Source organism: Ruditapes philippinarum, unplaced genomic scaffold (assembly GCF_026571515.1).
Source record: "Ruditapes philippinarum isolate M1 unplaced genomic scaffold, ASM2657151v2 ctg382_1_1_1_1, whole genome shotgun sequence".
Taxonomy (NCBI): Eukaryota; Metazoa; Mollusca; class Bivalvia; order Venerida; family Veneridae; genus Ruditapes; species Ruditapes philippinarum.
The window spans coordinates 206002-278090 of NW_026864643.1; positions in this window are offsets into that span (position 1 = coordinate 206002).

Genomic DNA, 72089 nt, shown 5'->3' on the forward strand with positions numbered 1-72089 from the left:
GTCTGTTTGTACTTTTATATGTTTTTCTCTAAATTCATCAGCAGTATTACTGAAAGTTATAAAAAATGAACCATAGCCCTCAAAATTTAGATACCTTTAAATAATGATTCGCACTTTTTATAATTTGAAATTAGTGTAAATATTCAGGACATTTTATTCAAGTTTAGAATCATGAGTACTTAATATGATATATTGTTACAGAAAAAAAAACTTGTCAAAAACAATAAAGTATGGCGTTCGTTATATTACATATGAAACGAATATGAGCTTTATCACTGACCTACGTTAATCCAACAGAAACCGCATATGTTAATATAAAGCGCCTTTAAGGTCCCTAGGTTTTTGTAATTGTTCAATTTGCAAAACTGTTAAACAACTTTTAGCACTGCACTATTCACTGATACTGATAACTCTTAATATAACCTTTGACATGTATTTTAATTATATATTTAACTTGTTTAACAGTGATATGGTTTTCTTTACCCATTTGTGTTTAAGAGCTCGGTATTGTTGTTTTGGGCGTTCTTTTCATATCTAGGGTCAATCACAACATTTCTAATTGGGTACTACGAAAAATGTGTTTAAACAAAGTTGATAAATCGGATAGTAATTTATCGGACTGGAGACGTTTTGTTTGTAGAGACTGAAGTTTGATTATTTGTTTTAAAAGTCCAATTTGTTTGTTTTAATGAAAGAGGTAAGTGACATATTATGAACGAGTTTATATAATTATACAAGAATAAAAAATTCTAGTCAGAAGAATTAAATGAATCATTTCGGGGAAAGTTACCCCAAGAAATAACCCTGGGGGAAATTTGGTCTCCCCATTTATTTTAAAAGTGAAATTAAAACATAGAATTTTTCCCTTTTAAAAAAACCAAAACTTGTGTATTTTTAAAAATCTGTATATTTTTTTAAGACATCTATTTCAAAGGGGCGCTTGGGAAAATTAATTATTTTTGGGTTTTATTAAACATTGTAAGCTATTAAAAAGGGAAATTTGACTTGTTTTTGGGAAAGAAAAATTTTCGAGAAAAAAATGTCTGATTAGATCTAACATTTTATTTAAAATGCAACGTTCCAAGTTATTTTTGCTAGAAGTAAAAAATAAATTTTGAATTGGTCAAAATAAATTAAAACCAAAATAACGAAAATAAATCCCCTATAAAAATTTAAAGATGAAAAAAATTTGAATAAATTTTAAAAGTTACATTAACGAAAAACTAAAAAAAAAAAAAATTTATCAAAGAAAAAAATATTGTTAGTTTTTTTGTGAATGGGTTTAAAAAAAGGTCTTTAAAACAAACTTTTAACTTTTAAATTTTTAATTATTGATTGCTTTAAAAATTAATCTTTTATTTTTAAATTTCCCATTGTTTTCCCCTTTTAGGGGACGAAAATTATGTTTTTTGGGAAAAAGGCGTTTTTTTAATTAAAATGGCTTTAAAAGTATATTGAACTTTTCTAAAAAAAACGCCATTTTTGATTAATCCCCTTTTTTCCCCCCGGGCGGGCATATATCATAATGGGAAAATGGGGTTAAATATTGGCATGGTGCCCAATAAAAAAATTAAAGGCTTTGCTAAAACATAAAACCAAATTGGTTTTTTAAAAAGACCCGTTTTTAAAGGTTGTCCCAAACAAACTTTCAATGAAAAAACAACAACAAACGAAACAACTTTACTGTTGGGTAAAGCAGAAAATGTGTTTAACCGCCATATGAACACATCTACGGATGTTTTAAAAATTCATAATTTCACCATTTGTGTTTAAAAGTTGAATTCCGTCTAAATCGGTAGCTTGTACATTTTCTAGTTCAAACAATGAACAAGCTAAATCAAACCAAACCTGTAGCATTTTCAACTTTGTCGTTTTGGGCATTCTTTAGGGATTCTTCTTTCTCTATATTTGAAATTATTGTAAATAGATTAGCTATGCTAGGTTGTTTAATTTGCGTTACCTTCAGAAAACAAAATTGGTCTCAATTCGCTGCAAAGTGATTTTGTCAAATTCAGCGCTAAAACTAAATAAACGCATATAAAGATAAGAAATTATTTTTTAATGTACGGCTTATGAACGGCTTTAATGGCTTTAGATATCACCAAATAAACATCAGGGAACAAACAGTAACTAACACCTCAACATTCGCGAACATTAAGTGACAAAAATACACACGCCGCGGATTAATGGCTGGCACTTTAATCTGGGTATACTTAGCTAGAATAACCGTGCCCTGTATGGTGAATAATTTGCTCACACGTTAATTTTATTTATACCCTGGTTAAAATGCCCATATGCCCCTTAAGGAAATGACAATACATTTTTTCGCATACTCGTAATATCAAGTGATTACTAAAATATTATTAAATTCGAAAGCTAAAATATTCCAAACCATTATCATCGAAACATTGAAATGAGAATTAGTTTAAATAAATTATTCCTTACCAAAACAATAAAATATGTTCTTTTAAATCATTTTAAATTTTTGAATACGATGATTTTGATTACAAATGAATAGTACAAAATATGTCAGATGATATAGAAAATACATGAAAAAATGTTCAAATTTTTCTCTAATCAACGGCGAATTATTGTGTTGGAACTGTGACAAAATCTTGTTTAAGATACCTCGTAAAAGCACAAAGCAGGAGTGATACACAACTCAAATAAGTGAAATTCGTTTTTCAAACACTGAATTTTGGTTGACATTGAAATTTACATTATCCAAATCAGTTTTGAAATTTGAATCAGAGCCGTTAATGTCATTAATATTCACAAAGCCCTTTGGTGATATCTATTTTTTGTTTTCTAAAGCAAAGCCTATGATAGGAAATAATCAGATTTAAAAAACCAATTCTATTCCCAATTCTGCTTAAATTTGCATCTTTAAATAGATTTAATAGCTTTTTTTTTTGCTATAGAAACAACCTTCATTTTATGGCTGCCTATTAATGTTAATTTTGTTATTGATCTAAAATTGCATAAATTTAAAGGCAAACTAAGTGAAATATGTAATTCTTTACTGATATTTCTCTTGTGCGTAATACGGAAATAAATTGGGTTTTGTAAAATAGTTCAATAAGAGTTAACACTTGGTTTTTATAATACATTTAAGTTACATTCAGGGGAAAATTAATTTTGAGTTTTAAATATGGTTTTCGGGTGAAAGGGCCTAATTGAGTTAGGTTTAAATCAAATTGACCGCCGATTTACAGTTATGAAGTTATTCTAAAAAACTATTTTTGAAATAAAAAGGATAATTTTCACCAATCAATCATATCATACAAGCCAAAAACCCACGTGCCTGTCATGTTATGCCTTTTCATAGAAAAAAAGTGAATAGTTAAAAACCAGTTAAATATGCAGTTATTCTTTTAATTAAAGGCACCTAATCAAAATCTCTTATCATATGTTGTCATTTATGAAGTTTTACCATGGGAGCTAATTGACAACTGTTATTTTCTTTCTTTAACTTAACTCCTTTTGGCAAAATATGTCGATTATGTCCGGCCAAATGTTCACGTGACCATTATGAAACAAACTGACCTTTAGTGAGTGACAAATTTTTATTGAGTTCAAAATTTTTTAATCCCGCTGAAGTCGACATTAGTTCTTCAAATCAAACTGAAACCTTGCAAGTTATTTTGATAATCCCGAAAATCGGAATATTTCAGGAAAAATATTTATACTATAATTTTAGCAATGAACAATCTAAACAGCTACCTTTAAATTAAGATAAGATAACTCCCACGATTTTGTTTCTTCTTTCTTCATATCTTTTAATGGCCAAACAGAAATGTGTTCAGGACAGAAAGTTTTTACAAGATTTTAAAATTTAATTGCTTTTTTTATTTATATGGCTGTCCGTTTTTTTTTTAAACCCTATCTAGTTTGTTTAAAAACGTCGATCTTTTTTTTTAAAAATTTTAAATTAAAATTTTTTTCTTTTTTTGCGATTCCCTGATAAAAAAAACATTTACATAAATAAAAAAATTGATTTTGTTTTGTGAAAAATTGAACTAATGAATAACAAAATGAAAATAAATTTTTTTTAAAATAAAAAACCCTGCTTACTTTTACAAAAATTTTAAAACATATGTAATAACCCCCCCATTAAAACAAATAAAAATTCTACTTTTTCCTTTAATTTTTATTTTTGTGTGTTTTTTAAAAACAACACGGGAATTTGGAATTTGTAATTAGTCTTCTTGTCAGCCATTTCCTGTCTGTGATGTACGTTTTGGGAAAACATGCTAGGGGTTTCACCCCAATTGTTTCCCAGAATGTGTTGTAAAAATTTCTGTTTTATATTGTTTTTTAAAATTCCCTAATCATGATTTTTTTAAAATTTTTCCAAAAGAGCAATTAAAAATCATTTTCCCAGAATGTTTAAAAGAATTAAAGGCTTTTACGGGAAAATGCAAATGGGTGGTAGTCAGTCAAAGGGGTTTTTTAAATTTCTTTTAAAATTTTGGGGTAAATTTTTAAAAATTGCTTTTTTCCAAAACTTAACGCCGTAAAGTGTGAGGGGGTGAAATCTACCCCCAAAGAGACCCGTTTTAAGAGGGGGAAAAACCATCCCAATGTACTAGCAAAAATGCCCGATTTCTGCCTGCGGGGGAGCTTTGGGGGGATGCACGATAGAAAGACTTTCCTACCCCTCTAAAGAACGGGCTCACAATCAGCAATATCTTCAACTTTTTTGATTTTTTGGGTTCTTAAGGAAAACTTTTTTTCACCCATTTTCCCCCAATAAAAGTTTCCCCCATGGTGGGCCCGGATTCTTAATTACTTCTTGGATATTTCAAACAATGCATCAACTCGAAAGGACAAGCCTCAGGCAGAAGGGAGTTTTATTTGCAAAATAATTCTAAAAAAAACTTTCGCGAAGAAGAAATATGTATCATAAAACTTGAATTTAAATTATATGTGAGACGAAACATATCCGATTTGCCCGAGGTATTGTCTTTGGCTGTTTTGTCGCATCAGCTAATGTGAAAAATAATTCACTTTATATAATTATATCATAACGAGTATGTCTTAAAATTTAAATTACTTATGTCCAAAAACTGTACTTAATGTAATTTAAATTAAACAGGCATTTCCTTAAAAAACACGCAAAAGGGGCATTAGATGTATACCATTGATTAGATCGTAAATTGACGAAATTAGATAAAAAAACTGCTTATGTCAAAAAAGACTGGAAAAACATAAAATTTGAAAATTTTACATAGATAAACCAGGCCCCTAAAACATATTATTGATATATAATGAATGTGAATTATTGCACACATACTATTTTATATAGACCCACCAGAAAAGGCAAAATGTGAAGGTAAAAAAAAGAAAAAAAAGATCTAAACCATATACCAAGAGGCAAAAATATTAAAGTGACGGTGGCAAGCTTGAAACACGCCCTTAAATTGTAGTTTTATTGAAATCAAAATATGTATTTGTTTGTTTTGATTTTTTTTAAAAATATGAGTAAAGTAGCGCTAAACGTTGTCTTCATAAACATAATTTATAAACTCATTTTCTAAATCTTTGATATTCACAATTAACTTAATCAATTTATCAGATGATCATAGAAAGAATTTGTAAATTAATAAAATCAAATATCTAGGGCATGCAATTCCATAATATTCATGTCTTAAAATACTTTATTTTGGCAAAACACATTTAAAAGACCATAATTAACTTGCTTTTAAAAAATAACATAAACTTATCATAGACACAATAGATGTTTACGAATATTTCTTTTTTTTGGTACTTTTGTTTTAAAATAAATTTTCCAAAAAGGGGCATTTTTCACGTCATTTGTGCATGTTAAAAAGCTATATTTTTTTTTAAATCATTCCAGGGAAAACAAGAAAAGTTTTTAAAAATTAAAAGAAGGATAAAATGTACGCGTAACGGAAAAAAATCAAAATTTTAAATTTTCCCCTTGGGGGGAAAAAGTTGTATTTCCATGTTTTTGATGAGAAAATTTTTCTATTTTTTTCTCCTGATATAATAAGGGGTTTTGGGGGAAAAAATTGTAAAATCATGGTTTCCAAACATGATACAATTTTGCATTACACTGTTTTTATTTAATAAAACTAAACCTTTTGAAGAAATTATGTATACACCTAATTATACAATAAAATATTATACCTTCTCTCGACAGTAGTGTTCATGTCATTTTTATAACATTTCACTTTCTTTTATTCCCTACAATGTCTATTTCTTGTTAATTCAATTCATTTTTGTGGTCCCTGAACATACTACTTGACCCAAGTCGGGTTGCTCTTGTAACTAAGATGACAAATCTAATTAGTCATATTTAAATTTTCCTCATAAACATTTTCCGATAGGGGAAAATATAAAAGTAGTAAAGTACATACTATATAGCTTAGAACAATCTTTTCAAGCGCCTGTAAGATAATGGAGAGTCCATGTAGTTGGGCGCTTTCGGTAACTGAATCATGATTGATGATGAAAGTGGATAAAACACGTACTTCCTGTCTTTATTTCCTGACCATTTTTATTCATTTACAAATTTTTTCCACACTTTTGATGTTATTTGGGTTAGAGTTCACAATAGTTTTCACTGGACACATTTAAACCGGAGCTAAAGGGTGGGAGATGGAATTTTTTTGCAAATACAAAACTTGTATAATATAAACTCATGTTTACTCGCTTGTATACCTCTCATATAACTTCCTGTATGATCTCTCATGAAACATCTATATTAATTCTTATATAACGCACTATATTGCCTCTCATAAAACCTTTCATAGAACCTTCCATATTGCCTTTCATATTATCTCTAACATAGTTTCTCGCTCAGTCAGAGACTAACTTTTTTTGGGAAGAAATTTTGAAGATATATTATTGTACAATTACCAGAAGCTCTTAATTCGTAACATAATCTACATGTAATATTTTATGAGAAGTATTTGGGAAAATTGTAATACAAGCTATATACAAATGCAGGTAGAGATTAAAAAATACTGGGTTATTTAGTGTAAATACTGCACGTTTATCTCGTGCAAGTATCTCACGGAAAAATGATGATAAGCGTGAATGACCGTTTTTTTGCAGTTATATATAAATGAAAATAAGCAAATCCGTTCATTTGTATACATGATGATAAGAATGTAGCGAATTGATTTACCAACCTTAACAGTAAGTGTTTCCTTTACCCAAATTATAATAATTATTTCACTTAAATTTGTACGGTGGATTTTCTTTATTATACACTACTGAAAAATTTATATGTAATTACTAAGATATTAAGAAAAGTAAGAAAGTTTAATATTCCAGGGGAAAAAATCAAAATTTAATTTGATTATTGACTGATTTTGCAGTATTTATCGCCATATTCTTACTGCGTAACCAACGCATTGAAGGCTATTATTTGCATTATGCTGATCTCTTTTGATGATTTACGTGGATTGTAAGTGCCATTTGCAATTAGTAAATTAATTTCTTTGTTTATTTCACAATAGTTTACTTTAAATGCATTTCCAAAAATGTCAAGAAAAATAAGCATAAATCTGGAGGCTTGGTCCTTTAAAAATAACTTTTTATCTTAATAATAATTCGAAAGGTTGTTTTCATCAACATATGCAATTATTTGTAATTTAGGAATCTGGGGTCTAAAAATAGTTTGATAAATAAACGTTTTTACCTTTAACATTTCTTTTATAGTGACAACTTATTTTAATGTGATCAGTAGAAATAGTCACTGGAACAGGAAAGCAAACTTTTTCCAGATATGAATGACATATAATTAATTAATTGAACTAATTGAAAATATACTATAATTTGTCTAAATAAACATTGAAAATTAATTCTTTGTTTACAAAAATAGCATGTTTCTTCCGTCAATATTAAGTTGATTCTATATCGTCATTTTATTGTGTCTGTCTTTACGTTTTTGTCTAGATGTATCTTGTTTTCTCAAATTAGTCAATAATACTGACTGTCATCAAAACCATAGCCCTCAAAATTAAGATACCTTTAAGCAATGATTCGAACTTTTTAGGATTTGATAATAGTAAAAGATATTCAAAACATTTAAATCATGTTTAGAATTATGATAACTTATAATAAAATTCTATGTACGGAAATTAAATGTCTGCAAACATGGTATGGCGTTAAAATTACATAGGAAACAAATTGGAGCTTTATCACTGCCTTATGGCCGCCTCCGTGGTCGAGGGGTTAGAGTCGATGACTTTTAACCCAGTTACCTCTCTGGCGTGGGTTCGATCCCCGGGAGATGCTTTGGTAGTTTAGCGCGGAGGAAGGAAGTCTAGTACTGGTGTAACTCTTCAGGAACGATGGTTATGAAACTACTAACTATATGACTGAAATACTGTTTGGAAAAGGCGTAAAATGAAACAAAAAAAAACAACAACAAAAAACAAACAAACAATCACTGCCTTACTTTAATCCAACAAAGTCCGCAATATGATTAATAAAAAGCGGCTTTTAAGGTCTCTAGTTATTTTAATTGTTCAATTTTCAAAACTGTTATACAACTTTTAGCTCTGCACTATTCACTGACACTGATTACCCTTAATATAATCTTTGATATTTTTTTAAAAATTATATATTTATCTTGTTTAACATTGATATGGTTTTCCTAACCCATTGTTGTTTGAGAGCTCGGTTTTGTTTCGTATCAACAAATATTCCAATAGGATCGGATCAAAATACAACATTTCTAATAGGGCAATACGAAAAATGTATTTAAACAAAGTTGATAAATAGGTTAGCTATTTATGGACTGGAGACGTTTTGTTTGTAGACAATGACATTTGATTATTTGTATTAAAAATCAAATTTGGTTTAATGATGAGATGACCAATTAGCATTGACATGAATACGCAGTTGCATATTGATAACGATTATTTAATTAACGTAGAATGAAAACAAAAAAAAACCATAATGACAGCTCTCATAAACTCAATTTTTTTTGTAAGTTTATTCCCAAAGAACAACATAAAAGCCTGTGAAATAATAACTTATCGAGGTCATATGTTTTCTCAGATCTGTTTCGTATCTCAGGATTTTGTATTGGTTAAAGTGATCGAACATTCTGTGCCGGGTTCTTACCAATACAATACCAAAGATTTGAGTTTGAGATATGATAACTTCTTAATAACCTTGCATTATAATTGAAAAAGGTTAGTGACATATTGTGAAAGTGCCTTTAACGTTTATATAATTACAAGAATAAATAATCCTAGTCAATAGAAATAGATGAATCTGATTCGCCGACAGTTACGCAAGAAATAAAGCCTCTCCGCGTCTCGTCATTTCACATTTAATTGCAATTTACTATAGACATTTGCATTTGTAAAAACAAACTTGTGTACTTTAAGAAGTTTGTTAGTTTTCTTAGACACTCTATTTCTAAGGCGCTTAGCGAAATTGAATTACTTTTGTCTATTACACATTATTCGTAAGTCCATTGTAAAGGATTTGACTTGTATTAGGAAGATAATTTCTCGAGGAAAAATGTCTGATTAGTTTAAATATCTAAATGGAAATGCAACGTTCCGAAGGTTATTATTTCTAGACTTAAGAAAATCCAATTTGAATTTGTCTTGATTCGCTAGAATAGACCATTTGAATTTAACACAATTACTGTGTCAATTGCAAAACCTAAATTCAAATCAAACACCAAAATGTTTCTGAATGAATGTTAAAGTTGTTTTTACGCAAACTGAATTAAAAGAAATACAAAAAATGTCATTGTAAAAAAAGTTAGAAATTTCATTATACAAACATGAAGATTTAATTCAATTTTTGATTGCCTGTCAAAAATTCAACTTGAATTGTTTAGTTTTGCCCATTCAATGAATAGCACCGCTGTTCGAAGTGTCATATTGAATGTTTGTAAAATAAACGCCATATCTAAACGTCTATGGATTTTATTCGATTAACAAATGAACATTTGTAATCATTAGTATACATTGTTATGGTGTTTATATACATGTATCAATGGTAATTGAAAGCCCGATTTGTTTCCTACCAACAAACATTTCAATGGACAAAACTAAATTTACAGTACGGTGGAGTAGAAATGTGTTTAACCGTCGTAAGAACATATCTGCCGATGTTTCTAATTCAAAATTTTACCATTTGCATGTATACATACATGTTGATTCTGCTTAGGTTGGTAGCTTGCACTTTCCAGTACCGACCATGGACAGGCTTAATGAAAGCTAGCATGCAGTATTTTCAATTTTGTCGTTTTGGGCATTCTTGACGGATATTTTTTTCTCCATTATAACAATGGTAGTAAGTAGTTTAGCTATGTTTTGATTTGAATACTGATAAAGAATTCGAAATTTGATTTAGACTTAATTCGCTGCAAACAAGTAATTTTGTCAATTGCAGAGCTAAAATTAAAAATACGCATCTAAAGATTAGGAAATATTTTCGAATGTATAGCTAGACATTAGCAATGAATTCATGGAAAAACAGTGACTCACATCTTCAACATCACGGCATTAATGACACAATTACACACGAAAGAAAATTGTATATTTATACAGACGGGAAAATGTCGTGCTACATGCTGATATTTCGTTCTACATGTAAATTCAATTATCTTCTCTGTAACATAGTTATGACAAATTTAAGCTTCTAAAATGCCATATGCACCTTTGGATTGGCATGCATGTTCTTTGCATACTCGTACATATCGTAATATCCGGACACAAAACATTAAAGATTCAAAATCAAAATTTCTGAGCCTTCGATCATCGAAATAATTATATGTCATGCACCACAAATAATTTAAATAACTTAAAGTTTTCTTACCCAAACAATAAATATGTTCTTTTAAAACATATTAAGCTTTTGAAAACGATGATTTTGATTGCAAATGAATAGTATCAAAATATTCAAGATAATTATTTTGAAATACATGCAATTGAAGAGATGGATAGAAACACAGTTCAAATTTCTCTATCAGCGCGAATTATTGTGAGGAATAGTGACAAATCTTGTTAAAGATAACCTCGTAAAATCACATAGCGGAAGTAAAATGCAACTCAAACAAATAAAAACTATTCAAACACTGTCACCCGATTGGTTGATATTGAAATTACATAAACCAATCAATTTGAAATTGGATCAGAACCGTTAATGTTATAATATTCACAAAGCCTTTGCAATCTAATTTTGTTTTCTCGGCAGAGTTTATGATCGGATTAACAGATTAAAAAACATAAATATTCCAATTTGCCTAAATTTGCATTTGTTAATTAGCAAATTAAATTTTTTTATATGGAATAAAACCTCATAAAACTGCTTAAGCATATAAAACTTTATTGATTTAAAATTGTATAAAAGCAGCTACAAGTTTGAAGTTTTGAATCCTCTTTCAGTAAAATGTGAAAAATGTGGTGGAGAACATCAAACGAGGAAATTTATACTTTTTTTTAATTAAATAGGGCTCCCATGACCGAGTGGTAAGGTCGTTGACTTCAAACCACTTGCCCGACGTGCAAATCCCGACAGAGACTTTGGATTCTTTCATATGAGGAAGCTATCCGCCTAGCTTACGGAACGTCGGTTGTTCTACTCGCATATTTGCGCCTGAAGTAATGCACTAAACCTGAGGCCTTCCTCCACCAGTAAAGCTGTAAAGTCGCCATATGACCTATACATGTGTCGATGTGACGTAAAGCCCAATCAAACATACACATAATATATGATAAATAAGATCAACAAGGAAAGCGACGTTCAATGAACGCAACCCCCACACGACCAAGCAAGTTTTTGAAGAAATTTGATAATAATAATTTCTCCTGACAACGTTAATTTCACTCCTTTAAGTAAAAAAATAATGACAAGAAGACTCTGAAGATTGTCGACTCTTTTTAATTTACTAAAATTGCACATTTGACAAAGTGAAAATCACAAAAACAAGCGGGGCAGATACAACAAATCACATATTTTGCATGTTCTTATAAATGACACAGAAGCAATATGTTGACAGTTTGCTGCAAGCAGTGAGCATGATATAATAATTCTGTCAATTATGTTATCTATTTCTGACAATTTCTCTTGCACGAAGAACATATTTGATTTGGTTAACTTGTTCAATTAGATTTAACAATGGTTGTAATAATAAATTTATAAATAAGTTAAGTTTGACTTAAGGGAAAATCTGACGTGCTTCCATGAAAGCTAATGTGGTAGGTTAAAATTAAATAAATGGCGTTGTCAAACGTAATGCCACGAGAAAGCAAATTATAAATCTACATATTAATAATACCGTACTATTAATCGTTTCTATGGCAGTTAACTGAACGATTAGAATCAAAATATAAAACATCATGTTGTCAGTTCTTGTTTTTAGTCTTTTCGTTAATATTAACATTTTCGCATTTTATTTTCACAGAGTTGTCTATTATATGCCTTTGATTATAATTTCGAATGATTAGTCAAGCATTTGGTTTCCCGCTATTTTTAAATCAATTATTGTGGTCATGTGACGTAGTGATCACTTTTGCACAAATTGTGTTACTGGGCAGTTGAAAGTGTACTTTGTTAAAATTTACTTTATTACTTATTTTAACCATTTTTGTGTTCCTTGAAAATTCAAAGTTGAGGTTGGTCTTATTTTGAACTATTGATTCTTCTTTTTTAAGTCACAAATGAACAATCCCTTATTGAATTAATTCAGTATTTGAGTAATCATGTATATTTGAATTGTTAATTGTTATCAAGATGGCTGCTAATATTTCTAATAATTTGATAATTTGTGCAATCACTTTTTTGTCTTATATTATCACATGTCATTTAATTATTTACTGTTATAGAGCACTGGTGAGAATCAGAGGAAAGAACAGAGGTAAATTGTTTACATACATCAGGACCTGATCCACAAGTGGTATGTATATATTTATATATAGCTATGTATGTATTGTTTGTGTAAATTTATTTCAGGTTATTATTATGTTTATTTATTATTTTATGTAAAGACCTACTTAAAGGGTATTTCTAGGCTGACTTAACCGCAATGTGAATTTAAACTGTAATGGTTATATGTGTCTAAACTCATATTTATATACATGTATATTTTAGTTATGTAGTAATATGTTATATTTGTTTAATTACAGGGCTTGAGAAACATATATATTCAACTATAGCTGAAATTTGTTGTATTGGACCTTACTATCGAATAACTGCTAGATAGGGCCAGTGTTGTCGTCCGTTATTATTATTTATGGGCTTGAGCTCACTTAGTCGCAGATGGCGCCCAACAGATTTAACAAATCTAGACCACTTTGATTTCTTGCACGGAGTAGGAGAGGTAACTGTTCTACTGCGGCTGTTACAAATGGAACCAATGGATCGCCAGACTAGTGGATTGAGAGACTATGTGTTTTGAGACAATGTATTTAATAGAGACATTGAGTGACCAAGCAGCCTATTTTGTACATATGTCTGAGTGAGTATCTTATATATTCTGAAAAGCTTCAATTCTGCAGCTATATTTTTTATGAGAAGATCTTCTTTAATGACAAATATGTTTTTTTCATTTTTTCATTTTGGCTATTTATCTTTTTATGTAAATAATAAGTTAGATACATTTTGTTAATATAGCTGCAGATTTGAACTTTTGAGTGTGCTATTGTAAATTGACCAAGAGGAAATCAATATGCATGCACAATTAGTACTAGATACCTGCAAATCCCGGTTTAGGTCATATAATTCACTAAATGCCCATAACGTGAGCAACTATGCCTTATACTAATTAAACATAAGCCACTATCTTTATTATATGTGAAATTTTAGGCTGGTGTAAAATTCTGTCCGTTCATAACCAGCTATTGGCATCTGTTGTCTGTGTAAACAGTCCTTGTTTTCTTTATTTTTGATTTCAGTATCCTAATATTTTTTATTCACATTTCTTTCTGTATTGGGAAATCCCCTTGTCTGGTATATGCAAATTGATAGCACCTGGTGCAATTTCATTGGTCAGTGTGTATGTGTTGGCTCTTTTGATTGGTTAACACATTGAAATGATATGGACATATTCTGTTGACCTTGACTGCAAAAGCACATGGTTCTTGTTTCTTGAAAGGTATTTGAGAATTGGAATTCGGTAATTTGGTAAGACGTTTGGTATTTATTAATACTTAAGAAGTATTTGTAGGTAATTACTGATAGAAGATACGTACATTTATACCTAAATAAATATATTGTAAAGCATAAGTGCATTCAATTTAATTTTGTATCAATTATAAAATTATTTCAAATTAAGTGGTTTAAAGTGCAATTATTAGTGTCTGATAGAAATGAAAATGACTTACATGACCTTTTCTGTTCTAGCAGATAATAAACATAGCAAACTTAATACATTAATATAAATATTTTAAATAATTTAATTTAAGATTCTTAATTACAAATTTTAGAATCTAAGAGAAATGAAAATGACTTGATTGACATTTTCTGTTCTTCTAGATATTTAAAATTCGGTATATCACGGCGATTTTAGTAACTTACTAGTATTGTGTATTAGTATTTTGTCAAGTTTACCATAACTAAATATAATACTTTTGCATCGTGATATAAAACTTTTAATTATTACTTAGAGGTAAAAAAATGAAATAGATATTAAATTTGATTTAATTTAATAATAGATACACTGTTGCAGTAGATCTCCGTAAATACACTTTAGTTAATAAATAAATAAGTTAAATAAATGTAAACTTGACAATAATTTATTGAGGTTATAGTTGTGTCCTTGATAAAAGAGGTATTAATTCAGTGATTTTTTTTTTCATCTAAATATTCAATTTAAAAATTATGATCGGTACATTTTACCAAAACGATTAAAAAGTACATGCTAATTTATTCTATTGAAAAAAAAAAACCCACAAAAAATCAACAACCAACAACCAAAAACAGCAGTTTTCCACTTTCTTTCTCGTAAAACGTCAATAGTAACGGCATATTATGACTTATTACAAGAATAGCTGCTCGCTTCTCTCTAAAAATATTTTCTGTAAAAGCATAAAGTGACAGATGCGTGTTATGATTGATTTGGTGACAAACTCGTTTTATTTCATCAAGAAAAATGAATATTATTAACATGACTTCATAATGTTCAGACAAATGTATCATTATGGCGGATCACCAAATAGATGATTACTGTTTGATTTGGAATGCGCATTAGTTAATGTGCATATTTGACAGTAGTCATTTCTAAGAGTATATGGTCTTTTTTCAGTAATTCAAAAATCAAGCTTGTCTGTGTAAGATTTATAAAAAATGTAATGTCACTTTTTTTGCCAGTCAAGGTCTCGCGGACATTGATGTTACTGTTAAGGTTGATATAAGTGTAGCCATTGTATTCGATTTCATGATACAATTTTCATATTGAAAAAACTAGACTATTATTATAATTATGTTTAAAAGTACAACAAAATTATTATACAGAAAGACATTGTTTTCTCTGGGAAGAAGTGCGTTTGTCCTTTGTTAACTATTACACCTGTTTTTTTATTTCCTGCGATGGCTATTCCCTATTTGTTTAATTCAATTTTGCTTGTGTCTGAAGAAACATACTACTTTACTCTAGTCACGATGTTCTTGTATCTAATAATACACAGTTATCTTTTTCCTAATACATATTTTCAAAGAGGGTAAAACAAAAATAAAATAATATACAATGCTATATAGTTTAGAAAAATCAATTTTCCAAGCGTCTGTCAGATAATGGAGAGTCTATGTAGTTGGACGCTTTCAGTAACTGAATCATGATTGATGGTAATTGTGGATAAAACATGTACTTCCTGTTTTTATTTCCTGGCCATTTTTATTCATTTACATATTTTTCACACTTTCGATGTGATTCAGGTTTCAGGTAATTGACCGAACACATTTAAACCATGCTGAAGGGTGGCACATTGATATTTTTTGCACATGCAATACTTTATAATGTAACCTCTCATTTACCCGAGTATATAGCCTGTGATATAACCGTCCTTATATTCTCTTATAAAACCTTTATATTAATTCTAATATAACCTAATATATTGCCTCTCATAAAATCTCTCATATCACGTTTCATGTTATCATTATATAATCTCTCATTTAACAGCTGTAGAAACTAAAAGACTTTAAAGATATGTTCTATTATTGCACAAATAACTCTTAGTTTCTATTATTATCTTCATATATTTTTTATAAGAAGTGCAATGTAATTGATATATCTCGTGCCAGTCACTCACGGGAAAATGGCTATAAGCGTGAGTGACTGCTTTTTGCAGTTATTGGCTATGAATATAAAAGTAACTAATGTAAAAACCAAGTCTGTAGACGTGATGACAAGAATGTAGTGATTTGATTTATCAACCCAAATTATGTTTCCTTTACCTTTACCATACTATTATTATTATTTACAGTGGATTTTCATTGCTATATTGTTATGTTTATATCAGTTAATTATACAGGTATGATCACAGAAAATTTATGAGTTAAAGGATAAAAATCATGTTATTAAATATTTCTATAGGTTTGTACCATAAAGTGTATCTGATATTAAATTTGCACTAAAACAGACTTTAACCTGGATTTTGCTGTTCATAAAAACTGCATAAAACCTTACAAAAAAGATTATACATGGTCTTCCGAAATTAAGAACATTAAAAATAAATATTTTTATTGTCCTTGGTCCTTAATGAGTGTTTTTGCAAATTGTTCATCATTTTACATTGTGAGCTTTATCTTTATATGCAAATTGGCATACTTTTACATTTGGACCCGTTTATTGAAAAAAACAACATGGCTGACACTGCACTGTTATAAATAGAAATCTTTTCGGGAATAGTACTTTATGCAATGTTCAGATCATTTATTGATGCATTTATGAGACTCACATGCCCTAAAACTTTTTCTCAGAATTGATGATTGACAGTATTAATTCAAAATGTATTTTACTATACTTGAGTTAGGTCACTTTAAATGACCACAAAACTATTTTCTAACAAGCAATGCTTATTCGCAAGTAATAATGAGGTGTACATACATTCCTATGTTTGTGAATTTAGAAAATGCCAAGGGTATCAAAATAACTTTTTGCCTTGATAATATAAAAAAGGTTATTTTCAACATCATATTTGAATAACTTAGGAATCTGAATACTAAATTTAGCCTTACACAATAAAACATTTTATCTGAAACATTTCTTAAATTTCCAATTCAGCGCAAAATGATAATTTGTAAATGATCAGGAAATAGACGCTGGTACAGGAAACCAAACTATTTCCATATTTGAATGACATGTACGATTGTATCACTTAATTGAACTAATTGAAAAGACGCTATAATTTGTCTAAATCAATATTGGCAATTAATTCTTTGTTACAAAAATAGCATTGTCTTTCTCTAATTTATCAATTTGTGGAAACAATTGCAATTAAGTCATTATTTGTTTTGATGGATATGTTTGTGTCTGAATTACGGGTAAAAAGACATGTCGTCGCCTTTGTCTTATAGAGAGCTAACCACCATTTTGAAAATTTTGTGTTTTTAAACCGTTAGATTCGTCTCAGAGAGAGCTTCCTCCTCTTGGAGCCCCTGTTAAAAAGTTTTCAATCACATTTTAAATGTTTTTCAAGAGGTTGTTAGCATAGACTGTGTCCTGGAGTTAACGCAGTATAATGATAAAGTTCAGTTCAGGCAATCGATACAGTAACATATCTTCTTAATCTCCAAATGCAAATCGTTAATAATTCAATAATCGATTGATTAAACATTGTATGCTTCAATATACATATTCTGCATATCATCCTGCATTTCATGTTCTTTTAAGTTTTGAAATTGAAAGGACAACAGAAATAGTCGATATTAAATGTTTGAGTGCGTTCTTTTCTCAAAATGGTTAAAATAAAGTCAGATCATTATAAAATTATGGCGACGATGTTTTCCGTTAATATTTAGTTAATTTTGAATGATTGTAAACATTGATTTCAACTTTTTATATTTTGACAATAGTCTGAACATATTCATTCGTGATTCGTGTTTAGAATCATGATGACTTATTATATGTTTGTACTGAAAATATCTTTCAATAAACAATAAATATGACGTTTTAATTACATAGAAAACAAACAACAACATTCATTAAAAATATTTCCTGACGGAAACATCATGTTAATCAGATAAAAATAATCTTTATATGTGTTCCTAATATTGAAATAAATTTCTACGCTTCCGTTAACGTGAATCAAACTTGACATGGTATAAAAGAAAATTTCAATTAGCTCACTTGTCAGCAATGAAATTTCATTTCCTTTATGTCATGTAGAATTTTGAGAAAAAAAAAAATACATTTGACAGTTGTACTGTCATTCATTCATTTGACAGTTGTGCTGTCATTCATGAGTATATATGATAATATTCCATGGCAAAATACAAGTAATGTTTATACCACTAAATTGTTTTTTTTATTGTAAAATATAACATCTGTTGTTTTTTTGAATTCGTGTCTTAAAGGACTCCACTGAGTTTGTTTTGACAAGAAGGAAACGAGCATATATTGTTTTCACGATTTTTTTATAACTAATTGTATTGTCCTGACCAATACCTATTGTACAAAATGTCTAACCATTCCTTAACTATTTCCCAGGAATAATCAATTTCTTTTGTATATGTCCAAAATTGACCCCAAAATGAAAAGCGTTGCAACGATTTTTACTCAAATCGGCCTTAAAATCACAAAAAGATTACCAATTTGACACCGGTTATATTATCTATTACATAGTTTTTTTTACTTTAAGTGTGCCAGTTGATTTATGAAAGAATATCAAATTTTATGATTTAAGGGTATTTGAATTTTATTGAAAACAGATCACAACTCATAATCACGGGGTTTCTGTTTTAATGATATAAAGATACTCCACTATTATAATATTGACATAGATTATGCTTAAGGACAAAGAAAGAGAAACACTTGTCTAAAGTAAGTATTATAGTTATAGAAAAACTATAATTTTTTTATACATATTTCTTGATGATAAAGTTCTAAGTAATTTATCATTTAGTTTGAACATTTATCCGATGAATAATAATATTTTGTTCTAGAGCATTTTGCTTAATGAATATATATGTAATTTCAGATCATAAATCTTACACTTGTCAGCAACATCTATATGTAATATTTTTTGTTTGTTGTTATTCTTGATACTAAATCCTATCAGCATTATTATTTAGTGTATTATTCACCTTTCAATATAGACTAGTTTACTTTAAAGTTTCTCAGTTTGTTCAATATGTGCAACTTTCATATTTAGATTGAAAATGTTTGACCTCAGTTGAGCTCCTTTTATATACTTGAAGATAGAATGTACTCTTAAATAGTATGACGACTGGATTTGTGCCGTTAAAGACGTGCATATAAGTAAAAAATATGACAAACAAGATCAACAAGGAAAGGCGGCGTTCAATGAACGCAACCCCCACAAGAACCAGCGGCAAGGAGCCCAGGCGGACCCCAAACAGGACAGGGCACGGACAGGTGAATCACTGAAATGATAAATGATTTGTAACTGATAAGGAATTTTAAGAAAACAAATAAATGATTAAATGATAGGAAATAATTTGTAACTGATAAGGAATTCAAAGAAAACAAATAATATACAAAATGAAATTTACAACAATTTTGATGTTGACGGTGAGTTTAATACTTGAGGTCATTTGAAACATATCATAAAACTTCAACACTGCCGCCGACAATAAGTTAATTGTTTATTTTTCCATTAAATGGCTGCGAATATCTTTGTCATTTCTAAAATATATCTTTTTTTCTTCACACAAACAACACAAAAACTCTTACATTTTAACAGACTAAATTAACTTTTATAAAATAGATGCTCTTTTATGTAAAACAAATTAAATATTATGTAATTATCTCTTGTGTTATAAAATTAAAACGAAATATCTTGTGTCAGCAACTAACACTTTTTTACGGCCCTAGGGCGGAATAGATTTGTTTATGTCCATCCGTCCCACTATCACGCTATTGCGCTGCCACGCTTTCCGTCCGTAGACTTACAAAACAGTGGTTTGCGTAGGCATTCGTGTCCTATGGACATATTTCTAGTATGCCTTATAAAATATATAAACAATAGGGAAACCTAATCTTATATCAGACATTGCATAACATGTCAGATTAATAAAATTCTTTCCTTATTGCAAGTAGAAATAAGACGCGCTTCAGACAAATCCGTTTTATATTGCACTGATTATGTGCAGATATTGCTATTGTTGTGCGAGTGATTTAAAGAGATTCAACACACTGTGACATGTTTGGTATTTATTCTGGCAAAGTAATTGATTACCCGTCAGATTGTAATTTGCACTAATAGCATTTAGAAACTATCATAATGACTCAGAGAGTTCAAGCAACTTACAGCAATGCCATTTCAGATATCTTATAAAATATTTTCCGTCTTTATATTTGTCCGTTAATATATGGGTTAATAAATTGATTGTTACACCTCTAAGAAGAAAATATAGCGACTTTTATTGAGTAATTTGAACATGTTCTTAGCGTTATGAAAATTTGACAAATGGTTTTACCTATTGGCAGTCAAGATATTATATCAATTTATCGTCATCGTTACTGCGACTTTCCGTCTGATCGCCTTACATTGGAAGGTCCTATATTTCAATTATGACATTACATATTTTGCTATCACCTAAACCAAATGCCGAAGTTTTACTTTTTTTTTAATTCGACATTAATTTGTTTTGATAATTTTCAAACATTTTGTTCAATAAATTTACGGACATTAAGTAAACGTTTGATTGTAATGATTGCATACTATTGAATATTAATATTTTTTAAACACCGATTACAATTCAGGTTTCACAAACAATTTTACGAACGACAACTCTGAATAACTTAACGTGAAAAGATGAAACAAAAAAAACCTTAATACCATTTAGCATTTTATATTTTTTTTAAACAAATCAATTTGTTATATTGTCGCTGTGAAAGGCAAACGAAGTAGTGCATCAGTTGAAAGAATTTTTCCTGTTTTGTCATTCTACGCATTGTTATTGCAATTAGTTTACTTGTCAGCCAAAAACTAATTTCATTTGCAGCATGTAGTAATTTAAAGAACACATGCAATGTGGTTCTCGTCGTTTTAGAAATTCAATTTCGACTGTCAGATTTTGTAGGGAAAATAATTGTACCGCCCTACACGAAACTGCCCTTAATTAATGGCAAATTGATATGCATTCTTTTTTAAATACTGCTTAAATATTTTTTCATAGCCCAACAATTTTTTTGCAAGAAAAAACCCTACAGAAATGGAAGATACTTTTCTTTAATAGATCGGTGTCTTATTTTGCCAGGATTAAAGTAATGCTTTTATGACGTTCACATGATTTTAACAGGAGAAATGTGATATATTTATCTCATTTTCAAATTTAGTTTACAAGCTCGTGACGACTGGTCTTATGGAAAATCTTTGTAATTGGCTTTTAATTATCTTTATTTTTTAGGTATTTAAGGTAATTATTGAAGGGAATGGGTTAAAACTGTAATCACTTATTTGAGGGCATAATATAAGATACCTGTACAAGGTTCATAACTGTTACAGTATCATTTTGACATATTTATGGCCCTTTTTAATTTTACTTTATCCAGGCTTTTGTTTTTCTATCAATCACGAAGACTAGTCAAGCATACCGTCCTACCAACAGCTTTCATTAATTTTCGAGAATTGTTATTGCCTTTTTATCATTCTCGGTTTAATAGTTTTGAAATAAGATATTCTCAATATGTAAATACTCAAGAGCTCGTTCAGTTTTAGTGTGTCTGTACTTAGACAAACTACAGTAACTGTATACAATGTTCTCATACAAATAATTAAGACGATATCGTTACGACCTTAGGCACACATACTTCTATATATATCAATACAGACATTTAATTATAATTCAATTACCCTCAAGTGATCATATCAATTGTTTGAAGAGTTCCCAACAGTAATGTCTATATCCAAAAGAGAACAATTATTCAAACAAATGCATTTGCGTGTTGATGTCTGTCGATACAAGGTCAAATAGCTGCTGCCTTGCTTTTTCCTGTTATTTTTTGTTGATCAAACTTGTTTATTAATAAGTGAAAGCATGGAAGTTATCTTTCGATCAGCTCCTTTTGTAGTCTATTCTAAGAATGAGTCGCAAACTATTGAATATTGGATATAGTATATTGGTTAAACTTGTACTAAATTGTAAAAGAAAAAAACATTTGTCATTGATTGCAGATCATTACAATTCTCTTATTCTCTAAAATATTTGCAATGTCCATTGTTGGATATATCGTTGAGTCTATTGTCTAGGTAATTTCCAACAATATCGTGTAATGTCACACAATGTCATTTTGAAAAATTGAATTTTCAATATTTGCAGGGTATGAACAACTTTCATTTCTGTAGAACTGGGTTAAAATGATTGGCTTAGTTCTTATCTATTTGCAAACAATCCTTGCAATATATTGTTATATAATATTTATATACAGAATTTATTCTTGAGACATGAAATATAATTACAAAGAAAACAATAAACTTTATTAATAAACTTTTTTAAAAAGAAATTCACCACATTGATAAACAAATGGGAAAAACACGAATTACCTTCCAAAAAGTACCAATCAAACATAACTCTTATTCTGTCATGTCAAAACACCTGAGCGGAGTCCCTTTAAATAGTTTAGAAACAATGAATAAATACTTTTACTTAAGGAAGTAATTGGTTAAAATATTCACCATCTTTATTTATCGGGTGTTTTCTAAAATGACACAAGAGCATAAAAATCATGAAGCAGTGACCTTTTATAAGCTTTGCTTGGAAATGTCACTTGCTTATTTGAAAGTTTGTAGATCGTTTCAGAGAAATAATGGAATAATGCAACCTTTGATCTGTTTGGCAAGGACGTCCACAGAATAGTGCGTTTGCATCATCTAAGGGTTATACATTATCACTTTTATCTGATTGAAAAGAATGATCACTTGTCTATAGAAATACAATCACTTAAAGGTATAAAACAGTTGTCATAAACTATTTGTCTCTAGATATTAAGATTTGAATGGTGTAATAAAGTAAAGAAACATAATCCCTAAAGAATGCCAAAAAACGATGAAACGTAAATGTTTTGCAAGCCTGCAACATTTTCAATTAAGTCGTTCTGCACGTTCTTTTAATATTCTTTTTCTCTCTATTTTGGTTTGATTGAACCTGTTGGTAAGCTCATTAAAGACGTCTATAACTTTACTGCTGATAAAGATATATTTCTATAAATATAGCCTTTAAAGCTGATTTAAACACTCTCCAGAAATGCACTGTCAATACTGTGCAGAAATTTGCGAAACTTTTAGATACTTTTGGTACATGTAGCTAGAAGACTGTTTTACGTCAATGTTTATCAAAACGGTTTAATACACCATAAAATCGCGGAGACAATTTGATTTATAGATACACAAAACAGGATGAAATATCATTTTAGGTCTTAGATTTTAGATTGTTTATGCCTAAGGAAACATCTTGTATCTGATAAAGTATTTCACCAATTATTGAAAATGCCTTATATAACCATACACAAAAAGGTTTAATGTAAGTAGGTTTTTAGAAAAATTCAGAAAAATGACTCTCACCAGATTTAGATAACAAAAACACTTAAATTCTTATAATATGTAGTTCTAAGAATTAACTGTTAAACGTGTAAATTCATAAAGAAAATCACTGTTGTAAACGTTATGTATGAATAGAACAGTTGCCAAACAAATGTCTTGTATTACCAGAAATCGAGATTTTTATTACGAAACAGAACACAGATTTTTATATAACATTTTGTCTCCCATAAAATTCAATTAGCATTTTGCTATTACCGGTATCTTAAACCTTCGCCGGATTCGCAGTCCAGCCTGTCTGCCAGCAAATTTTGAAAAAAACATCTTAAATATGTCTGTACAAACGATGTGCAAAAGATATTTATGACAGAAAAACTTCATATTTTGTGATGTTCTATCAGTATCAGAGAATAAAATGCATACCTAAAGAACACCAAGAAAGAGAAACAAATAGAAAGTGTTACATAATCAGTTTTTACAGGGAATTTTGGTAGAGTAATGACCGTTGAATAAAAAAACGCGTTTTGTCCTGTTTCTGTTTCCGAGCTTTTTTGTCTCCTTCTACACAGTAGCTGCAACATGCTATTGGCTATTATGAGGCGACACATGTGATCACTGATCACTGACCCTTGTTAGTCTGGAGACATTTTCATTTAATATGTGTTCGAGTAATATCGTGTACCCATAAATACACAGTACGTTAACTGTTGTGCACATATAAGTTAACAGCACTCCAGTTACCGTACTGTCTGTTTGAGGATAAAATAGAGCACGCTCGTTAATTGCCTACATTTTTCTGACAGAGAAAGGGATAATGATAAAACAAGTCATATGCTCATACATAAGTCACATTTTTTTCTAAGGTTTACATATTTTAATGACAGGAAAAATGTTCTTACTTTGCCTATAATACAAAATAGTAACAACATCGAAACACGATGCTAATTGATTTGTACGAGGGAGCGTTATATCATTCTCATAAAAGTTAATGGAAGAGATTTTATAATATTATTTACATAAAATACTGGCAATATTTCATTTACATTCTTTTGTTTAGTTATTGTTGTTTAATTTCCTTTTTATTTATCGTTTTATTTGCTATAATAGCGATTATATTAATGTGAAAATTCGTCATTTTCAGTACGTCTGTCCGAAAACAAATTACATTTGTACAGTTATTTCATACAATATTTTGATTAAATTTCAGACAAAATAATTGTCGCCAGAGGACTGCAATCATCGTTTCAGACTTTCATATGTAATTCAATAACGCTCAAGTAAACATAATCATATTTACAGTAAAAATCCGGAACTGCCTCGTCCGTTTGTATAAGAAAATAATATAATTGTTTTAAATGTACTTTTCTATATAAGTATTTTCATAAACAATAAATTCATAAATGAATTGCAACTCTGTCATTTGTTTTCGATTTATCGCTCAATTTTATAAATGTTTTCTAATGGCCGTGTTACATAGTTTAATAGTCTTAAAATATGTAAATGCATCTTTGTTCTGCCATTTGTTCACAGTTTATATAAATAAGCATTGTAGATTTATAACTTGTTAAAACTGTATTTCTGTATTTTTCTAAGCAGTTTTGGTCAAGTATTAACGGCCTATTGGACTTACCTTGGCCATGAAAGATATAATAAAAAATAAAAAAGTGATAATCTGATGTTATAAGCTAAAGTGTGATATATGATCGATTCTCACATCTATATATTAAATATAGGATTACGGAAGTACAAAACATTAATTTTGGTTCTTTTCCCAGAACTAACGTGTCATATGAACAATCAATGAGCAATATGGTAATCTGGTCTATATCAGCGATTTTCTTTAAAAACTATATACTGGTTACTTCTCGATGCGTGAGAAATAAACGGAAAAAAGGCAGTGAACTTTGTCAACGTCCGAGCAACAAGAAATAATTTAATCATTATCTCCATGACAAAGGAAGGGAAAAATATAACGCTTCTAAAAGGTTTAAAAGTTATAACAACAAAAAATTTCTGCTCCAGCCAACGAAGCCTTCGCTGATACTAACCACCGCGCGTGTAAAAATCAAATAGATTATATAAATGTTATTTCATTCTAGTAGTTCAGTAGCTTTGCCCTCAAATATTATCTATTCTGACGCTTTTAGAGCTAGAACAGTGTTAGCATTTGTTTCTGTATCATAAAAACAATACTATAAATTCAAATATAACATTTTGGAAAGCTGTTTTAGAGACAGAGCGGCCCTAAAATAGCTTTAATCAATTTTTGCAAAAACTTTAGAATACACACAAAAAAGCAAACACATCTGTGGATGTTTATAAATTCAAAACTTTACTATTTCATGTTTAAATGTTGAATTCTATTTAAGCCGGTGCTAGGGGGCGTGGACGGTAACTTGCACTTTCCAGTACCGTTCATGAACAGGCTCAATCAAACCGAGCCTGCAACATTTTCAATTTTGCCGTGTTGGGCTTTCTTTAGGGATTCTGAATTTATCTATTTCAAGTTATCTTTCACATTTAACTGTTTTTGAAACCATTATAAGGCTAAGGTCTCTTTGTCATTTTTCAATCATTAATTAAATGGAAAGCTGATTGAAATTTAGGGTACACAAACCTGTTTTACAACGATACTGCTTAATAAAATATGCAACAAAATTGAACTTAATATCATCAACCATTTTGATTGATAGCACATCAGTTTGTTATATTGTCGTTGTAAAACGGATCTGTTTAAAGAAAGAGTCATGTCATTTTTACGTTATCACGGCACACAGTTTCTTCTGATTTGTCATACTACAAATTGTTATTGCAATTAGTTTACTTGTCATCCAAAAAGGTAATTTCCTTTGCAGCGTGTAGTAATTTGAAAAACACACGCGATGTGGTTCTTTTCGTTTTTAAATTTCAGTTTTGACAGTGAGAATGTTATAGGAAAATATAACTGTACGAAGTTGCGCTAAGTAAATAGTAAACCGATACGTTTTCTTTCATGTTACTGCTTAAATATGGTTTCGTAATCCAACAAAGTTTACATGCTAATTTCCATGGCCGAGTGGTTAAGGTCGTTGACTTCAAACCACTTGCCCCTCACCGCTGTCGGTTCGAATCCCGACAGGGACTTTGGATTCTTTCATGTGAGAAAGCTATCCAGCTAGCTACGTCGGTGGTTCTACTCAAGTGCCCGTTCGTGCCTGAAATGATGCACGGAAGAGCACCTGAGATCTTCCACCACCAGTAAAGCTGGAACGTCGCGATATGACATATACTGTGTCGATGTGACCTAAAACCCAAAACAAACAAACATGCTAATTTTGAAAAATACCTAGTACGACTATAAAGCATTGAAAAACTATAATATTTTGTATTAAGAAAATGTTAACAGTCACAGGGACGATATTCTTTACAATATGATCACCCACATTTGTTTTACAAGTATTGCTTTTTAAACGTATTTGCTATTGCTTTATGATGTTTTATCTTCTATATTGTGATTTTGCAGCATAATTTCTCAAATGGAAGACCTTTAAGCATTTTGAGAAAAACTTAATAGGTATATTTAAGGCAAACTTTTCATATCTGGTGTATCTATTGTTTTGAAACTTACTTGTTTTATTCTAAATAAATGTAATATTTGATATTTGGTATTTAGAGTGTAAACATATCAAATTAATAAATTTTACTTATTACACACGATTCATTGCTCTAACATGATATTAGATATTTGGCATTAATATTGTGAAATTTAACTATTGTAAAATTAAGTAACTTACTGTCAGATGTTTTATACATTTGAAAGCAATATTTTTACTGACGAAAAAATTACACATGCTACTCATGGTACATTTAATATTAATTCATTCATTTACTTAACATTATCAAAGCAATATTTACCCTTGTAGCAAATAAGAGTACTTTAATTAACATATATAACTCGCACGTTATATTTTATTGGTAAAGTTTTACTTATTAACCTTCTACGAACTGTAAACTCAAATAGTTGCACTTCATTTGCATTTACACTTGTCAAAGCTTGGAACTTATCTTGTACGTGATGTAATTTTATAGAAATAAGATAACAATTTCATTGATTTGCTCATATGAAGCAAACACAAAAGTACATTTCAAATCAAGGCATTTTTTTTCTTAACGTAAAAATATGCATGTTTTTGCCAGAATATAATACGAACGAAAATACAGTTTATGTTATAATTGTATTGCATACGATTCGAATATAATCTAAAAACGTATACCATCTGATACTTTCGAAAACAGGAAATTAAAAAGAAAAATGTAGTACCTTTACAATGGAATATTTCATTTGTTACTTTATATCGTTGGTAATAACTTTTAACGTTACAAATATTAATCTGCAAAGCATTCCATTGCAGCACATTCCATACAATTTAAATATTTACATATTTTATAATAAGCATGGTTAAGAATTTTATAGTGTTCTTATAAAGAAGTTTGCAATATTGCTTATTAGTTTGCATATTTAACGACACATACTTTAGAAAGCAGTCTCACATGCAAAAGTGTCATTAGGAGCAAATCTAGGAATTTACATTACGTGATTATTGAATAGACTATACAAATACATTTAATGCTACTGTTGGCTTACAAATTTTTTGTTTTGCCTGCAAAGTGTATGCATTTTGTGAAATTTCTATGAAAGTATACTGGATGGTATGAAATATAAATATATCATAAGTATATCATAAAAAGAAATTCACTTATTTATTCTTAACCTTTGAACTGCTAGCCGCAATTGATTTTACTCATGCGGCACTTTTGTATAAACATGTTTTTCTTTTTGAAGTGAGGCTGCAATATGATAATTCAAGGAGAAACGTCTTTATTTGTAATAATATATTTATTTATTTATTGTGTGTCTGATATGGGAGTTTATATATACATGTACACTGCAAGAGAACAAAATATGTAATATTATTACGTTTAAGAATGCCACATTTGTCAGTTATAGCTGTGTTGATTCGTATATCCGACTAAAACATTATATTGAATTTTGATTATCATTTTTAAATTATTCGTTTCTTTTTGTGTGAATGTTCTACTTTCTCCTGTCTATGTAAAAAGAATATTGTAAGATGTTATATGTGAGTTATATTCTATTAACCTCATCAACATTTCATATTATTTACCTAATATTTACATGTAATGTGTATAGAGTGAATAATTAAATCTTGACATCTTGACTAATTTTTATGGAATAAAGAAGACTTGAATCGTAAATAAGCAGATTTTGAATCATTGTATATGTTACAGAAAGGTTGTTTTAGACGTAGGACAAAATTATCCCACGACAAACAAAAAAAAAAACAACTAAATAAATTTATCTTTCCCTTAAAAATTAGACGATAACAATTTTTAGCTCGACTTTTCTATGAAAAGGGGAGCTATCCTACTCGCCCCGGCGTCGGCGTCGGCGTTAGCGTTAGCGTTGGCGTCACACCTTGGTTAAGTTTTTCGTACCACCCCACTTTATTTCAGAAGTATTACAAGTATGGCTTTGAAACTTACCATACTTGTTCACCATCATAACCTCCATCTACAGACAAGAGTACATAACTCTGTCAAGGTTTTTGACAGAATTATGGCCCTTTTTTGACTTAGAAAGTGTATTGAGCTTGGTTAAGTTTTTTGTACCACCTCACTTTATTTCAAAACCATTGGAGGTATTGCTTTGAAACTGACCATACTTGTTTACCATCACGACCTTCATCAACAGACAAGAGGACATAACTCTGTCAAGGTTTTTGACAGAATTATGCCCCTTTTTGACTTAGAAAATACATTGAATATGGGTAAAATCCACTTATTGCCTTAACCCTTTGAGATATTGCTTTGAAACTTTTAATGCTATTTCACATCATTACCCCCATCTGTACGCAAGAGAAGGTAACTCTGTCAAGGATTTGTTTTAAAAATTAAGGCCTTTTATCGACTTAGAATCTTGGTTAAGTTTTTTGTACCACCTCACTTTATTTCAAAACCATTGGAGGTATTGCTTTGAAACTGACCATACTTGTTTACCATCACGACCTTCATCAACAGACAAGAGGACATAACTCTGTCAAGGTTTTTGACAGAATTATGCCCCTTTTTGACTTAGAAAATACATTGAATATGGGTAAAATCCACTTATTGCCTTAACCCTTTGAGATATTGCTTTGAAACTTTTAATGCTATTTCACATCATTACCCCCATCTGTACGCAAGAGAAGGTAACTCTGCCAAGGATTTGTTTTAAAAATTAAGGCCTTTTATCGACTTAGAATCTTGGTTAAGTTTTTTGTACCACCTCACTTTATTTCAAAACCATTGGAGGTATTGCTTTGAAACTGACCATACTTGTTTACCATCACGACCTTCATCAACAGACAAGAGGACATAACTCTGTCAAGGTTTTTGACAGAATTATGCCCCTTTTTGACTTAGAAAATACATTGAATATGGGTAAAATCCACTTATTGCCTTAACCCTTTGAGATATTGCTTTGAAACTTTTAATGCTATTTCACATCATTACCCCCATCTGTACGCAAGAGAAGGTAACTCTGTCAAGGATTTGTTTTAAAAATTAAGGCCTTTTATCGACTTAGAATCTTGGTTAAGTTTTTAGTACCAGTCCACTTTTTGACTGAACTGTTTGAGATATTAATTTGAAAGTTGGAATACTTGTTTACAATCATGATTCCCAAACATGTCCAGGAGAAGGTAATTCTGTCAAAGATTTTATTTGAATTATGGCCCTTAACTGTCAATGTTTTGTATTATAGGCAAGCACTAAAAAAGTCGAGCGCGCTGTCTTACGGACAGCTCTTGTTGTTCTTGTTTTCAATACATGATTATTTACTGACAAGTATTTCTCTCTTACTTATTATTCTGATGCTTCTTACAATAATGGTAATAAACCTTTACAGCTATGAATATTTTCTTAAACAAATGACACATTTGTAACTATGTACTTGAAATTTTGTATTATTGATTCACTGGTTTTGGAAATGTGTTGTTTGTTGAGCATAACAAATTGATGAAAGTATTAGCATTTTCCTTTATTATAAAGTGATGTACCTTTTGATATTAAACAGTTCGTTTCTTTAATTCATAATAACATTTCCCTGAATTTAGCAACATGGATCGTTTGTAAAGTTTTTGTTACACTTGTTTGATATTCTTCTTAATATTTCATCTCTATTTAATAATGTCAGGGGCCTCCGTGGCCAAGTCATCAATGTCGTTGACTTAAAATCAGTTGTCCCTTACAGCTGTAGGTTCAAATCCCGTTAGGCTAGGCCAGGATTGGGACTTAGGATTTGTTTTGTGTGAAGAATTTAACTAGTTAGTTTGCGATAGGTCATTGTTGCTACATGTACTCATTTCCATAGAATGCATGAAGCGGCATCCGAGGCATTCTTTCATTAGAAAAGCTGGTATGTCAGCTTATTGCTTTTAACAGAGAACAGGGAAATTAACAAACAAATCTACGATCAGTTAACAATTTATCGTATCGCATTAAGGTGTGAGAAATATTAAATTGAAAAGATACATGCAATTAAGAGATACCAGTGTATTGATTAACACATACATATTTTATCACAATTTACAGGTGCCAAAAGTATGATACAAGGCTACTTCAACTTTCGACAGTGACTGCAAATTACGAAAAGATTACGACGTTAGCTGTCAATTTTTCTGAAGGATTACTGTGAATCTATTTGCAATTTCTCTCTTGATAGTGTAGCTTTTCGACATAGCTAACACACTAGCTTCTACAACCGTGACACATATTTTCCTTTCACAAATAAATGCTAAATTAAAGACAAGTTTGTTTGTTTGTTTCATTTTACGCCTTTTCCCAACAGTATTTCAGTCACATAGGCGGGTAGTTTCTTACCATCGTTCCTGGAGAGTTACACCAGTTCTAGAATACCTTCCTCCGCGCTAAACTACCAAAGCATCTCCCGGGGATCGAACCCACGCCAGAGAGGTAATTGGATTAGAAGTCATCGACTCTAACCCCTCGACCACGGAGGCGGTAAATTAAAGACATATTTATCCACTTAAGAATTCACTTGATAAATATTTTTCAACATGCAATTTGAATTCTGATATAAGTCCAATTAAGCCTTTCTAGAGCTATCTTTAACTTGACATTTAAATGCCACTGCAATATTAGCCCTTTGATATTATGAGCTTTGAATGCTTCTAAAGAACAAAAAATGGTTCAAATGAGATATTAGAATTGATACTATGTTGACTTTCAAAGGTCTTTCAATAAGATATTAACTATGTTTCGGTTGTTTAAGAGGACAATATGCGAAATATTGTAGGATTATACAACCAGTTAATACAAACCATCCCTTTATATATTGTTGCACAAGGTGATTTGAAAAAGTATGTTAAACGAAATGACGTTTTTTTATTTGTTTGAAAACTTTGCTTCGAAGGAAAAGTTTATATGAAACCTGGCTGTATTGATTTTTACAATATGGAGTAAAATTTATTTATAAATTTTGAATAATCCTCCGGGCATATACAATACAGAACGAGAATATTGTCGTGACCCGACAAATAAGTGTAAAGATAAACACCCAGTCTTTCTTTTATATAATTACATGTTTCAATGTGACTTTCGTTTCATTTTACCATCTATAAGTTGACCTCCTATTTTATTTTTTTCTTTTAAAAACTAAATTGATTACGCAACTGTCCTTAATACTTGATTTACATTTAGACGTTTCAATGGTTGGAATTACAAAGAAAACACTAAATCAGCACGTAATGTAATCTACTCCCGAATGAAAACCTGGGACTAAATTAAGAAAAAAAATATTCCTATTAGTACGAAAATGTATTCAATTCAATAATGAAATTGCATATTTGCTTAAATTGAGGGATATTTTACTTTGTTTTTATATTCTTTTCTTTGACAATGAACATGATTCCGATGTGATATTTATTACCAAAGAAACATTTTCAAATTATAACTTAAGTGTGAATATTCTTACCTATGTAATAAGAAATCTTCTTGTCAAAGGTCTAGTAAGCTTTTATTTAACAGCAGCACATCTGCAGTTCTTGTACTATTCCCTTGCAATGTTTTCAATGTTTAGTGACCTGACTCTTGTAAATGCAAAATGAGCCGTGTCACGACAAAACCAACGTAATGCGTTTGCGACCAGCATGGATCCAGACCAGCCTGTGCGTCCGCGCAGTCTGATCAGGATCCATGCTGTTCGCTTACAAACCCTATTACAAGTAGAGAACTGATAGCGAACAGCATGGATCCTGATCAGACTGCGCGGATGCACAGGCTGGTCTGGATCCATGCTGGTCGCAAACGCATTACGTTGGTTTTGTCGTGACGCGGCTCAAATATAGATTCGCGAACAAACTTTATCAAACCGAGTCTGTTACATTTTCAGATTTTCTGGTTTTGGCGTTCTTCAAGGTCTCTATTTTGTCTTTAACCTAAACATTCCTGATTAAATAACTTACTATAAATAAATCATTTACAATTAGGCAAACAGTTCAATGAACGGTTTAACGCTATTATATACTCTTCTATTTGTCTTAATAGATAATCTGTAGGCGTTTCATGTACATACCGGTACATATAGCTTTATTTTAATGATTTACTCTGATTTTAAGTAAATAAAAGCATTAAACAAATTTGGATAAATGTGATAACTGTCGAATTGTAATTTAGTTTCAATTTATACTACAGACAAATTAAACAAACCCTTTTTTAGATTTGTTTAGTATCATCTGAAAGCTATTTTACATGTTACTCAAATATTAAATTAATTTATTCAATCTGCATGTATGAAGGAAAGGTTACATTTCATTACCTCTGCTATGTAAAATATTTTAATTTGTCGTAAGCTCAGAGATAAGAAAATCAGTATTGTTTTGAACAAAAAAATGGGGTTAAGTATGAAAGAAATTGTTCAATAATTGTATTTTTAAATTTATTTTCCGATGTCTATGGTAAATAGCCGTAGGAAACAGACGGCATTAGGATAAGTTTTAACATGATTAGCAAACCAATATGGATTTAACTCACTAAAGTCCACAGTCTTGGAGCAGTATTTTGCTTGCAGAAATCATGATTACAATAGTAGAAAATTATAGCAATGTTTCGCTGATTCTTACATTTTTAATTCATGGTCGTACATAAATCGGTGTAAGGAGATGAATCTTAAAGTGCGTTCCGGTGAATGAAAATGCGAGATGTAACATTTAATGGTAAAGCGCATTGTCCGTTATATACGGATAACGGTATTAAGTGTGGTGCTCAAACGTCACTCAACCAATATATATCTTTTATTCCCTTTGGAGATAATGCTTTATTATTAATATAAATAGGCTATGCGCATTTTAGAGAGAATCAGTATGGTCTTATCCATGGAAAAATTTGAAACATAAAATTCTGGAAACAAAGTGATCCCTCGGAAGCATTAATCACAACAAAATAACATAAGAATTGCAGACTCGGTTTGATTGAGTCTGTACATGAGGGATAATGAATAAGTGCAACATCCCTCACGCCCCTAGCACCGGCTTGAGCGGTACTCAATTCTCAACACTTTATAGTGTTGGCATGAATGATCCCGAAGGACCAGAAAATATAACAACACTGAAGTGAAGTACGGGGCAACTTTTAACGGCTGCCACACGGCACTTGACACCTGCTGTTGTGAAGTACAAAATTCTGGAAACAAAGTGATCCCTCAGAAGCATTAATCACAACAAAATAACATAAGAATTGCAGACTCGGTTTGATTGAGTCGCATATACAAACTAGTAATCTCGAGTATCTGGTATTCATGATGTTTTACCTATTTCTTTAAAAATCCTTTTGACAAACGTTTGAAAAGATGTAATTTTAAGAAAAAAAATTATATTCTCTGGTTGTGAGAAGAATTTTACTTGTAAATACACATTTATAATTGCTTATGAATAATGCTTCAAGCCCAGTTTGTCCTTTTTATCAAACAATCCTAATCATGGCATTTAATTATTTTTGAAAGCAAAATCATTTCTTATTTTAAACTGAAAAACAATTTACAAAATCAGGCTTTGTTTGCTGGAAAGAAAGACAACAGTTGCTAACTAAACAGTTCTTGTTTAATTCTTTAATATATTCTGAATCAAGCTATCAAATGTCAGTCGAAGACAATCTTAAATCTAAAAAATAGTTATTTGCTGGTCATTTGATATTTTAAAAAATGAACCGTGATTAGCGATCCACAACAGATTGAAAATTAAATTCTATTTGACGTTTCTCTGTACATTTTATTGCCAATAAAACTATTACACTCGACAATTTTTCAATTACATACTTCAGTTGTAAGTAAATTTATATTTTTAATTTTAGTTTAATAAACTGTTTGCTAAGGAAAATATGCTATTTTTCAGCTATTAAAATTATTCCTCGTTTTAACAATTTTCATCAGAAGTAAAGGTACGGTTTATGTGTTTAAAAAGTAGAGAACAACTAAATCCCTAAAGAATGTGCAAGTCACCTATGTGTTCAAGTTACCTTGGCGGATATGATGTAATACCATTACATCTGAATAGTATGGTTTATATTTCGATATTCATCAAATTTAAATAAGAAAGCACATCTTATTGTTACATTTCTTTGTATTAAACTTACTTATTACATGTATTAGGGCCCTAATTTTTCCTTTTTTAGTATTTCTCTTTTTAGAAAAAGTAGGTTATATTTAATGAAAATAATTGTTATTATATAAGACGCAAAGAATGCTTTAGAATAATCTGACCATTCTTTGTTTGAATTTGTTTACTATGCAACATTTTTGACGATATCACAAGGTATTGTTTATTTTTGTTTTTGTGTTTGGTTTATATACACACAGTCGTATTGAAATTTAACTACGTAAACTGTCCAAATGCATAAAAATAAATGCGTTGGTTTTAAGCATATTAGCGTTTGAAAATGGAGAAGAAAAACGCGCCAAAAAGACGAAAAATAAACTTGATATAACTCCTAACATAAAAATTACAAATCAATTAATGAAACTGTTATAAGAGTATCACTAATCTTAATTCAAGAGACAGCTTCTTTTATCCGTACTTTCTTCGAAACGTATTGACCTTTACAGTTTCTAGTTTTCAATTACCATCTTAATTGATTTTGCCGAGTACTAAATACCTTATTTGCATATAGACTTGTCAATTAGGGAATCTCGTTCAAAGTGGGTATTATTCCATACGTGATGCAATCAGCTTGTATTGCTAAAACGCTAGGTAAGGTTCCAAAAGCTTTCATATCAAAATAACATAGCTACAAATTTAAAAATAAAATAACAGGAGAAATGACTATTAGCATAAAATGTCTTTTTTCATTTTTATTCGTAAATTAAGTTAAACAATGTAAAAACTATTGAATATGTATCGCACCCGTTAATGCAATGACCTTTGTTCTTTTTTGTGTACTTCTGTTGACCCTTTTATTATCAAATTAAAAAAATGTAAGTATGATGATGTATTTTGATAGCAAATAAAAATGACAAAAACGGATGGTGTTTTAGAATTGATTTTGATTTTCTCCTTTCTGTTGTGTTATATCATTACCTAAGCTAATATAATCTTTAGAAAAGGGAGTTCGTTGCTTTAAGGATAATATAGAATACGTGAAAAATCCATTTCATCGGAATATATGGAAATATAGTATATCTAAAATGAAATTTTAGCTTGCTCAAGATTAGACTATAGCAATGAATATGTCGTACAAACTAGAGCTCAAGGAAGTCGCTTTTATTGCTTTGTCAATAGTGTTTATCCATTTTCAGACGAATTAGACAAATGAGCCATCACGTTTTACTGCATGCCTCTAAGACAATAAAATGTCACTTGGAGTCGTTATATAATGAGATTTATGTAATCTGATAATGTCTTAGAATCTGCAAACGAAGCAAATATAAAACTGAATGATTGTTATTTGGTTTGCTTGAAAAAGCAGCAGTACTGATTTGTCAGCAATTTATGTTTCAGACTTGTTTTTATTGAGCTTGTTAATGGAACGGCAGTTTTAAGTGTAAGCTATATTACATTTATATTAAAAAATGGTGAGGTTCAAATCTATAAACATTGTATTAAGAAACATTTCGTAGGTCACATATTGATAACGAGTATATATATATCACGTGTATATTCAGTAACGCAAGAATATGCAAATAACGCAGGAATTGTACACAAGAAACGCCGAATCGTGAATTATGTGGCCGAAACGCGCACCGTCTAAAGTATATGAACCATTATTTTTGTTGTACATAAAGTTAGCGTATACTGTTACTGAAACGTAATATTTTAAATCTCATCAAAAATATTTCTTGAAAGTATTGTTTTTGAAGATTATTCGTGAGAAAATAGATAAATACAGAATAAAGACATCTGACTGCATACGCATACGTATTGATGGTGAGGTTTCTGATTCGTCGGTATCTCTATATACAATTACATATATACAACATATAATTTATATGACATAAAATGGCTTTTTGATATTCGATATACCTGAGACATTTGCCAAACTACTCGTGTCATATTACACTAAAATTGGAAAATAAAATATGTTTAAGGGTATTTTCACAGGGGAACGCGGAATTCGTGAAGGATTTATCAAAGCAACGCTTGATACCATATTAAAATTGTCTGCTTCTTTCTGGTGTTATATGACACTTGTAGTTTGCCAAATGTCTAAGCTATACTGAATATGGCAAAAAAAGCTTTTAATATCCTTAATTTCGATAAAATACAAAAGTAATTTCGTCATTCTTACAATTGATCTAAAAAGTAAACATATTCCAAAAAATAAAGTAAATATATTCCCGAACACGATATATGCACCTTTCTGCTTTGCTAGATATTCACGGTGTGGTTGGAAATTCAGAAATCTTTTAAGTTTAAAATCATGAAATGAAATTACAGATCGTGATGATCAAATTATAAATATTTTTACTTCACTCTTTGATTTGATTTACAGAGGTTTTGGTAGCATAAAATGTCTTAACACTACTGAATTCTAACAATGGAATTGAAATAGTGTCTAAGATATACAGCAATTAATTGTTTTTTATTGATTTTATTCATGGTTTTAGCTTGTCCAGAAATGAATTATATACAAGAGATTGTCCCGATTTAATAGACAATCTGAACGATGAGACATAATAAAAACCTTTTATATGGAAGTTAATTTCAAATAGATACTTTAACGAATTTTTATCCATTTCCATTTAATAATATTTAATACCTTTTATCTCACAGACTCGATTTTAATATTGTTCCTTTGTTGTTCTCATTGTAATTGAAAAAAATCGGTGCATGTTAACTTTCGTGAAAGGACGTATCATTGTACTTTCATTTGTAATGAAACACGTATAGAGAAACATTTCATTATTATTTTTTATCTTAACAAGCACATTGCTTGCCGTGCTGCAATCATGCGTGTTTCCTCAGTGATGCCATACAGTCATATGGTTTGTATACATTTTGCCATAATTAGTTTCAATTTCATAGTTTACTTTGCATGACCATTGAAATGTTTGGAAATATCTTTCTGATTTAACCTGTGACAACCAATCTATAAAAAAGAGTGGGGCAGTCTTTTCATGTTCTAACAGATGCATATTTTAATTAGGGTTGGACACCGGTTCCCGGTATCGGTCCTATACCGAATAGTAATTTCGTAAATTACCGGTATATACCGTTTCGTAAAATACCGGTACTGGATTTGATACTTGTGTAATTTTGTAAAAAAAAAAAAAAATTAATTGTCAATATGTTAAAAAAATGAGAAGATTTTTAAATAAAAACAGCCTACAAACACGTAAAACAAACTATGAATTACTATTATCATGCGGCGAGTACGGCTTTCGCGGCAAACTTGAAATTTGTGACGCGGCGACATTTTTGTAAAAGTATTGTGCCGCTTATGTTCAAGATAATAATATTTTTGTACTCGGCAGTAAAATATAACTGATTTTGCTAAAAATTTGTAAGTTTTAAATGTCAAAGAAACAACGAGAAAACAAATCAAATACTTGAGTAATCATCGGCACATCGCACACAGTCCTTCCAAACACATCGCACACAGCTTTTGCCGTAATGACAATGTAAATCCAACATATGACAATTGTTTATTCAAACAATGCTTTTAAATAATAATTAAATCCTTTTTTCAGTTTAAGTCTCTAAACGCTCATAATGAATACATATTTAATGTTTCCAGGTTCTTTTCATCCATTACCACATGTACAAATCCACACGTGAATTACGATTTTAACATAAATGAGGCCGAAATATTCCAACAAAATATGCCTCCTTTTGATTTTGGTGTAACACTGAACTATTATTAAACATGTATACATTTTCTTAACAAAAGAATGCTGACAGAACTTCAATCAAAAAGTGTGAATGTCGGCGGCTCTTTGATGGTGATAGAGTAACAACATCAAAGGGAGGCATATTCATTTGAATAGCCTATTATGCACCTGTCAAAGGTCAACTTGTGTGTATTACACATTTAGATCTGTGACACTTTAAACAACTGAAACATATTTCATATAGTGTTTTGTAGGATTTTTTACAAATGTTGGCTAGTATTTTTGCGTATTTGAGCAGTATGGAATTATGCAATTTGGTAAGGACAATACTTTTTTTCTGTAGCAAGATGTTCACGGTGCATGCTATTGAAAAATAAAAGATGTATAAAATTGAAGGGTAAATTCAATATTAATAAATACCAAATCCTTATTATTTGTAAAGCATAGGTATTTGCTTTATGACTTCTACAAGGACTAATATTAGGTTAACATGAAAATGTAAACAAGTCATTTTGGAAACAGTCTGTGCTGACTGTGCATATACATGTATTTCAAAATTTCTAAGTTAATTACTGGTGGAAAATATGTTTGTGCTGTTGTAGTAGAACAGACTGGAAACATAAGTGACTTTGAAAAAAACATCTAATGAAATTTCTTACATGTAATTCCAAATTGCAAAGTAAGCCAACCAATCCAGTGATTTCATTTATTACAGTAAACAATAATGTGATTTAAAAAGAATATCAGCATCAGAATAAAATTTCTACACAGTAATAATTAATAACTGTAAGAAAATAATAGATAACCAACTGTCTTAAATTCTTTCAGATGTAGAGATATCAAGATTAAAACAATAATTTGTAGACTTCTCAGCTGCAGACTGCTGTCCTGCATAAGATATTTTGCTGTGTTTAAATTATGTCATGTCCTTTTGATGAAAAAGTAAAAGTATTTTACAATTAACATGTGTAAATGTTGTAAAAAAGAGTAAACACAAAACAACAAAAGAAAATTATACTTTTCAGCATGAAATTTCAGAACGACCAGTAATGTAACATATTTATTTTCTATTACTACATGTTATATCTCTTCAGTTCTTATACTTGCAGCAACGGGTTTGGTATTGTAAAAGTATCAGTATCAGTATCGATAAAATACCCGTATCGTTTCGTCAGTACCGGTATCGGTATCGGACCGTTTCGTGAAGAACGATATCCCTAATTTTAATCTCAACATTTTCAAAATTTAATGGATGGTCAGTTATCATAATAACAGTCAATCTTTTGAAATGTATAACCAAATCATCTCAACTGAACAATAAGAAAAAGTCACTTTTTCTTATTCATTCATTAAGAAATATTCGGCCTCATAATTGGAAATTATTTCTTCAGAGGAAAAGGGAAATCAGCTTTGGATTTTGTTTAGATAATTGACATAAGCATAATGTTTATCAATTACAAAGGTGACAAATTTGAATTCCTGTCATCAAAATGTTAACATCAGAATTCATTGTAGTAATAATTATTTTTTCAATGAAAAAACATCTTTTGTTATTTATTCTATTTGATTTACTGGGAATTTAAGTGCATTTATCCTAGCTTATGCTTTTCATTTTAAATAAGATGGTTCAATTCTCTATTGTCTGCCTTACATTTCCTGTTGAGCTTTACGATTCTATTAAATGTGACTTATGTCATCTGATGTCTTAGAGTAAAACTTCTTAATGTCTCATTGCAATTTTCTTAATCTTTTACTGACTTAAATATAACCAACGGCGAATAAATGAGGTTGATACGAACGTAGATAGATGTAATGAAATGAGTTCTTTGTCCTTTTGAAATTCTGTCCAATTTCAATCTGTATAAAGTTCAGATAGTGTAGCGTTTTAGGAGCTGGTTTTAATCAGATTGATTCAATTTATAGTTAGAAAACTTTAAAGCTACCAAGCACATTTCTGTGAGATACGATTTATAACTGTGACAATTTTCTGAAAGCTTTTCTATGTTTCAAGTTAATTATCAGATTGTCATACTTTATTTTATCCAAAAGGGTTGCCTTTTAGTTAGTTCTACTTTGTAGTCTTAACGTTGTGGCATAAACGTATCACGAAAAAGACAGAAACATTTATTCAAACGCTATCCTATAATGTCCTATATTTTGGAATACTCTTTCTTGCCTATTCAGTACATAAATAGAATATTTTCGTGATCCGAATAAGATAAGATGACAACCAGTCATTATTTCACACAAATCTAGTCATAATTATCTCATGATTATATATGATTATTTGTTTCAATAAGACCTCGTTACGTAGGTGACTTTCATTTCACATTTCTACCATCTTTAAGTTGATCCCCCTTTTTTATTTTCTATTACCAACTAAATTGATTTCGCAAAAATTCTTTATTCTTGATTTACGTTTAGACGTTTCAATGCGTGGAATCACAAAGAAAAAAACTTAGCACGTAATGTAATCTACTTACCATTGAAAACCTGGGAATAATTTGTCCACTAAATCAAGAAAAAAACATTATCCTTATTAGTACGATAATGTAATCAATGCAATAATTGAATTGCATATTTGCTCTAAATTGAAGGATACTTAACTTAGTTTTTACATTTTTCGTTGAAAAAGAACCTGCGTTCTATGTGATATTTAATAACCAAAGAAACATTTTCAAGTTATAACTTTGGTGTGAATATTCTCATCTATGTTATAAGATATATTTTTTGTCAAAAGTCTAGTAAGCTTTTTTTAACATCAGCACATCTGTAGGTAGTTCTTGTACTATTTTCCTTGCAATGTTTTTGATGTTTACTTTTACTTATTATATATATATATATAATTAATAAGCTGGCTCTTAAAGATGCACAATATAGATTCGCAAACAAACGTTATCAAACCGAGTCTGTAACATTTTCAGATTTGCCTATTTTGGCGTTCTTTAAGGTCTCTATTTTATCTTTAACATAAACATTCCTGATAAAAAAACTTGCTATAAATAAATCATTAACAATTAGGCAAACAGTTGAATGAACTGTTTAACGCTATCTTGTACTCTTCTATTTGTCTTTATAGATAATTTTGTAGGCGTTTAATTTACATGCCTGTACATAAAGCTTGCTTTATTTTAATGATTTACTCTGATTTTAAGTAAATAAAAACATGAAACAAATTTGGACAAATGTGATGCTGCCGTATTGTAATTTAGTTTCATTTAGACTATAGACAAATTAAACAACCTCTTTTTTAAATTTGTTTAGTATCGTCTGAAAGCTATTTTATATGTTACTCAAACTATTAAATTCATTTATTCAATCTGCATGTATTACGGATAAGTTACATTTCGTTACCTCTGCTATATGTAAAATATTTCATTTTGTTGTAAGCTCAGAGATAAAAAAAATCAGAATTGTTTTGAACAAAAAGAAAAATAAATGGGGTCCAAGAAATTGACCAATAATTGTATATTTGAGTTTATTTTCCGCTGTCTATGATAAATAGCCATAGGAAACAGACGGCATTAGGATAAGTTTTAATATGATTAGCAAACAAATATGGATTTAACTCGCTTCAATGTTGGAACAGTACCTCTAGACGCTTGCATAAATCATAATCACAAATCAGAAAAATAATGCTTTATGATAAAAATGGCATTTTGCACTGCAATTACAAGAAAATAAATTGCTTTATGAATAATGATTAAATCCTATTTATGACAATTATTTTTTCGTGAAACAGACATTTTTCTTTTTTTAAACTTTGAAACAATTGACAAAATCAGGTAATGTTTCCTAAAAAGAGAGACAACAGTTGCTAATTAAACAGTTCTTGATTAAAATTTTAATTTATTCTGAATCAAGCTATTAAATGTCAATCGAAGACAATATTAAATCAGAAAGTAGTATTTATTTGCTGGTCTTTTGGTATTTAAAAACAAAATAAGCCATACACAACAGATTGAAAATAAAATGCTATTCGACATTTCTCTGTAAATTATGTTGCCAACAAAACTATTCAACTCGACAATCTTTAATTACGTACTTCAGTTGTAAGTTAATTGGTATTTTGAATTTTAGTTTAATAAACTGTTTGCTTAGGAGAATATGCTATTTTTAAGCTGTTAAAATGATTCCTTGTTTTAACAATTTTTATCAGAAGTAAAGGTACGATCATAAGAACTTTGGTTTATGTGTTTTAAAAGTACAGAACAAAGATATCCCTAAAGAACGTGCAAGTCACCAAAGATATTTGGCTTATGTGTTCAAGTTACCTTGGCAGACACCGCCTCCGTGGTCGAGGGGTTAGAGTCGATGACTTCTAATCCAGTTACCTCTCTGGCGTGGGTTCGATCCCTGGGATATGCTTTGGTAGTTTAGCACGGAGGAACGTAGTCTAGTACTGGTGTAATTCTCCAGGAACGATTGTTAGGAAACTACCCGCCTATATGACTGAAATACTGTTGGGAAAAGGCGTAAAATGAAACAAACAAACAAACAAACAAACAAACAAACAAAACCTTGGCAGATATGACGTAATGTCATTACATTTGAATAGTATGGTTTATATTATTTGGATATTCATGAAGTTTAAAACAAGATTGTTACATTTCTTTGCATTTAATTTACTTTTTAGGGCCCTTAATTCCTTTTTTCACTCTTTCTCTCTTTAGAAAAGGTAGGTATATCAATGAAAATAAATATTATTTTATACGACGCAAAGAATGTTTTAGGTTAACCTGACTATTTTAATTTTGAATTTGTTTACTATGCAACATATTTGACGATATCACAAGCTATAGCTCATTTTTGTTTTTGTGTTTGGTTTATTTACACACAGTCGTATTCAATTCTAAGTATGTTAACTTTTCAAATGCATAAGAATAAATGCGTTGGTTTTAAGCATATTAGCGTTTGAAATTTGAAAAGAATAAACGCACCAAAAAGACGAAATATAAACTTTATAGAACTTTTAACATAACAATGACAAACCGATTAATAAAACTGTTATAAGAATATCATTAATCTTATTTCCAGATACAGCTTCTTTTATCCTTACTTTCTTCAAATCGTATTGACCTTTACAGGTTCTAATTTTCAATTACCATCTTAATTGATTTTGCCAAGTACTAAATACCTTATTTGCATATAGACTTGTCAATTAGGGAAACTCGTTTAAAGTGGGTATTATTCCATACGTGATGCAATCAACTTGTATTGTTGAAACGCTAAGTTAGGTCCCAAAAGCGTTCATATCAAAATAACAAAGCTACAAATCTAAAAATAAAATAGCCGGAGACATTAATTTTAAGCATAAAATGTCTTTTTTTAAATTTTATTCACAAATTAAGTTATAATGTGAAAACTATTGATTGTGTATGACACTCGTTAATGCGATGAACTTTTCCCCCGTTTTTTGTGTACTTCTGTTGACGCTTTTATTATCAATTTAATTAAAACGGAGCTTTATGTACCGAAGAAAAAAATGTAAGTATGATGAAGTATTTTGATAGCTAATAAAAGTGACAAAAACAGTTGGTGTTTTAGAATTACTTTTGATTCCCTGTTCTTTCTTTCTGTATTATCATTAAGTAAGCTTATATATTCTTTGAAAAAGGGAGTTCGTTGCTTTAAGAATGATATACAATACATTAAAATCCGTATCATCGAAATCATTGTAAATATTGTATATCTAAAATGAAACTTTAGCTTGCTATAGCAATGAATATGTCGTACAATCTAGAGCTTGCGGAAGTCGCTTTTATTGCTTTGTCAATAGTGTTTATCCATTTTCAGAGGAATTAGACAAATGAGCCATCACGTTTTACTGCATGCCTCTAAGACAATAAAATGTTACTTGGAGTCGTTATATAATGAGATTTATGTAATCTGATAATGTCTTAGAATCTGCAAACGAAGCAAATATAATACTGAATGATTGTATTTGGTTTGCTTGAAAAAAGCAGCAGTACTGATTTGTCAGCAATTTATGTTGCAGACTTGTTTTTATTGAGCTTGTTAATGGAACGGCAGTTTTAAGTGTAAGCTATATTACATTTATATTTGAAAAAATGGTGAGGTTCAAATCTATAAACATTTCGTAGGTCACATATTGATAAAGAGTATATATATCACCGTGTATATTCAGTAACGCAAGAATATGCAAATAACGCAGGTATTATACACAAACAACACCGAATCGTGTATTATGTGGCCGAAACGCGCACCACCTAAAGTAAATGAACCATTTTTGTTGTACATAAAGATTAAATAAATTAGTTAGTGTATACTGTTGCGGAAACATAATATTTTAAATCTCATCAAAAATATTTCCTAAAAGTATTATTTTTGAAGATTATTCGTAAGAATGACCACTTGACTGCATACGCATGCGTATTGATGGTGAGGTTTGTGATTCGTCGGTATCTCTATATACAATTACATATATACAACATATAATTTATATTACATAAAATGGCTTTTTGATATTCGATATACCTGAGACATTTGCCAAACTACTCGTGTCATATTACACTAAAATTGGAAAATAAAATGTGTTTAAGAGTATTTTCACAGGGGAACGCGGAATTCGTGAATGATTCATCAAAGCAACGCTGGATACCATATTAAAATTGTCTGCTTCTTTCTGGTGTTATACGACACTTGTAGTTTGCCAAATGTCTAAGCTATACCGAATATGGCGAAAAAAGCTTTTAATATCCTTAATTTCGATAAAATACAAAAGTCGCCTTTAAACGGAAGTAATTTCGTCATTCTTACGAATGATCTAAAAAGTAAACATATTCCAAAAAATGTAAAGTAAACATATTCCTGAAAAAGATGTCATTTACACGATATATGCACCTTTCTGCTTTGCTTGATATTCACGGTGTGGTTGGAAATTCAGAAATGTTTTAAATTTAAAATCATGAAATGAAATTACAGATCGTGACGATCAAATCATATATATTTATACTTCACTCATTATTTTGATTTATAGAGGTTTTGGTAGCATAAAATGTCTTAACACTACTGAATTCTAACAATGGAATTGAAATAGTGTCTAAGATATACAGCAATTAATTGTTTTTTTATTGATTTTATTCATTGTTTCAGCTTGTCCAGAAATGAATTATATACAAAAGATTGTCCCGATTTAATAGACAATCTGGACGATGAGACATAATAAAAAGCCTTTTATGACGTTGTTAAAAAATGGAAGCTTCTTTATAATGGATATTTTAACGAGTTTTTATCTCTTTTCATTAAATAATATTTCACCCATTTTTATCTTTTAGGAATGATTTTAATAGTTTTCCTACGTCGATCTTACTGTACTTGAAAAAATTTGTGCATGTTTACTAACTTAAAGGAATTCTTGATAGAATGTATCATTTTACTTTCATCTTTTTTATGAAACACGTTAAGAGAAACATTTCATTATTATTTGTTATCTTAACAAGGACATTGCTTGCCGTGCTGCAATCATGCGTTTTCCCTCAGTTATACCATACAGTCATATAGTTTGTATACATTTTGCCATATTACGTTTCAATTTCATAGTTTACTTTGCATGACCATTGAAATGTTTGGAAAAATCTGTCGGATTTTACCTGTGACATTCAATTGATAAAAAAGAATGGGGCAGTCTTTTTATATTCTAGACAGATGCATATTTGAATCTTAACATTTTCCGAATATAATGAATTGTCAGTCTCAATTATAACAGTCAATATTTTGAAATGTATAAATCAAATCAGCTCAACTTAGCAATAAAAAAGCATAAACTTTAATCATTCATTTAGAAATATCAAAATTGGAAATAATTTTCTTTCAGAAAAAAAGGGAAATCAGCTTTGTATAATGTTTAGATAATTTACATATTAAGCATAATGATTATCAATTAATAAACGGCCAACAATTAATAAAAAGGTTACAAATTGGATTTTAAGTCATCAAAATATATTGCTCCGAATGTATTGTAATAAAAAGGATTTTTTCTTTGAAAGCATATCTTTTTACATCTATCCTATTTGATTTAGATATTGAAGTGCATTTATCCTAGCGTATGCTTTTACACTTTAAATAAGATGGTTCAATGCACTATTGACTGCCTTAAATTTCCTGTCAAACTTTACGATTCCATTTAATGTGCTTTATGTCATCTTATGTCTTAGAATTATTATAAAACTTCCTAATGTCTCATTGCTATTCTCTTAATCTCTTAATGATTTTAATCAGTAAACAGCAAATAAATGAGATTGTTACCAACGTAGATAGATGTGATGGAATGAGTTTTTGTCTTATTGAAATTCTGTCCAATTTTAATCTGACTAAAGTTCAGAACTATTTATTTCTTACAGTGCAGCGTTTTAGGCTGTTTTAATCAGATTGATTCAATTTATGATAAGGAAAGCTATCAAGCACATTTCTTTTAGATCAGATTTATAACAGTGTCACGCTTTATCGGTGCTTTATCTGAATGCATTTCTATGTTTCAAGCTAATTATCAGATTGCCATACTTTATTTTATCTCAAATTGATCTTAATTGGCAACTGTTGCTAACTATAGAATGCTTTACTTTATAGTGTTAACGTTGTGAAAGAAACATATCCTGAAAAAGACGGAAACATTAATCCGAAACTCTCACCCATTATGTTTTATTCTATAGTGTAACTACAATAAATATCCCGAAAAAAAACACCACCACCAACAACAACAACAACACAAACACCACAAAAAAACACCAAAAAACAAAAACTAAACAAGACATATATATTTATTCAACAATCTATCCCATTGCATTTCATTTCAAAATGAATCCCGAAAATCCCTAAAAATATATATATTTATACAATACTCTTACCTATAGAGTTGCATTTCATAATCGTTTCATAATATAGTTGTTCCTGCAAGAAAATATCCCGAAAGAGACAGATATATTTCTACAATAGTCTATCCACTATCCTTCTATTTCATATTTTATAGTGATGCATTCTAAATTATTACTACAGGAATATAAAATTTATATTTATTATTTTGTGTCCTATAGCAAAATATTGGCAATCTCAAAACAAAGTTAACATTTACCCCTCACATAACAACCAATGAGATGGACTAAATGACAAAAATATTATTTAAACGGCATAAGACCCGTTTAGCCAATATAACTGAACCATCTTTTACACCTGTTGTCTTTTGGTAATTACTTCAGTTATGGTTAAGCAATAGTTTGTATAAAAGTCAAAATATTGTCTCTTTTAAGACAAATAATTTACTTATAATAGGTGATAAACGTCTACTATGCCCTAAAATCATTATGTCAACCTTTTCTTTCAAAGACGTAATGTGTCTTTAATGTGAAATGTCTTACAGATCAAAATGTTAATTTTAAATTTAGATAAAAAGGAAATATTCCAAGAATTAGATTATTTTTTCTTGTCGATTCTCGGCCAAATTTGTGATAAAAGCGTTACTACGATTTTGCATCAGATCATTTTTAAAATATTTTGTTTTCAATTAGAGCGAGCAAACTAACTGACAGTTTGAAACACAACTTATTTTTCCTTAACTACATAAAAGTACACAGATATTGGAAACATATTCAAAGTTCATTAAACTTCAGTGGAGTACCTTTTCCGTAATAATTCGAAATAGATTGCAATAACATTTGTTATCCACAGAATTAAAATATTTTCAAGATAGAAAATATTTTAAACACTAATTGTAAAGAAATTAAAACAATACTTTTAATATCATATAAAATATAAAATTATGAAAACCATTTCTTAAGACTTCAAAATGAGCAACATTATGTAATATCCTGATATTTTCTTCAGTGTGGTTTAAAGATGAGTTTCCTTTAATTATTTATATAATCTTTGCCCGAAATTACTTTGCACTTAAAACGATCATTTACTGTTTTATATTTTTTCTTGTGACATAGATTTCCATAGAAAGTTAGTCAGAAAATGCCATTTAAATGTCAAGAGATATTAATAATTTTACTTAATATCTTCATCTTTTGACATTTCAAGTTTTGCTACAGAATAGTTTATATTGCAATTGAATTTTAGTTTATTCCAATAAGAATAGGAAATTGTTGTTTTAATGGCCCTTTGCCCTTTTTTTGAGTTACTGCTACATTATATTGAGTTATTCCGTAAGCTTTTTGTAATGTCAACACGCTCTCATTTGTTTTAAAAACCTAATTTACAAATATAATAGACTGGAAAAGAGCATTGAATGTTTTTGAAGAAATTTCAAGATAATTGATATAAAATGAGTTAAAAATAAATAATACGAATTGGGTCACTAATGTTTTGTTTCATGTGCCAAAGTGGTCCTTACAAATAATTCAACATATTAGGATAAAGATGATTTTCTGTTAAATATTTTTATAAACTTGTATCATATATTTGCCCCAAATTACTCCGAACTTAAAATATTCATTTACCGTTTTATATTATATGTTTGTAACATAGTTGTTCAAAAGTAGGTTAGTCAGGGTATGCCGTTTAAATGTCAAGAGATATTACTAAATTTTACTTAATATCTTCATCTTTTGACATTTCAAAAATTGCTACACAAAAGTTTATATCACAATTGAGTTTAAGTTTATTTCAATAAGAAGAGAAAATTGTTTTGTATGGTCGTTTGCCCTTTTATCTTAAATAACTGCTACATTATAAGTTATTCTGTAAAGATTTATGTTTTGTCAACACGCTCAGATTTGTTTTAAATACCAAATTTACTTATATCGAAAAGTGAAACAGAGCATTGAGTGTTGGTTGAAATTTTTTCAAGATAATTCATACGAATTGAGTTCAAAGTAATTCATAGGAATGGGTCACTAATGTTTTGTTTCATGTGACATAGATAGGCCCTAGAAATAATACGTGCTCTATTTTACACATTAATGATGCATATTGCAACGCACTGAAGGGGGTTTTAAAGTACATAATAAAATTTACTTTTAAATATTTTAGAAATTATCAATATATTAATATTTGAAAAAAAACCTCAATACTTCAAGAAAGTGTTTATTTTGGAAGATAATAATAATAATAATAATAATAATAATAATGATAATAATAATTATAATAATAATAATACTTAAAAAACAATAATAACAATAATAAAGGCTTTATTTAACTAGGCTATATATTCGCCAAAACGATCTTCCATATGTACCTCAACATTCGTGAGAATGACCACCTGACTGCATAAGCAAGCGTATTGATGGCGACGTTTGTGATTCGTTTGTATCTTTATATACAATAACGTATATATAACTTATAATTTATATTACATAATATGGTTTTTGATGTACCTGAGACATTTGCCAAACTACTCGTGTCATATTACACTAAAATTGGAAGATGAAATGTATTTTAGAGAGCATTTTTACGAGGGAACGCAGAATTCGTAAATGATGCACCAAAGCAACACTAGTTACCATATCTAAAGTTGTCTGCTTCTTTCTAGTGTTATACGACACGAGTAGTTTGTCAAATGTCTAAGCTTTACCCAAATATGGCGAAAAAAAGCTTTAAATACCCTTAATTTCGACAAAACACAAAAGTCGCCTTAAAACGGTAGTCATTTCGTAATTTTTACGAATGATCTAAAAGGTAAACAAATTCCAAAAAATAAAGTAAACATATTCCTGGAAAAAAAATGTAATGCTGGTTAAAGAATAATGCCATAAAAGCGATATGCGCTTATTTCATTGCACAGATTCGCCATCATTCATACATTATTTACGTTACTATATATTCACAATGTGTATGGAAATTTTATTTTAAATATAAAATCATGAAATTCCAGAGCGTCATGATCAAATCATGAATATTTATACTTTATCCTTTTATTGTATTTCCATAGAGGTTTTAGTCACATAAAATGTCTTAACACTACTGAATTCTAAGAATGAAATTGAAATAGTGTCTAAGATATAAAGCAATTAATTGTTTTTTATTGATTTTATACATGGTGTCAGATTGTCCAGAAATGAATAATATACAAGAGATTGTCTCGATTACTAGACAATCTGTACGATGAGACATAATTAAAATCCCTTTTATTATGTTGTTCAAATGGAAGTTAATTTCAAATAGATATTTTTAATATTTTTTATCCATTTCCATTTAATGATATTTAATACTTTCCTCTCACAGACTCGATTTTAATATTGTTCTATTGTCGTTCTTATTGTTATTGGAAAAATTGGTGCATGTTAACTAAGAAATTGTTTTCGTGAAAGAACGTGTCATTTTACTTTCAATTTTAATGAAACACGTATAGAGAAACATTTCATTATTATTTATTATTGAAAGGAGAGGGCTATGGTGCAATCATGCGTGATCCCTTAGTATTACCATACAGTCATATGGTTTGTTAGTTTAAATTGACATTATGCCCATCCAAGAGTCTGTAGTGAGTGAACAGATGGAAGTCAAAATAAATTTACCTTTTGACATAATTCCTTTAAATTTTATAATTTAATTTGCATGAACCAGAAATAACTTAGGTGATCCAAGGAAAGTTTTGAAAATTATTTTTCGGATTTTACCTGTAACATTTAATTCATAAAAAAAGAATGGGACTGTCGTTTATAATCTAGAAAAATGCATGTTTTAATCTTAACATTTTCCGAATGGTCAGTCTCAATTTTAACAGTCAATGTTTTGAAATTTATAATTAAATCACCTCCACTTAACAATTGAAAAAATGAGTATAATGCCACTTTCATATTTCATTCCTTAAGAAATATTCGACCTCAGAATAAGAAATTATTTTCCTTCAGAAGAAAAGGAATAAATGTTTAGATAATTGACATAAACATAATGATTATCAATTAGTAAACGGTCAACAATTAATAAAAAGGTTACAAATTGGATTTTAAGTCATCAAAATGTTTAACTCCGAATGTATAGTAATAAAAATGATTTTTTCTATGAAAGCATATCTTTTGTAATTTATCCTATATGATTTAGGTATTGAAGTGCATTTGTCGTAGCGTATGCTTTTACACTTTACATTAGATGGTTCAATGCACTATTGACTGCCTTAAATTTCCTGTCAAGCTTTACGATTCCATTTACTGTGATTTATGTCATCTAATGTCTTAGAATAAAACTTCTTAATGTATCATTGCTATTCTCTTAATCTCTTAATGATTTTAATCAGTAAACAGCGAATAAATGAGATTGTTACGAACGTAGATAGATGTGATGGAATGAGTTTTTGTCCTATTGAAATTCTGTCCAATTTCAATCTGACTAAAGTTCAGAACTACTTATTTCCTACAGTGCAGCGTTTTAGGAGCTGTTTTAATCAGATTGATTCAATTTATAGTTAGGAAACTTTAAAGCTATCAAACACATTTCTTTTAAATCAGATATATAACTGTGTGACGCTTTATCGGTGCTTAATCTGAAAGCATTTCTATGTTTAAAGTTAATTATTAGATAGCCATACTTTATTTTATCCCAAATTGATCTTAATTGGCAACTGTTGCTAACTAATAGAATGCTCTACTTTATAGTGTTAACGTTGTGGAAGAAAAATATCCTGAAAAAGACGGAAACATTTATCCAAAACTCTCTCCCTTTATGTTTTATTCTATAGTGTAACTATAGTCAAACATCCCGAAAAAACCCACGACGACGACAAAGACGACGACCACCACCACCACCAGCACCACCACCAACAACAACAACACTAAAAAAACAAAAAACAAGACATATATACTTATTGAACACTCTCTCCCATAGCGTTTCATTTCATAATGAATCCCGAAAATCCCGAAACATATGTATTTATACAATACTCTTACCTACAGCGTAGCATTTCATAATCATTTCATAATGTAGTTGTTGCTACAAGAAAATACCCAGAGAGAGACAGATATATTTCTACAATAGTCTATCCAATAGCCTTCTATTTCATATTTCATAGTAATGCATTCTAAATTATTGCTACAGGAATATCAAATTCATATTTATTAATTTAGGTTCTATAGCAAAATATTGCCAATCTCCATACAAAGTTAACATTTATCCGTCACACAACAACCATTGAGATGGACTAAATGACAAGAATATTATTTAAACAGGAAAATACCTATTTAGCCGGTATTACTGAACCATCTTTTGCACCTGTTGCCTTTGGCAATTACTTGGTTATTCAATATATTGTATAAAAGTCTACGTACTATCTCTTTAATTACAAATGATTTACTATTAATGCTACCTTCAGCAGGTAATAAACGTCTGCTTTGCCCTTAAATCATTATCTAAACATTTTGTTTCCAAGACATAATGTGTCTTTTATGTGGCATGTTTTACAGATCAACTTGTTAACTTTAAATGGAGCTGAAAAAGAAATATACCAAGAATTAGATGTTTTTCTGGTCGATTATTGGCACTTACGTAAGAATTCAAAATGAGAAACATTATGCAATATTCTGTTATTTACTACAGTGTGGTTTTAAGATGATTTTCCTTTAAATGTTTATATAATCTTTTCCCCAAATTACTTCGCATTTAAAATGTTCATTTATTGTTTTATATAATATTTCGGTTACATAGTTGTCCAAATGTAGGTTACTCAGAGTATGCCATTTAAATGTCAAGAAATATAATAAAATTCATTTAATACATTCGTCTTTTGACATTTCAAACATTGCTGCAGAATAGTTTATAACACAATTGAATCTTTTTTTCCCCAATAATAATAGGAAATTGTTGTTTTCTTTGGTCCTTTGCCCTTTTATCTCAAATATCTGCTACATTATAAGCTTTTTGTAACGATATATGTATTGTCAACACGCTCTCATTTGTTTTAAAAAACAAATTTACAAATATCAAAAAGTGAGACAGAGCATTAAGTTTTGTTTGAAGAAATTTCAAGATAATTTATACGAATTGAGTTCAAAGTAATTAATACGAATTGGGCCACTAATCTTTTGTTTCATGTGACATAGATAGGCCTTGCAAATAATACGTGCTCTATTTTACACATTAATGATGCTTATTGCAACGCATAGAAGGGGGTTTAAAGTATATAATTACATGTACTCTTAAATATTTTAGAAAGTATCAACATATTAATATATGAAAAAAAGTCAGATTTAAATAAGTTCAAACATAAGTTAAATGTCAGAAAACAGTATCTGTTATTGTGAAAGAACATTAAATTGAATCAATTGGTGCGACATTTCAACCAGATAAGAATCACCATGCTGATGATTGCACGCTAAGGTTTGACATTATTAGAATAAAATGAAATTAAATTTACTATTAACCTTGATATGTTATTTAACATTAAACCTTTCGTTTCTACAGTTCATAGTGGTGTTATTTGAGTAACTGTAGCAAAAACAACAGCTTGACTTATTAAGTACCATCCATAAACAGGCTTAATCAAACCGAGCCTGCAACATTTTATTTCCAAAGTTAAACTTAATATTTGATATATTTAATAACTCCATTTGAGCAACATTTCAAAAGTTCTAATAAAATATGAAAAATGAAATTTTGTGCTTTTTACTTGAATTTGAACAAAAAATACTTTAAACTTCTATTGAAAATAATAATAAATAAATATTATAATTAAATTGTATATTAAACCAAAACGTCATTACTAATTCAGTTATATTTTTCCTCATTGTAATTTTTCTCATTGAAAATGTCTATACATTCATTGAAAATGTCTATAAATTCAAAATAATAGACAGCTTATCACCCTTATCTTAATGAATCAGATACAATTCCAGGAAAAAAGGTAACAGACCAAGAGGGTGGGGGTGGGATGAAAATAATATCAGAAAAAGCTATATGATACAGAGCGAAGTAATGTCAACTCTTTCATTTTCTCCTTTAATTATATCTCCAGTCTGAAACTGAAACAGGCCTTTCTTTAGTTTACATTGATTGAATTATTTTATCATTTACTCGTATAGCTATCACAGGTAAAATTTTAGATGAAATACAGACATTTTAAAAATCGTTCATTGTCTTATTGTAATATTTGGCCGAGGAACAAAAATTATGTTCGATGCCTTGCATGTAGTTTAATCAATATAGATTTATTGAATGAGAAAAATGGGGTTATTTTTTATCTAATGAAATTGGAAGAATACATTCAAAAAGGAAGTTTAGACACCTGTCCTAGTGTAAATTGTGAATTAGGAAGATATCCATTATATATTTAAATATATATGAAAATAATTAAGTTCTTGTTAATACTTAAAAATCCAGACAATATAATATTAAAAACAGTTTATAAGTAGGCATTTGTAGATGGCAACTACGTGCTAAAATATTGGGATTCTAATGGGTAAACTACTGTAAATGATTACGGAATTTCATATTAGTTGATAAATGTGTCAATATAGACAGGGTTGTGTTTTTATACGAATTCAAATGCCGTCTTGTTGATTCATTCAAACAAAAAGGGTATACTAACTTTAAAAAGTTAGTAGAAGTATAATTCCTTATGATGAAATCTATTGTTTTTGTTACAATACTTTAGATATTGAAGACGAACACCATTTGATCTGTTATGTAAATATTAATAAAAAAACACCTATAAGGTTACAAAAATCCATAAGTATACAAATTTACTCAGCTGTAATTACGAGAAGAACAACAACACTTGAATTGTGCGTATGCAATTTAATACATCTATAAATGGCGATTCAACAAAATTGTCATATATAATTTGCTGGGTAAAAAAGAAAAAAATAACATGTTATTTACACATAGTTAAACAATGTGGTGAATTAAGCTCAACCCAGCCAATATACATAATATAAAACATGTACAAGGGAAAGAGGGCATACAAAAAGCCAAAACATACTTTTATTTGAATATGAATTATCTTAAACTTAGCATTAAGTAGTGTTCGAAATATAATTTTAATGTTAGATATGAAACAATTTGAACTCAACAAACTAGTGATGCTGTGCTCAATTAAAATTTTTAAAATAATGCAGAAACGTCCCCTTTGTAAGTTTTGTCCGGTTCCAATAATATATAATTAGTTGTAGTGAATTATGAATCAAACAAAAATTTAACAATTAATTAAAAAAAAGCAATAAGTTACGTTTATATTTTTGTCCAGCATTTATATGAATGATGCATTATATCATATTAAATATGAATTAATATAAAAAGATTGAATAACACATCCCATTAGTTGTCTTTAAAATAGTAAATAATACGACGTTTTTTTCCAACATCTCAAATTGAGTTTCAGCTTTTCAAAGTGAATTTATGTAAGAAAAAAAAACAACGTCTTTTTACAAAAATGCCGATAGCCATTTAAGGGCATATACATTTTTGATGAAGTATAAGTACTGGTTGTACTTTCGGATATAACTTTACATTTACCTTTCAGAATATATCTGTCGAATAATAAGCAATATAGAGAAAATGGCGTCAATGGAAATAAAGTGCCTCGCCCGGTATATCTAACTTGCAAATATGTGAGATGAAGGCTGATGAACTTTCCAGACATTTGATTCCAATAAAGTATTGTCGTCTACTAGGCCAGTAACAAAATACAAGTTAAATTCATTTGAAGACTAGTTTATTACATCAGAAATCTTTTAAGACCTGTTTTAGACCTGTTGTATATTAAATTATCTAGATGACAAGTCTAAATGCAAATCAGACCATTTATTTGCAATAAAATTAGAAGTTGAAATAAATTTGTCTTTAATCTTAGATGTTTGGGACAGATCCTCAGGGCTAGAATTAGATAATCTGTTATTCTTAATCGATTTCAAAATATTGCTTTACTTTAAATCAAACCACAGCTCTTAAATAAAAAGTAGCGATATTAATAAACGGAAGGTTTTCAGTTAATGCGACAATATGCTTATCTACGTGTAAATGGTCAGTTCACTAGTAAAAGTCAAAATATGTTTATATTATTATTTTGTTGTGCAAAGATAAATTTGTTATTCAAGTGTCTCACGGATACTTGTATGGATATTGTTCGGAATGTAAGCTGTAGAATAAAAAATGATTTTCACTTAATGCGACATTATGACTAACCAAGTGTAAATGGTGAGTGCACTGGTAAAAAACAGAATATGTTTATATTCTGACATAATTATGTTAAATTTTATTTGTGTGCAGAAAATAATCGGTAATCATGTGTCTCACGGCGGATATTTGTATTAATAATGTATGTATCGGTAACGTTCAATTGTAAATTGAGTATTTCATAATTTAGTTTTATAGTTATTTTATTTATTTTTTTTATTATGAATTATTGGTCAATCACCATTAAAAAGACAAGATGATATTGTTAAATAAACTCACCTTGAGCATAGTGTCACTTTAATGTTCTTTATATGTAGGCTCAATGCAGTCTGATCAGGATCCATGCTGTTCGCTATCAGTTTCTCTACTTGTAATAGGGTTTGTAAGCGAACAGTATGTATCCTGATCAGACTGCGCTGATGCGCATGGATCCATGCTGGTCGTAAACGCATTACGTTGGTTTTGTCGTGACGCGGCTCATGTAGACTTTGACACGTAAAAGGACAGACTGAATATCAATTTCAATTACCTAGGCCGTGCTCTTAAATTTAGTACAGACATTATCCCTAGCAATAAACTTCTCACAAGAAAATCAGTCAAGTTGAATATATTGGAGAGAAAAAGCTTAATTAGGAATATATGTATTGAGGAGCCTTCGCTTGAATTAATATATTTGCACTAAAGCCTGATATTTTCCAATGGACATCATTAACGGCACATAGAATTTGATAATGAAAGGGACGTAAAAATATAATCTCAGTATATGTTTCATTCATTTCGCTAGCTTAATTATTTCCTTTTAAATAAATGCATAATTAATGCGATTGATTATGAACTTCGTTTTCTTTCCTGAACGTATGAGTGATTGCTGTTTGCTGATATTCCTAACGATTACTAGATCATATAGTTATTACGGTACTAAAATAGAGAAAAACAGTATCAAACACGCCAAAATTCGAAATGTTGCAGGATCGGTTTTATTCATTCCCCCAAACACCGGCTGAAACATAAAATAATTCAACATTTAACATGAACTGGTAAAATTTTGAATTTGAAACATCCGCAGATATTTTCAAGATGGCAGTTATTATAGTACCTTCAATGTGACATGTTCGCGCCATTCTATGAAAAGTGGCCGAAATGATGATGGAAATGAACAAACGCCAGTTCATTTTATTTGCAATACTCTTAGATTTTGATAATTTTTGAAAATTTATTGCTCTTTTTATGGTATCATGATTAAAACAAAACAATGTATCATTTGGATATTCTTAAAAATATGTTTTGAAAAAAGTGTTAATAGAGTTCTACGTGATTTAGTTTCAACATTTATGAAAGATAATATTATATTCTAGCACATTGTTTTATCTGCTACATATAGTTACGTCGTATTAGAGATCATGTATCTAAAAGTGACCAACATCTTCAATATATAATAGTTTTGAGGTTTGTTATAATAATATATATAATACTAAATAGACTGGAGTATCAACATCATTATTGATTGTATAACAACCCTTCATTGTGGACACTGTGTTTATATTTTAAAATTTATAAAATTCTAGATCATTTTATTCTTAATTTTCCTGGTAAAATTAATTTCTTCGTGCATTTGTCTAAAAACCGAAAAAGAAACTACGACATGATTTTTAATTCAAAATTTTTTCAATTGTTTCTTTTTACAGTTATAACAGTTTCAAACAGATGACCATATTTTATACTCTTTCAAACGTAAAACATTATAAAATAAAAGAGATGTACGCTAGCGAAATTGTTAAAAATCCGGAAAGGGCGACCCGTCGTCAACATTTATCACAACAATATTATCATGTTCATTGAAGACTTGGTTAGACTGAGTCTGTACATAAAGGGTAATGAAAGAACTGCAACATCCCCCACGCCCTCTAAGCTTTGATAATTCTTGGATAGAAATCGTATATCGTATAACTGGAACATACCATTCCCTCTTCCAAATACAAACGACGCAAACATTGTCTAAATGGCTAAGGAGAAACATTTTAACAACTGAAAGAATGGCATTAAACACAAAAGGCTTTTCAAACTAAAAATATTAGCATGATGAGGCCTAATGCGCAATTTAAAAAAAACCATAACTTTTCATGGTATTCAAATGTTAAATAACAACTAAAGATAATCCTTTAAAACAAGTAATAATCTTTGAAAATTCATATAAATATATTATTCACGCGTTCTTTGCTTATTTATATTTAATGTTTAAAAACACAGCTGTTTTTACTTAGTACAAACATGTTTAATTTTATTTTTTTTTATTGAAAATCAATAAAATATCTATGGTTAAGTTAGATTTTGCTTAAATCTGTTTAGTCAATCGAGCCATTCTTTCAATGGTAGTTACAATGTAAATGTCAAATGTTAATGCATATTTTATACAGCAGTGACATTTTAGAATGTTAAAGTAAGCATTTAAATGTCAAGCGTGATTACTAAAGAATCCAGTAGATTTCATTTTTTTAAAAATTATAATATTTTAATAAAATGTAATATCATGTATGTAAAATGAAGAAAAAGTAGGTCAACTTGCTTTTATTCCTTATATACGGTAGCAAACGTTACAAGGCATTGGAAAATAGAGAAAAAAAAGTTACGCCATTCATTAATTGAAAGTTATAAATTGTTTTTTTTTTCAGTCTTGACAAATACATTATTTTAATTAATACATGTATAAGCACTATCTTAATTTACCGAATAAATTTCCACAATTACTTTTCTGAAAAGTATTGATTGAATAATAAGCAATGTAAGGCAAATGACGTAAAAGAAAATGTCCGCGCTTTCAAATATATCAGTCAAACTTGATGGACCGAAAGCTGATGAACTTTTACATTTAAATTCAATAAAGAATTGTCGTCTATCAGTCCTGTGACAAAATACAAGTTAAATTTATTTGAAGACTAGTTTATTACATCAGAAATCTTTTAAGACCTGTTGTAGATTACATTATCTAGATGACAAGTCTAAATGCAAATCAGACCTTCAGTTATTTAGACAAAGCAATCAAATGAGGAACCTTGAAACAGATTTACAGTAAATCCTAGACGTTAACGTTGGGAAAATAACAGTGCTAGTTTAAGACAATATGTTATCGTAATCCGATTTCAAACCCTTATACCTATTAAATAAAATCTAATATCTATTCTATGCATTTTATGAATTATTATAGAAATACTTTACATGCCATTATAATTTAGTTTTTCGTTTTGTCGTGGTTTTTATGCTACAATTAGTGTAACATAATCACTTTTAAATCATGAGAGAAACAAACACATCAGTCATCTGTTGCGTGATCTTCCATGTCAATGGTCCTGATTCATATCCTTCAGATATGTAAAGGAAATGCTGAAAGTTATCAAGTTATTAAGTCTCACCAATAAAAACTATTCTGAATATACTTTGCTATTACTGGAGTAAAACATTATAATCACAGAAATTTATTGAAATCTTCTTATTGAATATATCTAATTTAAATGAAAAATGAAAAAGAAAAACATTATAAGGGAATCTGCATTACCTATCAGAGATCAGGTAAAGTTGGTCTTTCATAAAAGAAACTGACAGTTCTTTTAATGACACTATATATTCATATTGTGGCCACCTATAGCTAGTAGAATTTTAAACATAACATATCTACTTTGTGTGAAGTCAAAACATGTTTATTTCATATTTACAAAGAGACTGCGTAGAAATCATCAATATTTTCAAATATCAAATTTGAGCGTAATACATCTTTAAAGTACCGGACCTGAAACTGAAATATAGATATTGATAACATTTAGAAGTTTTCAGATACCAAGTAATTTGTACATACATATATCACAACAAATAAATAAAGCTTTGTAATTATGGTATGCATGATACGACCATCTTAATTACTTGTAAAACGTTCTCTATGTTCTGTCAAAGAAATTGCACATAATATATATATATATCTCATTTATCAATAAACTGTTTATAGTGCTGCGTCGTGGGATATCAGTATTGAATTATAATTATAATATAAAGGACCACTTATAGATGTATATGAAAATTAATGCCGTGTAAAGCATCAGACTTAGATTTGAGAGATGAAACTTTAAAAATGCTGATCAAACGAAACTACTTTAAATTTATTGACGCGTTTAAGATAGAAGCAAAAACATAAAAACACAGGTGGTATTCAATGAACGCATCGCATATTATCTTTTCATCCCAACAAAATATTGACAATTTAAAACTTTTTGCTGAAATAATGATATGGTCTGAAATGGTTTTTTTTTAAATTTCATGTGTAATGTTGAAAACTGCATAAATCGGTGCTTACGGGCGTGAAAAATAGCTTGCATTTACAAGCGCTTCCGTAAATTCAGGCTGAAAAAACAACGACCCTTAACATGTTCAATTTCACGGTTTTAGGCGTTCTTTATGGGTACTGGTTTTTTATAACTTTGCTTACATGATATATTGTAATTAGTCTAAAGCAGATATTTGGTCGCAAAATGCCAATTTGAATTTTATTTTACTTGTGTAATTTTGTTTTTATTCTTGAACATAATTTGCTTCAGTTATTAATGTTTTGAATTTTAGACCATACAGTCATATAAAATATCAAATGTATATCTTTCGGGATTTTTGTTATTTCTTTTTTCACATTAATTTCAAAACATTAGGAAAATGAAGTGTTTCGTCTTTTGTTTCAAGCATAAAATGAAGTCATGAATTTCTTCTATGTAGTGTAATTAAGAACAAACAAAATAATCGATACTAGTTCATTTATTATTTTTCTCGTTACTTTATTTTTTATGTCCTTGTGCCTTAAAACAATATGAAGCCAATGCACCTTGCACTTTATTTGTAACAATAAAGTGGTTATTTAATCAGTCTACAGATAATGTGCTTGTTCAGGAATATCTACAAATCCTCTTTGCAACTGTCTATAAAATTTAATATAGTGTTGTAAACAGCCTAACACCATTTTCCTTACAATTTATTTCCGGGAAATAGGTAAATTTCCAAGAAGAAATGAATAAAATTCTTTTAACTTTAAAAAGTTTAAAATTCATTGTAATTCTAGAAATAGTTGTCAGCTTGAATGGTCGTCTTATATTTTCCTTTAAATGAAAAAAATGAAATACATTTTATCGTTATTTGTGAAGAGACTCAGTGTTCAAACATGTATGGAAATCTTAACAAAGTGTGATCCCTCTGAAGCATCAATCACAACAAAATAACATGAAAGTTGCAGACTCGGTTTGATTGAGTCTGTACATGAGGGATAATAAAAAATGCAACATCCCTCACGTCCTCTAGCACCAGTGAGCGGTACTAAATTTCCAAAAGTGCTGGAATCAATGATCCCGTAGGACTAGTAAAATATAGCAACACTGAAATGAAGTACGGGGCAAATTTTTACAGCTGCCTCACAACACTTGACACGTGCTGTTGTGAAGTATTAACTTCTGGATACAGCGTGATCCCTTGGAAGCATTAATCACCCTTCCTTAGAATGAGAACTGATTCCTTAGATTTTTATATGATCGTATTTTGCCATGGTTTCCATGTTTTATTTAACTGGTGAAGATATCACGAATTTGATACAGTACCTTTGCTGAGCTCTGAAATCGAGTACATACATATTGCTAGCAATATATTTCTCACAAGAACGTCTATCAAGTTGAATATTACAGAGAAAATAAAACATGCTTTACTAGGATTGCATTGACTTGACTTAATATAATCGCATTTAAGCCTGATATTTATCAATGAACATCATTAACGACAGATAGAATTTAATAATGATAACGCCGTGAAGACATGATTACAGTACATTTTGCTCCGCTTAATTATTTCCTTTTAAATGAATACATAATTGATGCGATTGATTATGAACGCTGTTTTCTTTCCTCGTGAGTGAATACTATTAACGGATACTGCTAACGATCTCTGGGTCAGGTTAGTTAAGACATTAAGACAGAAATGAATCAGTTCATTTTCAAGATATAAATGTATAATAAGATCGTGATATTTTTATTTTATAACATAAAATATGCGCTATTTACTTTGAATCTGTGATAGCTCGACATGATTAAAACTATGCTTATCTTTTATTGTAGCTAATATGTCTTGATTTACCAGAAAAAGCCTTGACATTTGTGTGTCTTTGACGAGCCCCACCCCTGAAAGAAATCAAACAAGTCATAAAAGCTATTAATTTCTGTCAGGTGATCATATTATTTGTAATGTAAAACCTTGTAAAATCATAGAGTTGTACGAAAATGTAAGTGTTGATACTAAATAAAATTAATTTTATGATAAAAAGCATATGAAACAAAACATCACATACGTGTTAATAAGATAACATTATATTAATTGTCGGTTAAATTTACCCCATTTAATCCATTTAAAAGAGTTATTTTCGAAGTATTGCACGATAGTGTCACATTGAATGTTCCTTGATAACCGCCGTATGAACACATCTGCGGATTTTTCTAAATTCAAAATTTCACCACTTTCGTATTTAAATATTGAATTATGTTTAAGCCGGTGCTAGGGGGCGTGGACAGTAACTTGCATTTTTCAGTACCGTCAGATGAACAGGTTCAATCAAATCGAGCCTGTTACATCTCTTACATCTTTAATACTGTCGTTTTGGGCGTTCTTTACGGATTCCGTTTCTCTATTTTCAAAAGTCAAATATTTATGTGATTCTGTAGATACATAAGGTGGTGCATTAAATAATAACTTTGCAATACATGTATTATTCGTGCCCTCTGTACTTCAGAATTTAATGTTTAAGGGTCATTTTAGTCAGATATACTACATGTTCCATATTGTTTATTATGATAAAATAACTATCTGATAATTAATATAATATGTACAGTATTGTAACCCTAGATATTGCTTAGAATTATATTGTTAATACAGTCGTTCTGTCGAGAACATTGAAATGTCAAATGTAAATAATTTCGTAATAATTGCATTTTCAAATGTCTGAGTAAACATGGAAAATTATTGATGAGTTAGATATAAACGATTCAACTGTTTCAATAATATTGCATATTTCGAGATGGAAATCATTTATTTGAACTTGCTTTATTTTGTATTTTAATATCAATGTACAAAATATTACCTTAAAAGAAATCATTTGACTTCATAATTGACGTATGTTTTATCTTTCTGTACTGCATTTTTGTTGTTTAATAAAGCAGAAATAAATAAGAAACGCTTAACACGAAATCTTCAGATAAGATTCACCTCTTTTGTGACAAGTTTTAAAACATGTTGCACTTCTAAATTCCCCTGGAATTCAATCTGTTGTAAAAGAATTGTACAAATTGACGGATGTGGAATCTCAGTAAATTGGATTTTAAAGACAGAGGCTTTGTACCAATGTCTAAATTTAGATTTTAACAAGATGCAAAATAATCACTTAATGAACACATCGATTAATTTAAAAGAGTTTCATTTGCTTTATAAAATCATGGATGAAATATTCATGACATTGTAAAAATCGTTATGTCAGAAGACAACAAGTTTCGTTTGTACTTCAGTAAAAGAAACAAAATAGAATTATATAAATACGAGAAAACGGTGTATACTCAAGCACTGGAAAAAAGCAATAACGTGTGGATGTATTAAGTTTCTAATGTTTAAAATATCGATTTTCATAATTGTGACAATAAAGACAAGATAAGTATCTTTATCCGAATTTAAATGCCATCTTATTGATTCCTTTAGACAAGAATGGTTTAGTAACCTTGAAAAAATGGTTTATATATAATATATAGAAATGTTGTGTCAAATATACCTACAGTAGATGTTTTAGATTATATTTTGCAGATAAACAATGAATGGTCTTCTACTAAATGTTCAAACGCGCAGATGTAGTGGAAATATGCATCCTCGTGAAGAAAGATTTTGTTGCAATAATGTAGATATTGAAAATGAATACAATTGTATCTGTATCTTTAAATGCATGGATTTTAAGTTAACAACACTTAAACGCTTACTATTATAGAAATATATCAGCATCAATTTACTCAGCTGTTAAATTCATAGAATGAATAAAGCTATGCTCAAATTAATTTAACATTTGCAAACAAATACGTCCCTTTTATAAGTTTAGTCCGGTTCTAATGATATTTATATTTGATACTAGTCGCAGTGAATTATGCATCAAACAAAAAATAAACAATTAATTGTCCAATACCAATAATATGTGTGAATTTTAATTTGCAATAAATACATTAATTTACAAATACCATAAGTTGTCCATAAAATAGTAATTAATATGTTATATTTTTGTCAACAACTCAAAATGAGATTCTGCAATTCAAAGTGAATTTTTCGTAGGATCACAGGAAAGGAATACGATTTTTATTGCAATGATACCGATAGCTTTTTAAGGGCATATATATTTTTTGATGGAGTATAAATACTGATTTCCGGAAATAACTTTACATTTACCTTACAGAATATATCTGTTGAATAATTAGCAATATAGAGCAAATAACGTCAATGGAAATAAAGTGCCGCGCCCGAAAAATCTAACAAAGCAAATATGTAGGATGTAGGCTGATGAACTTTTTCGACATTAGAATCCAATAAAGAATTGTCGTCTACTAAGCATGTGAGAAAATACAAATTTAATTCGTTTGAAGACTAGTTTATTACACCAGAAATCTTTTAAGACCTGTCGTAAATTACATTATCTAGATGACAAGTCTAAATGCAAATCAGACCTTCATTTATTAGACACAAGCAATAAAATTAGAAGTTGAAATAAATTTGTCTTTAATGCTACATAAAATAAATATGTAAAAATATTTTGCCGTCGGCCTAAAAACCAAGCATTCAACAGTTTCATTAACCTTTTTAACAGTAACGTTGTAAATCTCATCAAATATTGTTCATAAATTAGGATTTTAAATGGAAAACCCCAAGGTAACACTAAAGTTCGTATACGAATTTTAACATGCAAATAACACTATAATCAGCTCGTGTATGCGCTACGTCGCGGTGTTATAGTTGATATCCGGAGCACAGCAAATATAAGATTTTCTTGTGCAAACACACTTTAACCGTTTAAGCTTCACAGTGCACTAGGCCTTGGGTTTAGAAAAATTAATCATCTCATAAAAAAGATTAAATTTGTATGAAAACATCCGTTAAAATGCGGAAATATACCGTTAAATTAGGACTGCCACTTATAGCCATGTTTGTTGATTTAACATTGATGTAGGCGGAGTTTCTCATGCAAACAAAAATTGAACTTCCAATTTTGCCACAATGAGGTTACACATTTGTATGCTCATAAAACTCATTTTGGTTGTCTGAACACCAAATTAAGATCTGGAGTCGATATGAAACCCAATTTATTAATGAAATGTCGCTATTTCTCTTTTTTATGAAATTTATAAAATGTAACTTTAATCTTAGATGTTTGGGATATATCTCCAGTGAAAGTAGACGATAATCTGTTATTCTTTACCGGTTTCGAACTCTTGCTTTTACCGATACCGATAATAATAAAAAGAAGAATTTCACTTTATTTGACATTATGACTATCCCAGTGTTTATTGTGTGTGCAAAGGTAAAAAACAAAATATGTTCATATTCTGACATAATTATGTTCAATTTTATTGTTTGTTGTGCATAAATAATCTGTAATTCAGGTGTCTCACAGATATTTGTAGAAATATTGTACGGAATGTATCGGTAACGTTTAACTGTTAAAAAGTGTTTCATAATAAAGTTAGATAGTTTCATATAGTTTCAAAGTGCAGGTAGAGCACTGGGGTTACTTATTGCCAAATCAAAAGCATTAGGGTCCATGCCATATGATGTATTTGTTAAATTGTATGATTCAATGGTTTGGCCAGTCATTTCATATGGTGCTTCTATTTGGGGTAATAAGTCATTCTCCTGCATTGATGCGATACAGAATAGGGCAATGCGTTTTTATCTGGGGGTAGGGCGGTATACACCTACAGCAGCTTTATATGGAGAATTAGCTTGGCAGCCTACACATGTGAAACAATGGAGATCTGTATGTCAACAATGGCATAGATTTGTTAGAAAGGATGTAAATAGAGTTAATTATATTAAGATCTTTTCTACTTGTTTGCGCAAGAGCAGCAATAGGTGTAAAAACTGGCAATTTATATTTAATAATTATATGGAAAAGTTAAATTTAGTAGAGTATGCACGTGGTTGTGCAACAGTCTCATCTAAGTCTTTTTTGTGAAAAAGTTGTTCAAAAATGTATGTCATTATATAAAGATGAATGGATAGCTAAGCTTAAAAGGAATGTTAGTCTAAATGGGAATGGTGGTAATAAATTAAGAACCTATAAGTTGTTAAAAAATGATTATAAAACTGAAAATTATTGTAAACTTTATTTGCCACGTAAACACATGTCTGCACTGGCGAAATTCAGATGTGGAGTAGCTCCCATAAAGCTTGAAACTGGTTGATATGAAAACATTGCTGTTGACAGTAGGATATGTCCAATATGTAAAATTACAGTTGAATGTTAAAAACATGTATTATTATCTTGTAATGCATATGAGCACATTAGGTTACCTATATTAGAAAAAGCACGTAACATAAGGCCAGAATTTGTTGACCTCTCTGATGAAGATAAACTTGTATTTATTCTCTCCAACATTGATATTGTTAAAGTCACAGCCAAAACCTGTTACAATATTCTTCAACTCCGCTACAATATATTGTACAAGTAAGGTTTCTCAGACCACTTAGTGTTTTAGTTTCTTTTTTAAATTAATTTTAGTAGAGTCTTTTAACATCTTTTTCAGATGATCGGTGCTTATAGTACATGATAGTAAATTTTATTGTACAAATGTGATGATAGTAATTTGTATGGTACAAATGAAACATATCTGTTTTAAACATGATAAGTTGTTTTTATCTACTAATGTATAGAATATCACCACTGACCAATCATCCATGGTCTGACCATGGGTGATATAGTTTTATTAAATTTGTGGAATAGTGCCACCTTTTAGAACACTTAGAGATTTATTATCAAAATATCTTACAGCATTTCTTCATTTATTTTTTATTGAAGGTCAGTGGGGATAATCTAACTTTTATGATGTAATATGTTTTTATAATGTATTTTTACTGTTAACAATAGGAACTAACTATCAATTGTAAATGGATAATGATAAGTATATATATGATATAGTCTCTTATAATTCTATTGTAGAATGGTGATATGTACTTTTTATCAATTTTTAATATGTTTTATGTATATATATGTATGCATATGAAAGAGACTGAAATAAACTAATAAACTATATTGATTGTTATTCTTTATTTTTTATTACCAATTATTGGTCAATCAACAGTAAATTAGTCAATCTCTTAATGTTAGTTACTAATTAAACTCTCCTTTACAACAAAAAAATGAGCATAATGTCACTTTAATGTCCTTTATATATATAGGCTAGCGCCTGGCCAATTTAGATCTAACAGCTGTGTACTGTTCTAAAACAATGTATAAGAGCCTCATATTATAGTAGCTTACAATTACAACTTTCGTAAAATGTTTATAGAGAAGAAATAGAATATTTCTAAAAATTACGAATATGCATCCATTTAAACATAGAGCTGTTTCCAAAATATATGATATCAAATAATGAAAATCTAAAATCAGAATTATTCTGAAGGCCTAAGTCAGAGTATGTCAGCGAATAAGCATAAGAGATACTACAAAAGTAATTTTATTATCTTCATCATATGACATTTCAAATTATATTACACGTTATAACACAATCGTGTTAAGTTTCTTCTTAATAAGACTAAAATGTTTTCTGTATGTCCCTTTGCCTTTTTATATAAAATTCTGTTACACTAGGATTTATTTTGTAAAGATATTTGTAAGATCAAAACGCTATCAGCCAAACTTATTAATATCGAAGATTGTCAAAGCATAAAATTGTTCCCATTTGAAAAAATTAAAACATTTCATTCAGAATGAGTAACCAATATTTTATATGATGTCACATAAAAATGAAAACTCACAAACAGTTTTACCATTGGAATAGTACTACAAGCCTAGACAACAAGTTAAGTTTATGCAGTTATTTCATTACTCTCTGAAAATTTGTCACAAATTATTGTTTTTAAGTTTCCAGGGTTATTTCAATATTTATGTTGTACTTTGGTGTTATTTGTTTTGTTTATTGCCTAGTGTATCATATAATATTCTGTAAAAAATTAATAATACCATGTCGAAATTCATCATGAAACGTTTAGAAATTTAATTTTCTACAATGTACTTTAAACTTGAATCTCAGACTCTAGAATCAAGCGTATTCAGAGGTATCAGTTTATCTAAAGACAAACGTTTCTTAATATATCTTTATAAAAGTTTGATACCCATACCTATATACTCATATCATGTATATTTATGCAAAAATGAGTTGTTTGAACGTAAAATATAATTGTTTAATTTCCATTGATAATGAACTGGCATTTCAATAATTGTGCAAAAAAGTGATATTCAGCAGGAGTTTTGTAAGTTTTCAAAATATTAATCATCTTTTTTTTATTATTTATAAACTTCAATATATTGTTTAATTAAACTAACAACCCCTATGTAAAAGGCCCATTTTGCCACGGATATGCTTTTATTTTATTTCTCAAGAGCAATGTATTTTTGGTGCCCTGTTATAATGTTATAAATGTTACTAATTTCCTAATTTCCTGAACCATCTTTTGCTTCTGTTGCTTTTTGCCACTTAAATAATTACAGTAATTTAGTAATTTTAATGGAAATCAATACTACTTTGTTTACAAATTTGCTACTTTTATTACAAATTATTTCACATTCATCACTGCTTTTTCTCTCGTCATAAGCAACTAAATTTTAAACGCTATAAAGTCGTTTTTGCCATTTCTAAATGGGGAGAAGTTTAACCCGTTCCTTCATAATGTGCCTTTAAAACTTGGTGTTTTGTTTTCGTGAAAGTAGTGAAAAGTTCTAAAAAATGAAATAATATCTAAGGACTAGATAAAAACATATAAATGCACGAACAATTCTTTAACAATTTTCTTTTAAATTGATGAGCTGTCTTGGTTTAGTCAATTTACTGCCTGTCTTATTTTTACATGAACCTCTTTCATGTTATATTATTTTTTTTTGTGTCAGCAGAACAAGAATGTATAGGTATTGTATTCTTGAAGTTTTGTTCGGATTTTGATATTATGTTTTGCGAGTTCAGTGTGTTCATAATCAGGGATATAGACGTTGACACGTGAACTGACAGACTGAATATCAATTTCAATTACCTAGGCCGTGCTCTTAAATCTAGTACAGACATTATCCCTAGCAATATATTTCCCACAAGAAACCAGTCAAGTTGAATATATTGAAGAAAAAAAAAGCTTAATAAGGAATATATGTATTGAGGAACCTTCGCTTGAATTAATATATTCGCACTTAAGCGTGATAGTTTTCAATGGACATCATTAACGGCAAATAGAATTTGATGAAAAATGAAAGCGCCGTAAAAAATATAATCTCCCTATATGTTTCATGTTTCATTCATTGCGCTAGCTTAATCATTTCTTTTTAAATGAATACATAATTAATGCGATTAATTATGAACTCCGTTTTCTTTCCTGAACTTGTGAGTGATTGCTGTGTGTGCTGATACTCCTAATGTTTACTAGGTCATATAGTTATTGCAGTATTAAAATAGAGAAAAAAAAACAGTATCTCTTATGAACGCCAAAGACGTCAAACATTAAAAATGTTGCAGGATCGGTTTGATTGAGCCTGTTCATGGTCGGTAGTGGTAAGTGCAAGCTACCATTCACGTACACAAACACCGGTTTAAACATTTAACATGAACTGGTTAAAATTTTGAATTTTTAAACATCCGCACATGTTTTTAATATGGCGGTTATCCTAGAAACTTTAGTGTGACATGCTAGTGCCATTCTATGAAAAGTGGCAGAAATGAAGACGGCAATGACTAAACATCAGTTCAGTTTGTTTGAAAAAAAACTCTTAGATCTAGGTAATTCTTTTTAATGTATGCTCTTGATATGATATTCTTATAAAATATATCTTGGAAAAGTTTTAATACATTTTTTCGTGATTTAGTAAAAAAAAATATAGTATGAAAGATAATACTTTGTTCGAAAACTATGTTTTATCTGCTATATATGTTTATGCGGTATAAGATCATGTAGCTAAAAGTGACCAACATCTTCAATATATAACTATTTTGGGGTTTGTTTTCACATATAATACTAAATATTATCAACATCATTATTGATTGTATAACCATCTTCTATTGTGGACTTATTTTCTTCAGCACTGCGTTTATCGTTTATAAAATTCTAGATAATTTTATTCTTAATTTTCCTGGTAGAATTAATTTTCTCGTGCATTTGACTAAAATCGAAAATAAACTACGTTAAAAGTTGTTTTAATTGATTATTTTACGGTTATAACAGTTTCAAACAAATCAAACAGATAATCATATTTCATACGCTTTTAAACGTAAAACTTTATAAAATAAAAGAGTTGTGTGTTAGCAAAATCGTAAAAATCCGAAAAGGTTGACAACTCGGAAGCAGTAATCACAACAATATTACCATGTATATTGAGGACTTTGTTTCCAGATTTTTATGCTTCACAACAGCAGGTGTCAAGTGCAGTGTGGCAGCTGTAAAAAGTTGCCCCGTACTTAACTTCAGTGTTGTTATATTTTTCTGGTCTTTCGGGATCATTGATGCCAGCACTATTAAGTGTTGAGAATTGAGTGCCGCTTTGGTTGAAGTGAGTCTTTACATGAGGGATAATGAAAGAACTGCAACATCCCTCACGCCCTCCTTGCAACGGCTTGTTGAGATTTGATAATTCTTGGATAGAAATCGCATATCGTATAACTGGAACAGGAACATTCCATTCCCTCTTCCAAATACAAAAGACG